This window comes from Capsicum annuum, chromosome 12 (genome assembly GCF_002878395.1).
Source record: "Capsicum annuum cultivar UCD-10X-F1 chromosome 12, UCD10Xv1.1, whole genome shotgun sequence".
Lineage (NCBI taxonomy): Eukaryota > Viridiplantae > Streptophyta > Magnoliopsida > Solanales > Solanaceae > Capsicum > Capsicum annuum.
In genome coordinates, this window is record NC_061122.1 from 83,507,235 (window position 1) to 83,579,323 (window position 72,089).

Below are 72,089 nucleotides of genomic sequence, written 5' to 3' on the forward strand. Positions count from 1 at the left end.
GTGCTTATGACCCTGAAGGATCACAAACTAACCTATGATTAATATCTGTATTTGTACACTGCAATATATAACATAATAATGCAAAAAACATGAACATATAGGCCATAAGGTTCAATTAAATAAAGAATATGTCAAAAGCATAATATTCATATGGGTGAAATATACCCAAAACAACTTAAAACTAAATCAAATCTGAACATAAGTCTGAATACTGAATCTGAAAGCCTCTAAATACTGTCTAAATAAGGATTTGAAGGAACATGTCTCCAACTAACTCCGTAAACTGATAACTGGCTATAATAATAATAATGAATAAATTAATCATATTGTCCTCGAATAAAGAGGACTCACTGAATCTCTACGACTGGAAATGCTACTACTACTGCTAATCTGGAGCTCGTGTCTCTGAACCTATGGTGTAACATAAAAAGAAAGCACCATAGCGCAAATGCGTCAGTATGAGGGAATGTACTAAGTATACGAGTGAGGTAGGCTAAATATAAAAAGAGTTTACATGCATGAATAATGCTAACTGTCTGACTGATATGAACGTAAGAGTACAAACAAACATACATAGTAACTGAAATCGTGGGTGCATGATAGCTAGTCCTGTATGCTAATATAGGGTTTACTGATGGCTAACATGACTGATACTGAAATTCTGATAACATGGGCAACTGTATCTGACAATCCTGAATCTGATGGAACTATCTGAGTTTCGTACTGTAATTGAGTTTGACTGTATCTGACAGTCCTGATATACTGAAATCTCAAGACCTATCCGAGTTCTTTTACTGAGACTGATTCTGAAATTGTGGGAGTAGTTGTTTAACCGACATGCCCCAATAACGCCTATAGCTAAGTTGGGATCCAATCTTTACCCCGACTGGAGGGGTGTCAATATCGCGCCACTGGTAAGGGCAGTTGTGGATGACCCTTAGCTGGCAGGTATTCGAAAGGAGAACGGTGGAAACCCTAAACTGACAGGTTAAGCCACCTCATCAACCCTAATATGACAGGCTAAGATGTCTCAACCTATGCTGGCTACGTAGTTCTGGAACACAAAGATGACTACTAAGAATCACACCCTAAACTGGTAGGTGAGTTCCCATCCTTGGGTTCACTCGGTGGTAACTTCTACTCCCATCTGAAGAGACTAAATATGATTCAACTGACTGTACATGGACAGATTAACTGACTTTTGTTGACTGACGGAGTAGTACTATTATCTGAGAGTTAACTGAGATCATGAGATTTTCGAGGTCTCCTGAGTCACATGACTGACTGAGTTCTGTAGATTATAGCTAGAATAAGAGTATCGTGACAATATGACATGGCTCTAGGCATACAACTATGTTTTTCGGGTATGAATACCTCAAGGACTCGATATAAGGAAACTGATACACATGACATGACTTGATCACAAGATTTGAGACCATAATTCATAATATCATAAGTAGGGGATATCATATTTCATATAGTTATTCAACAGATTAAACATTGTGGGGAATGCATGGATATATTTCGTGTACATATTGTATATCTCCATTATCTTACATGTTTCATACCACCACAATAGCAACACATGAAAAGCATGGAATTCATATTGAAGTATATAGCTAAAAGGACTTGTCATTTAGATATCATAGAACCATACAAACATGAATTTCTAGCATCCTAAGCATTTTATCAAACATCTTGCATGCATTCTTTAAGGCATAGGTGGGTTTCATACTTGCACCGTATTAAACCACCTAAAGCTCATGGTTTTCAATTAACAAACATACATATTCCATGAAAACACCTTTAGACATCACATTGAAACTTAAACAACAATCGTCAACATGTACATACTCATATCACCATAAAAAGTTTACAAAATAATATTTAAAACATGGTCTTGAGCTCTATGAACGGATTGGATCCATAGATAAACACTATGCATACCTTAGAAAGGAAACCTTGATGATTTGATGGTGTAACACCCCGTACTTAATTACGTGCATTAGTCATTGTTATATATGTTGGAGTATATGTATTGATCCTAAGTTAGGTATATATGAGTTTAAGTATGAGTATTGATTATTTTGAGATGGTTTCAAGTGTGTAGTTTGATTATAGGTGTATAGGAATCGACTTTATTTATACCGGAATTTTCCCGTCGATGGTTCCATACGAAGGTTATTGAATAAGCTTTCCAACGATATAAAGATTTCCAAAAACGGATAATTTTCGGATATAAGCGAGCTCGTTCGAAACTTTAAAACGGTGGCCGGGATGTGAACAGTAAAATGTGCAGGAAACTACTGAGGCCTGCCAGTTTTTTGGGTCAACTTTGAACGATCATAACTCCCTCAATATAATGAACTGGTTGAGCTACCATATATCAAAAGAAAGATCTTTGAGTCTTCTTTCCAATGAAATTGGTTTCATCCAAATCCAACATCTGAGTAAGGAGTTATACTCGTTTTACTTCAGCCTCTCAAAACAGATTTTTAGGGTCAACTTCAAACGATCATAACTACTTGTACAGGACGAACTGGGTGGATTAATTTATATTAAATGAAAGACCTTTGAATTATCTTTCTAACGATACCAATTTCACCCAAATCCGATATCGGAGCAAAGAGTTATGGCCGATTTACTTTAGCCTATCAAAACAGTCCACCATGGACAGATTCGGATTTACTTAAATTTTTAAGGGCAATATGGTCATTTTCCATCACCTCATGGACGAAAATTGGTCATTATATACATATACTTAGCCTTATATCCACCATTTATCATCCAAATCATTGAAGAATAAGAAACCCTAGCCTAAGTTCAACTCCAATTATCTTGTGATTCAACCGTAGAAAATCCAAATTGATTCCGTAGTTGTGTTCACCGTCTCAAGGGCTTCGAGAAGCACCCCTTATTTGTGCCAACAGGACTTCGAAATCAAAAGGGCCATTTTTTTTTGGTAAGGATGTAAATTATGTTGGTGTTATTTATATGGATATGTATATATATATATATATGCATGTGAGCATAAGAAGTATGTTATTTGATTGTTGTTGAAAGATGATTGGAAATGATGTTGGATTATTCTTGTGCATGGTTGGATTATGTTAAATTGTGAAGGAATTTGGGGTGATGATGTGGTATTGATGATGTGGTATTGAGATGATGATTATATACATATACACACATAAACCTATTGTTCAAGTTGGTTTTTGGAATGTTTTGCAAATATTGGTAGTATGGAATTATGGAAGAGAATTGTGGTGTTGGGTTGCTAATACTAGATGCCAAACATTTCATTGTAGATAAGTGATTTGTAAAGGCGGAAAGTTGTGTTGAATTGGTAGCTGAATCTACAACGAGGTATGTAAAGCATACTCTAACAATGTTCTTTGGCATGAAAACACCAATGTTCCATCAAGTAAGATTCCGAGGTTGTCCAAAAACATGTATTGTTCTACGTTACCAACGAAGTTGTTTCCATCCTATAAAGTGTCAAAATGTTCATTGATATACCAAAAGGCTCTTATTTCATTGTTGTGATATTGATGATTCTGAAACATATTGTTGATGTACCAATGAGTCCTTATTACATCGTTATTGTATAGAAGGTCTATTACTTGGTTCCTATTGATGTATCATTGTTTCAAGGTATCAAAAATGTGGTGACGACCGAAATAACAATCTCAAAGATTAATTGAACTAAGTGATGAAAGTTCTCTCTTATCGGGTGGTATCCCAGGGGCATAAGCCTAGCATGGGTCGATCCCTATTTCATGTGTTTATGGGTGGTATCCCAGGGGCATAAGCCTAGCATGGGTCGATCCCAGTTGATATGTACTGGAGGCATCCTAATGGTCACAGTACAGTACAGTAATGATTACAAAAACGATAAGAACGAAGGTAAAGTGATTGAATAAATACAATGTACAGGTTGTCACAAGTTCTAGTAAGTATGGTCCACTCCTATTACGACTTATTCACTTGTTTCTGATTTCTATTGAGCTCCTATATCATATGTGATTATTTACAGCTTTACATACTCAGTACATATTTCGTACTGACGTCCCTCACGGGGGACCTGCATTTCATGCTGCAGGCACAGGTACCTCAACTCATACACCGCACAAGTAGGAGCCAGGTCATACAGCTATTGTTGGTGAGCTCCAGTTTGCTTCGGAGCTTTCCGAGTCGGTTCCTTATGTTTTGTTATTGTACATGAGTCACGTGTGGGCGGGGGTTTGTCCCGACCCTAGTTATGTCATGTATATCCTAGAGGCTTTGTAGACATAAGGAAGGGTAAAGTCATGGAAGTTTATATAGTAACGTTATATTTGTATATGTGGTGGCCCCGACGGCCAAGTATTATATATATATATTTGTGCGTGTTGTGCTGATACAGGTAATTAGACCTTTCTATATGCAACGAAGTGCTGTCCAATTTTTTTTGGTGACATGTAAGTGAAAGTACAGGTATTTGAACGGGTTCTCCCGGGCCTTCTCGGCTTCGGGTGCCAGTCCGGCCCGATGGGATTTTGGGGCGTGACAGATGGAGAGTTATTGGATTGGAAAACTTACTTCTCGATTATCTTTGGAAAAAGGCTTGAATCTTGCTTTTGAGAGATGAGTTTGATGGAAACCCTAATCTTGTGGTTGAGAGTGTAAGAGAGGAATTTTTAGATGCTTAACTAACGAAAAATAGAAAAAATTATGCCTCTTTAGGGTTATAAGTTGTGGAAGGTGAAAGAAATGACCAAAATACCCTTATAAAGTAAATTCCCAGTTGCTAAAAAATCATAGCTGACGACCTTCATGATAGGGCATCACAAATGTGATAAGCTATCACGAATGTCATTACTTAGGAGCTGGTTTTTGCCTAAGGCTGACGACCTTCATGATAGGGCATCACAAATATGATAATCTATCACGAATGTCATCACTTAGGAGCTGGTTTACGCCTAAGGATGACGACCTTCGTGATAAGGCGTCACAAATGTGATAAGCTATCACGAATGTTGTCATACTGTTTCTAGCCTGGCATGCTGGAGTAAAATAGAAATAACTTTTTGCTTCGATATCGAATTTAGGCAAAATTGGTATCACTGGAAACCTAATTCAATTATCTATCTGTTGATAGGTCATGAGCTCAAAAATTCCAAGTATAATAAGATATATTCTCGTTTGAAGTTGACTATATCAATATCCTTCTCAAGAATTCAATCGGTAAGGAATGTTTTGATTTGTCTGGGAGTTATTTGAAGCTTTAATATACATCTAACTTACTCATAAAACTATAAAAGAACCATTATGTACTATGCATGAGCTTGGTACATGGGTCTAATATTGGTTTGGATTTTTTGGTGTATTACAAAAACCCTTATTTAAGAGATCCTTCAATTGCTCCTTGAGCTCATTCAACTCCACCGGAGCCATTCTATAAGAAGAGATAGAAATTGGACGAGTGTCTAGAACTAGATCAATCCCAAAATCAATTTTTCTATTGGAAAAAATACCAGGAAGGTCATCGGGAAAGACCTCAAGAAACTTATTAACCACAGGAACGGATCCCAGAGAAGGACCTTCCGAGTTAGAATCTTTAACTCAGAACAAATGATACAAACACCTTTTAGAAATCAACCTTTGGGCTCCAAGATATGGGATGGACCTCCCCTTAGGAACTAAAGAACCCCCTTCCCATATAATGACTAGCTCCTTAGGGAATTTAAACATGACCTTAAGGGATCTACGGAAGCGTAGCACGAATGCAAGTAATCTATTCTAGAATAAATCAAAATCAACTATGTCCAACTCTATCAAGTCTACAAAATTTTCTTTACCACTAAAAGATACCACACACCCTATAGACTTTTTCAACAACCATAAAGTCTCTTACCGGGGTAGAAATAGAAAAAAAAACTGACAAACGCTCAGGACCAAAACCAAAATACACATCTATAATCGGGGTCACATAAGAGAAAGAGGACCCTGGATCAAGTAAATAATACACATCATGGAAGAAAATTTTCAACATACCCGTAACTACATCTGGAGACACCTCGAACTCCTGGTGAGTAACAAGTGCATATAACCGATTCCGTCCAGTTACAGTTCTAGAAATAGAACTAGAAGTAGAAAAAATACCATTTGGTGTAGGAGTAGATGAAGTAACAATAGGGACTCTATTGGCCCAAGAATCCACTAGAGAGGGTCACTCTCGCTGCATGTGCCCGATCTGACCATATCTAAAAAATCTGTTCCTTTCCTTCTCACACTGGCTAGGATGATACTGATCGCTGAATATACAAGGAGGGTAGGATAGAGCTGACTAAGTCCTGCTAGCCTAAGATTGGGCACCCTGTGCTCGGAACTCACAATCAAACTAAGACCGATGATCACCCAATGGCTTCGGATGAAGAGCACTAGTCGAGGAGAAAGAATCGAAACTCCATCCTTCTTTCTTAGCCACTTACCACCATCTTTACCACTCTGCTTAGAAGGCTTAAATTTTTTTTGTTGCCTTTCACTAAACTCAACCTGTTTTTTTTTCTCTTTCTCCACTTTCTGTTTATACCCAACAAATCTAGAAATATAAATATATTTGATCAAAAAAGCCACCTTGATTCCAAGGACCAACTCACGAGACTATCTCGAAGCAAACATACGCATCCAAGCCTTCATGCTAGAAGCCATCTCAAGAGCATACCCAGATAACTGATGGAATTTCAAGGCATACTCCTTGATAGACATCCTACCTTGTCTCAAATTAACAAACTCTTCCGTCTTTGCTTCCCTCAACTCTTGAGAAAAGAAGCGGTTCAGAAATGCATTAGAGAAATCCTCCTAGAAAGATGACTCATCAACATCACCTTTTGCCTGATCCCATTCTTTGTATCATTGGTATGCCATATCCTTTAGCTGATATGATGTAAACACCACCTCTTTCACATTAGTAGCATGCACAACTCTGAAAATCTTTTCCATTTCATCCAGAAAATCTTGAGGGTCCTCCTTCACCTTAACACCGGTAAAGGTTGGAGGACTCAACCTCATAAACTGGCCAACCCTTGTGGCCTTAGAAGATGGAGTAATAGATGTACCACGCTTAGCCTGAGAAGCCACTAACTGAGCAATCATATGAATCGAGTGATAAAACTTAACATTCATCAGGTCACCTTGAGGAACTGGAGGAGGACTAGAGGGAACCGATGGAACTCCAGGACCATTAGGAACTGGACCTCTAGACTGGGTCTAGACTCCATAAGTTGGATGAACTCCGTCCGCATTGTCCTCAGTCGGGACAGAAGGGTTTGCCTGCACATCAGCTCTTCTTGGAGGCATGATCTAAAAGGTAAGCAAACAGAAATCAGAGGAATCCAAGACCTTAGACTCTATAGTTCAATATAGAACCACAAGAAAGGAAAATATTCCTAAATGCCTCGTACCATCTCTCTTATAAGTATGGTACGCTAAACATTCATAAAAGAAACTCTGTTTGATACGACTTTGTGGATACCTAATTAACCATGAACCTATGCTCTGATACAAACTTGACAGGATCTAAAACTGGAACTTGTCGTATGGGAATATCGAGCCCAACAAGGACCGGAGATCGCCCCATTAAACTAACCTAACCTAACCATCACATCAATCCACAAGTGTTGGGTGAACTCCAAACATATAACAAGATAGCAGAAATAAGACTAATAATCAAACGTTAAGAATGTTTAATTATTCCATTAATGTCAACATAATAAACCAATATACCTAAGTCCACATTCATCCAAAAAGCCTTTAAAAATTCAAAGTTAATAATATATCAGGGCATTTCCCCGATAATAGATAAAAATTAAGTCGAAGACAAGTTTATAACATAAGATAAAAATACCATGAAATATATGTCTTCTGAAGTATGAAAGCTCACCACTTCAATGTCAACACACGAACCGCTCGAACACCTAGTCACTGCGCAGGAAGAGAAGAAGAAGCTTCGACCCTTGTGTCATATGGGGATACAGCATCCAGAGACAGTTAGCGGTTGTAGCGCTAGTATGTAACTCAGGGGTAAGGATAAAATAACGTCATTATTTAGAACCAAGTCAAACCATCATAAACAACCATATTTATATACATAGGCATATATGTAGACATGTATAGATACATAAAGTGCCAAAAAGAAAACAAAGCTTGGCATGAATTTCGAAGCACTCGATTATGAGACATGAAGTGGAGGACTCTAACCCTCTACCCTCTAGTCGTCTCATTAAGCAAGTGGACTCTAACCACAAGCCGTTTTATAAGACAAGTGGACTCTAACAACAACCTGTCTTATTAAGCAAGTGGACTCTAACCACAAGCCGTGTGACCATTACTAGTCAATATTAGGACTCTAACCCCTTGTCTATGCATTACCATTCATTTAATTCAACACGTAGAGACTCAAACCCATTTAGCCAATTTAAGTCACCAAAATCACAATTCAACACCATACATGACCACAAGGTCTTTATGAAACCATTTATCAATCAATCACTTTAATAGGCTAATGCCTCAATTCAAATCACCATTCAAGTCAATTTGTTTTCATCAAAACCTTTACAAAACCACCTATTCTTCATTAGCATTCTTATTTCAAGCGTTTTAGTTTAAAACACAATTCAATTTCAAGTTTAAGGACTCAAACCCCTTTTAACCAACTAAACCACCAAAGTTATAAATTAACTCATTAAATAGACAACAAGGCCTTTACAAACTCATTTACCAATCATTCTTACTCATTAAAACATTTGCTTTGTTCAAAACACTAGTAACATGTTACTAGTTATATCTCTTAGACATTTTCACAAACACCTTGAGGGCATACCTTTATCATGACAAAAACCCAAGTGAAAACCATCAAGATTTGGGTTACTCATGACCCATCTATTAAAATACAATCAACAAGCACCCACATGTGTAAACCATTACTAAAAACATGTATAAACACAAGTTTAAACAAGAGTACACAATACTCATCACTATGCATTAAAACCCTTAATATTTGTTTCCAAAACCACCATTCAAGAATCAAAATCAATGTCTAAAACATATTATATTTGAGAAATAACAATGAGGAAAGAGTCACATGCCTTATACAAGATGATTCATAAAAAGAACTTGACCCGTTTAGCCTCTAGGTTAAGATCAAGACATCATACGACTTGCCAACCTATGATTAGTACCCTAACATACGACTAGGGAGAGGCCAAACCATACCTTGAAATCATGTTATCAACTTAAACTGATCATCATATGAGAGGGTGAGACTAGACCATACCCTAGTATACGAGAGCTATGCTCAAACCGTACCCTACCTAGAATCTCAAACATAGGAAATTCTATAAGGGTTCAAACCCAAGGAGTTTAAGGTGTACAACTGATTATTCGTGACTTTTTTATGCTAGCATTGATTCTTGGCTCATGAACTTTATTGTTAAGACCTACAGTCCAGGTTAGAAATGTAATTATCAATAGAAACAAACTTTGTCATACCAAGTTCTTGTCTTTGTCATACCAAGTTCTTCTCTAACCACTTCAATGAGAGGATAAAGGAACAATTATACCTCAGAATTTTTGAATTTTTATTTTTTATTAAGAAAAAATTGACTTACATGTTTAAAAAATAATGTGTAGGAGAGCCAGAAATAAAATGATTACAACACTGATAGCTGATTATACTCTTAAATTTGGGCGAAGTTTAGATTATAGGAATGAGTTGTTAAGATTAAATCCAGTTAGTTCATATGTAGTGAAGCTTCATGATGAAACATTTGAAGATGGTAGAAAAATATTTCAAGGATTTTACATATATTTTGATACAATGAAGAAGTCCTTCTTAGCTGATTGTAGGAAGAGCACTGATTTTGATGGTTGTTTTTTTAAAAAAAAAATGCCAAAAGAATAAGAGAAAATGGTCAAAAGCCCCCCCCTCCCCAATCTTTACCCCAAATCCCAACTACACACTTATACTTAGCGGGGGTCCTATGATCCCCCTGAACTATTTTAAAGTGGAATTATTACAGCTCTAAAATGCTATAACCAGTTTTGGAGGAGGCGGTGTAATACACGCGCCAATCGTATTTTTATATGTGTTTTTACTTAAAATTAATTTTTATTTACTTTCTTCTCCATTTTATCACTTTTCATCATTTTTTCACCATTACTTTTCATCTCTTTTTTTTTTTCAAACTTTATTATAGCTACTTCTATGCAAATAATTTTTCGACGACCTTGAAGTGGAAAATAATGAACAATATCGAATTTGAAATTTTCAATGATCTTGAAGTCAAAAATAATAAACAACATCGAATTTAAATTTTTTCACAACCTTGAAGTGGAAATAATAAACAATATCAATTTTTAAATTTTCGATGATCTTAAATCTGAAAACAACAAACAATACCAATTTCAAAATTTTCGACGATCTTGAAGTCGGAAACAATGAACAATACCGAATTAAAAATTTTTGATGACATTAAAGTCGAAAACAATAGAGAATTTTAAAATTTTCGACGACCTTGAAGACGAAAATAATGGATAATATCGATTTTTGAAATTTCCGTCGATCTTGAAGTCAAAAATAATAAACAACATCAAATTTAAAATTTCCGACAATCTTGAAGTGGAAAATAATAAACAACATCAATTTTTAAATTTTCGACAATCTTAAATCCGAAAACAATGAACAATACCTATTTCAAAATTTTCGACGACCTTAAAGCCGAAAACAATGAACAATATCAAATTTAAAATTTTTGATGACCTTAAAGTCGAACACAATAAAGAATTTTAAAATTTTCAACGACCTTGAAGTCGGAAACAATGGACAATACTCATTTTAAAATTTACGACAACCTAGAAGTCGGAAATAATGGACAATATCAATTTTGAAATTTTCGACAACCTTGAAGTTGGAAACAATGAACAATACCCATTTTGAAATTTCTGATGATCTTAAAGTTGGAATGAATCGATTTTGTGCTTGGAGATGAGGAAGATGATAAATTAGTCTTGGATGCCATTGATGAGTTCTTGAAGTTTTTTATTTGTGAGAAAGAAGAAGAAGAAGATGAAGATGATGAAGAAGAAGAAAGAAAACAAATAAAGAAAAATAATAATTAAAAATGAATAAAGAAAATAAATAAAAATAAAAAAATAGTAGAAGTAAATTTTTGATAAATAATTTCCGTTCTCACTCTCTTTAAAGATAGTAAAACACACTCCCTTGTCATGTCAGCTTTCGGGAGTGTAATAATTCTACTTTAAAATAGTTCGAATTGGTTATAGGACCCCACAAAGTACAGGTGTGTAGTTGAAATTTGGGGTAAAGATTGGAAGAATTTTTAACCATTTTCTCAAATAATAGTTACTAGCTGTTGTGTCTAAAGATGAAAACAATCAAATGTTGCCACTGACATGGGCAACGATTGAGATTGAATATAAGTCCACTTGAAGTTGGTTTATCAGGATTGTAAAAAAAAAATCTTCAACTGGAAGATGTTACAGATTTGACAGTGATAACAAACATCCAAAAGATAATTTTTTTTTTCACTTTATACAACTATATATTTTATCAACTTATATAGTTATGTTAATTGTTTATATTGTTTGTTTCAGGAATTAAAAATTATTGTAACTAAATATCTATCAAATGTTGAGCATAAAATGTGTGTCTGACATGTCTTTACAAACTGATAAAAAAATTCTCTATGTAAAGATATTGAGAAGAAAAAATATTTTTGGAGTATGCAAAATCTACCTTTGAGGATGAGTTGAGGGACAACATTAACTATATGAAGATGTTGGGTGGAAAAAAGATATTGAATAAGTTGATGTATTTCACGAGAAATGGAGAAAGATTTACTTTAGATTTGGCATAAAGTGTGATATAGTTGACAACAACATGACAAAATATTTTAATGCCTGAAAGGAGCAAGGCAGAAGACAATAATTACAATGTTAGAAGAGATAAGGGTGAAAATAAGAAAAAGAGTAGGACAGATGAGGAATTTTTGTAAAACTTAAATCAATTACATTTCTCCATTGGCTATGAAAGTAGCAAATGATAATACAACAAAGTCTATGAAGTGCAACATAGAATGAAATTCTGATACAGAGTATTAGGTGCTTGATAAAGAATAGAGACATATTGTGAATTTTTCTAGACAATATCGTAGCTGTAGAGAATGAATGTTGAAGGGCATACCCTACCCTCATACAATAGTTGTTCTTCACCACAAAAAATTAGAACCAGTTAACTGCATCTCTCACTAGTATAATACAGAAACTTACATGAACATATACAACTATTCAATTAATTTTGAATATTAATATATTGTCAGAATCATAGAACATCTTCGTTATGCCACCTTTTGCTAGGAAGATGTCAGGTAGGCCTGACAAGAATAAAAAAAATAATAAGGTAAAATCAAAAAGAAAATAAAGAAATTATTCAAGAAAGGCCATAACAAGGATCACAATAAAAGAAAATGTTCAAGAGGTGTAGCTGTTGTTGATACTAATATAAATTCTGGCCCTCATCAACTGGTGCAGATCCAAATACATATCTAAGTGTAGATTTAAATTCATTATTTGTTGCAACACCTACTGTTGAAAAAGAAATAGGTATAACTGAAAGAGGAAAGGATAAATTAAATAATTTTACACAAAAATATTTTGCTTAATGTTTGTGTTGTAAACTAGTTATAAATAACTTCTACTTAATATCTTTCTTTCTTTCTTTTTAGGATGCTGGCACTCGCAGATCAAGAATTTTGAAATGGGACTAGTTCACACACAAAGTGGATGCACAATTCTTAAGGTAAGTTTTGCTATTTAAATTTCATTTACTAACTAAATTTCATTTATTACAATTGCTATAAATATTAACACTTTCTTCATTTGAGCAATCTGAAATGTCTAGTGAGAGATCCATAAGTGTTAAATCTTCAACAGTTGTGACTAACAACTTAAAATATACATCAAAAATTAATGTAAAATGAGAGAAAATGAAGTTATGACCTTCAGACAACTACAAAAAATGAGAGGAAAAATTAAATGAAGACAAGATCCTACGTTGTATACTTCAATCAAGAAAGCTCTAGTGTTCAATCTCTATAAGTTGTTGACATATAATGTTAGTTTGGTATAAATATTGATAATTGTGACTGCATTTAAGATAATATTTTGATAGTTCACTGATGTTGGCAGCTGTATTTGCTTTTCAAATAATTTGTTGGTTATAATTTTGATAGTTTTGTCTGCTTTTTAAAATAATTTATTAATTATAATTTTGACAGCTTTGACTACGTTTTGTAACTGTAATATTTTTAACAATTATGTTTTTTTGTAAATGTATTTGAAAATAAAATATAAATGCACTCATTTTTTATTAATGATTATGCAGTTGTGATTGCCCCTTTTATTGATGCTGAAATGTTTGGTTGTGCTTATGCAACTATGACTATATTTATTAATATCTGGTGTAAATGATTGATTGTTTATTCTTTAATTTTGTGATGCTGTATACAAAATGTGCAGTTTATGCACCACAAAAATTCACATTAATCAACCTAAGAAAACCTTACCATTTCATTACAGTAAACTATCAAAGTTCATTACAAAGTTTACAATTTCAACCCCTCACAGCATAACAAAAACAAGGACATTAACAGTTTATGACAACCTTCTTGAATTTCCTTTCTAGTACATAAATTAAAACAAAATACTAACACCAAAAATACATACACAAATGAGAGTAGTCCAAAGGTGTTCCTCCTTTCTCTTGGACTTAGCCAACTTGATCTTCTATTTCTTCTCATTTGTCTTCACCATCCTCAAATCATCCTCGAAATTATTCAGTTGAAACTTTATTTTGTTCATGTCTATTTTGCTTTTCACAAATTTAGTTGTCCTAGTAATCTCGTCATCAATTATTTTTTGTTCATGAATTGTACATTTTGTAGAAGGTTCAACTCTTTCCTCAAACTCTTCAATTCTTTCCAACAGTTTAGAAATAACAAATTTGAACCTTGAATCAATATAGACATTCTTTCAAAGCCAAAAATAGCATGATCTAACATTCTACAATGAAAGCAATTAAATTCGTATACACTATCAAGATCAATGTTTGAATAAAAATTCAATAAAAATTCACTCACCCCATGGTAAGGACAACTCCAATATCTTCTACCCAAATTTTTTAAGGCTCATAAAGTCATCAAAGACAAAAGATTTCCATATTTATAGCGAACCTTTTTCAACTCATGATCTTCTTCTTACTTACAAAGTCTACTCAAGCTTATCTTAACCATTATTAAAGTACCTCGATTAAGAAAAATAATACGATTGTTCGATCGTGAAAAAATTAATTCAAATTTGATGAAACATTTGAGGGAAGAAACAGTTATCAAAATTAAAAAAAAAAAAAAAAAAGAAGAGAAAAGACCTATACTTTCTCGCAATATAGTAAGAATTCAAACGATTAAAAGGGTTTAGTTATCAATTTTTTAAAGAAACGAGTTTGAGTTTTGATGTTTGATAACCAATTTAGGAATTAGGGTTCTTGAGTTTGGAAATTCCAAATTGACTTTCATGATTTTTTTTTGATCAAAATATTCGTTGGGAGCTTCAATTTATTAATTTTTTAATATTTTTTACCGTTTATTTTTAAGTTTTAAGAGATTGGACGTGCTTTTCATGAGTGTAAGAAACGGACCTCGACATGTTCATTGCGAGAAGTAAATAAATTCACTTTTATATTATATAGATGTGTAATAAGTCATATTAATAATTTAAGTATGTCTTTAACTTTTTGTGTATAATTTAAAATAAAAATAATAAATTTTTTGTATTATGAAAAAGTGAAAGTGATTTCAAGTCTTATTTTAATTAATACTTATATTGAAAAGTGCAACGTTTGGTAGAGGGTGTTTCCATTAATTTTCGTAAAGGTGGAAACCTTTGCTTGACCTTTAAAAATGTAGACTATATTACTATTTCTTTCGTTTTGTTTTGTTTTAGTTGGCATTTCTGTTTTTAAAAAAATTATTTTAATTTATTTATTTTATTTATAAAATTGAAGAAAATTATTATATTATTTTAATTATTAAATAACTATATAAAATAACTATATTTAAATTTATATTCTATTTTAAAAATATAATTAATAAAGTTAATTTATGTGAATTATTATGAAATAACAGGAGTACCTAACTTATTTGAAACCTAAATAGGTTGCTTCATACCGTCCCCCACTTATACAACCAACCAACCCACTCAAGCTAAACGCCATCTTTCAGTACTGTAGCTGAGAAGAGGTAGAAGAAGAAATTACCACTACAATATCAATTACTTCCCTCTACTGACTCCCCATCTTCCATTGGCTCTTCCAAACACATACATGATGGAAATGGTAAATCCTCTTCTCTATATGCATATGGTGCAATTAATTTCTAGAAAGCATTTGGTTATGTAGATATAAATGATACTCTATTTATTTCAAAATAAATGAATTTGTTGAGCTATTTTTTAATATTTAAAATAAATAAATTATTTATTCTTCAAGATATGTTGAAATTTTTTTTTTAATTTTATCATTTTATTTAATGAGGATTTTAAGAATTTTACATATTCTAAGAAAGTAATTTAAAAATAATTAACAAGATAATAGTGAAAAATAACTTACAAAAGATATTTTTCTTTAACAGGCGTGTCATTAATTAACGATTTAAATATTTTGATGGAGGGAGTAACTGATACACATATATGTTATAGGAGTACTCATGTAGAAGATCAAATGGAGTGCAGATTCCAGTATTTGGAGAGTGGGACAAGGCAAACGAGATGCCAATCACCCAGTATTTCGAGTCCGCCAGACAAGCTGGGTTGATACGCGACAGCTGCCATTCTTCACAAGAACAAAATCCTCACCTGTATTTCCAGCAACCTCACTTTTCTGCTTTCCCTCACACAAAGGTCAGTTTTCCTCTCTTTTTCCCTTTTTACTGGAGCATCTTGGGGATTTTCTCTTCTTTATCACCTTACTTCCGCACCTCACTGACGAGAGTTAAGTTATTTTCTGCCTCAATTTAAAATTTATATATTTGAAAACTCAATATCGAGTAATACAAATTCAATAATTAAAAATTTTATTCAACAAAATACTAGCTTGAGGCTCATAATCTGAAGATTCAAAAGAATAAAAAGATTACTCTATCCGTTTTAAAAAGAATGATCTAATTTGACTTGACACCAAATTTAAGAAATAAAAAATACTTTTAAATATTATGATCTTAAATTAAAAATATGTCAAATGTATCAAAATATCCTTCAATTTTGAAATCTTAAACATATTCTATGAAAAGTTATTTTTTAAAAAAAAAAGTTATTTATTTTTAAATGAATTGAAAAGAAAACTAGCTTTTTTTTTTTGAAAGGAAAATAGCTCGTTATTTTTTAAAAAAGAAGTATGTACATACTAGTATAATTTCCCGATAGTTTGAAATTGACACCCTTATTGAGCGGCCCCGCCTTTTTTTTTTTCAACCAAAATTCTTATTTTATTAATGCAAAGCCGAATTTAAAGAATTAAGAGATGTAGAAGTATCTTTGACAATCCAACAAAGAAAACAAAGAAATCCACACTAATCTGTCTACCAACGTACGAGAAAATTTAGCCATATTATGCGCTAACATATTCCAAGATCAAGGAATATATATAACTGAAACTTGTTCAAATATCCTCATTAGCTTTCATATATCTTCGCACATGGTATCTATCTCTCATGAAGCTACACTCCTCTTCATAATCATGTCCACTACATTTTTTGTGTCTGATAAAATTTGTACCTTTGTCCATCCATTTTCTTGAGCTTTTTCCAATGCAATCCGAATTGTAAGTGCTTCTGCAATGATGATCTTCCCAACAAATTGAAGTGGGGAGCCAAGGGCTTGAAGCAAATTTCCAGAGTCGCTTGATATCTTAGATTTCTGTTGGTGCGTATTTATTTTTACACTTAATAAAATAAATAACGAGTCACCTGATATAGAGTATCTTTGTGTAGTTTGTTTGTGGGAAATAAACCTTTCATTATTTCCACACTTGATTGAATTTTATCAAAGCTTTTTCGAGTATTATTGACAGTCTTAGATTTTAAACATCAAACAAGGAAAACACTTCCTTCCGTCAATATTATTTAAGAGTTTCTGAGGCAATAACTAAGGGTGTTCATGATAGATTTGAATTAATTTTTAATTAAAATTAAAATTAAAATTAAATTATTTTAATTAATTTTTAAAAATAACCAAATCAAATCTTATAAAATAAAAATCATTGGTTTGTTTCTTGTCGATTTAAGTTTGGTTTGGTTTGATTTATTAATTTTTAACTAATTATTGATAAATTGGTAAGGATAAAATAACGGAGACATGAGATAACTATTTTAAATGAACATTAGAAATTAATGAATTTGTCTTAGTTCTCGCAAGATAAATGTATATAAATCTTTTAATATTTTTCAGCATTATTTTAATGTTTTAGCATGTTTAAGTTGCATAACTTTAGAAGTTATCCACATCACATATCTAACATCCACAAAACTAAACTTTAAAATTTAAAATAGAATAGTTAACTCTACAAAAATTAAAGAGGCGACCTTGAAGAGTAGATGAATGCCTTAACAAAGAAAATTAAAATTGATAAAATACGACACCATAGACAATTAGATCTAGAGAGGGTTGGGTTTGAGCATGTTTTTTTATATATTAGAAAAGTTGATTTGACATGTTAGTTTTAGGTCATTAATAAAAATTTTGAGGATATTATGATCTTTGAAAACATTTTTGCAATAGTAGTTTGCTTAAGAAGATTGTCTTTTCTGTAAAACTATTTACCTCATCAATAAATCGAAAAAAATACCATCTCATTTTTGTTAAAATTACATATCATGCCCTAAAAAGAAATGTCATTGTATATTGTGGGTCCATTGTGCTTTTCCAAATTGACACGTGCATAACCATATATTTTCCATTTGAGTTGGGTGAAGGATAATCACTTATTTATATCATTATTTTATCGTCAAATAATCATAGAAAGTATTAATAATGAAATTTAATTTTTTAAAATATGATTAATAAATTTGAATTAGTAAAATAAACACAAAAAAATATTTTCTAAAAATATAAGTGGATTTTACTTATTTGTTTGTATTACGTATACAAACAAAAAATATTAGAATTATTTCAAAATTAGATGCATTAGCTTTCTTATTTTTTTTCCTTCCTAATTTCACATAAAAACAAAATTAACCAAGAAGATACTATATTCATATATTTCGTATAGATTTGATATTCAAAGTTTAGCCATAAAATATTGAATTAATTTTAAAAATTAGTTAAATTAACTCTCAATAAATAAAACATAACAAGTATTTTGAATTAAAGGAAGTGAAATGAAAAAATCACATAAATATACAATGTTAGAGCCTATATTATAAAATCTACCAGAAGATTCTATTTTACAAATTATACCAATCCAAAACTAACAAAACCTATTAAATAGGAGGATTTTTTTTTAGAAAATTAAATACACAGAAAAAAGGGCACAAAAATCGTTTTAAGCCCTTGTTTTCATTTCCCTCTTCGTCTTCATCATCATCCTGCTTCTGCAATCCTCCTTCCCTGAGCTTTCTACTGAAATTTTGAGTAATTATATTCAACTCATTGGATATGGTAGATCTCTTTCCTTCTTGGAAACTACTTCACGAAATCAGTGGAAAGAGAAAAAGATTGATGAATATGCATCATAAGCTTGATGTAATATTGGAGAATATTATTAATGATCATAAACAGAATAGAGCCAATGGGAAAAAAGGCAACTGTGAATTTGGAGGTGAAGATCTGATTGACGTTTTACTCAGAGTTATGGAAAAATAATATTCACTTGATCGTCATTCCGCGTGATTTCTCGTAACATTGACACAAAATATCATTATCATAGTTTTATGATGCTTTCTTTCCTATTTATATTCTGTTCCATTTCATCTTTCTAAGTATATCTCCCATTAAAGTAATAATCACATTTCATCTTTCTGGTTGGAATTATGCAGTACGAAGGAACTATATTCAGTTTTTTCAATGTAATTTTGAAAGACAATCTTGTTATCCATGTTAGTTGTCGTTGTGCTTTCTTGTAGTGTCTTGGTCTTGGAGTTTTGGTTATGTTTGTTGTTTCAAGGTCGAGTGTCTTTCCAGAAGATCTAGGAGGATTCCCGGTAGGATTGGTGCTAGATCCAAAAGATCCCCAACCTTTCCAGACAGTTTTCTCTTTTTGAATAGAAGAAACCATGTACTGATACTTAAAGTTATTCCCATTAAAGCTACAATACTAGATACTACTATCACTTTCCGAGATCTTTATTGCTTTCTTTGAGAAATAATTCGTTTTCTATCATTTTTCACTCTCCTCTCTCTGACCTCTCCCCTATCAGATTTTTTTCATTTTTCCGATGGTGACATGTGTATTTGGTCTGTCTGCGTGTTGATCGTATTCTGTGTGTGTACATTGTTATCGGTGATGTCCGATTTGTAGCGACAAAGATCATGGCTTTATATCTTCTCCAGTTATTTACATATTTTTGTACATGTAGAAACTGATGTTTTTATAAACATGATATAAATATGGTATAGAAATTGGTGTTTCATAAACGTTATATATTCTGTAAATGGTATAAAAATAATGTAAAAATTGGTGTTTCTGCAAACATAATATGCATTTGATATAGAAATTGGTGTCTTCTAAAAATTATTTAATTACATCCTAAAAATATAATACAAATATGGTATAAAAATTGATTTTCCATAAAGGCTATGTCAAAAACCTACATTTAAATATGGTATATTTCTATGAGGTATAATCACCTTCTAAAATAATGATATAAAAATGATATATAAAATGGTGCTCTATAAATATAATATGAAATTGATATAGAAATTAGTGTTCTCTAAAGATTATCTAAATATATTGAAAAATTATAATATAAATATGATATAGAAAGTGGTGTTCGTAAAGGTTATTTCAAAACAACTTATGGCAGTTGAATAGTTGGTAGATTTTGTAAATAAAAGCTACCTTTTGTAAATAAAAAATAATAGCGGTAGATTTTGTAATATAGACTCTAAATTTGTATATTTATGTGATTTTCCCAAGTAAAATTTAACAGTATTGAGCCCTTGCTGATACGGGCTATATGCCCCTAATTTTTTAAGAAACGAAACTTAAAAGTGTTGCAGTGTATGTGAAAGAAGTAGACTTTAATTTAATTCATGATGAGATGAATATAGAATATTTATAATTATTTATGAAAAATAATTATCATTTATTTAAATAATTATAAATTTTTTATATATAATTCATTGGTTCGATTTAGTTATTTATCCGGTTATTTTTTAATAAAATCAAATACAAGTCAAATATAATTGATTTTTAAAATTTAAAATCAAACTAAATTAAAAATTAATCTTTTTAATCAATTTAATTTCGTTTTTAACCAAATGAACACCCATAACAATAGCTTTTTTTTTTTTTTTTTTGGTTAATTGGAAAATGCATTAAAAAAAAGTGGTATTTACAGAATAAGAGCTCAGTCAGGCTCAAGAACAAAAACAGCTAGGCTATGCTCAAGAAAGAATACAAGAACACTTCTAAGATGACTAGTTCCTGCTATATCTGCCCATACAAGTTGGATTACAAAAGGAGGGGTTACAAAAAATTTACAGTTGTCAAAAACTTTCATTTTGACACCATGTTTAGCTAATGCATCAGTTACCATGTTCTACTCCCTATAGCAGTGATGAACTGGTGGGCATCCCAACCTGCATTCATGGAGTAAAGGGGAGAAGATTTTCATTCTTAAACATTAAAATAACCTCTTTTGAGTCAATGTTAAAAAGGGTTGGCTCATGTTCTTTTTTCTATTAAAAATAAATATCCAATAATATTTGCTCAATATATAATTTATATATTTTATCTTTAGTATTAAATACGATTCATTATTTAATATAATTTTAAATATTAAATTTATTATATTTATCGAATAATATGCTAGAACTATATCTATTATTTATTATATTTTAATATATATATTAAGTCAATAATAAATAACTATTGATGAACTAAGATTTTAAGAAAATATAGGTTAAATAAATTAAAATCGGGGAATAATAATTTGAACCCCAAGAAAGAAATATGATAAGAGTCATGATAGTGCAATGAAATTGTATGCCTAGAAATATGATCAGAGTCACGATAGTTTTATGAAATTGTATAGCTGGCGTCCTATAATATTAGGGGTCATTTGATTTGAAGATAAATTATGTTAAAATTAATTATATTAAAATTAGTTATTTTGAAATTTATTAGTTTAATATTATTTTTTAGTAGTTGTTTGATTTATGGTACTAAAAATAATATGCATTATATTTTTTTTAAGAATATATTGTTTGTTTATAAAAATATCCTTCCCCTTGTATATGTGAAAAGTGAAATCAAAGAATAAGGGTAATTTTGCAATTTTATAATTTTATCTCAAGATAAATTATGTTGGGATTATTACACCACCAAAAGAATGGGATGACTTATCTCGGTACTATTTGTTAGCTTCGAAATAAGTTATCTCGAACTTGACAACCAAACAAGACACCAAAATTTTTATCCCTGAACTACCTCCATTTTGTATTAGTTGACCTTTTTTCTAAAAATGTATTGTTTCAATTTAATTGTCCAAATTCTAAAATCAAGAATATTTTATACATATATTTTTCATTTTACCTGTGATATGAATACTAAATACATCCACAGTTTTCAAAATTATTGAATGGTGTGCCTAAATGATCTCAATTCTCAAAATCAAAATTAAATGATTATTACTAATTTCAATTATAAATACTCAGTGTTTTAGACGTACTGTATGAGATGGAGTAATATGTAGCAAATTTTAATATTTAATCATTTTGATTATTGCACTTTAAAAGACATACAAAGATAAATAGGTAAAATGTATCTCTATTTATTAATTTTTTAATAGATGTGTAAAGTTCATAAAAGCTAATTAATACAAAATAAAAAAAGATATTATTTAATCTCAAAACTATTTCTTTTAATACCTTACATCAAATGAGGTCTTAGAGTACAATTATTATGGCAATAAAAATGATGTTTTTTTGAATTTTGAATTGTGTTGCTCAAAATAGGGGTGTGCATCGACCGATTTGGTTCGATTTTATATATTATCAGTCCGCTTAATTAATTTTTGATTTTTAAATATTCTAAATCAATAATATATTTTTTATCGATTTTTATTTATCTATTTTTAATCAGTAACGATTTTTTTTTATTTAACCGATAAAAAAATACTCATAAAATAAAAATAGTAATAGCAAACATGAAAAGAAATTGAATCTTAGTTGCAGTTAAAAATCCTACATTATGTGTTTTAGTTTACAAGAATCTTCAAACTCGAACTAAATGTTGTTAGGAGAAATTAAGAGTTTGTATAAGTGAAATGATAAGTTTGTTAATTTGTAGAAATAAAAGAGAAATTAAGAGAAATATATATACGTGTAAAAATAGTAATTTAATATATTCTTATTGAGTTATCGATTTATTCAATAACCCAATAAAAAAATCAAAATCGAACCAATAACTCAATAATTTTTTCTTAAAAAATCATTAAACAACCGTTAATCTAATAACTCAATATCAATAAATTAATAATATTTTTGTCAATTTAATTTATTAATCGATTCGATTTTTACCCACCATGGCTCAAAGTGATAGCTAAGTTTCCAACAACTCAACCCAATTTCAACGTTAGATTTGGAAGTCAAGAATTGGTACTTGACTTTTTAGCACCACGTTATTTGCCTCGAACTTAGTATAAAATGTGTTTTTAGGAATAACGTCAATTATTCAAACATGTACAGCTTCAGGAACTATCATGTGCAATTATAAATGCTAGTTGTACTTAGATATCCTGTTTAAGTTCATTTTTCATTTTTTTTTTTTGTGGAAAGATTAACTGAAATTAAAGGTAATCCCTCACTTCCTTTTTATAAGTTCCCTATATCTGTTTTATACAAATCATGTCAAAAAGAAATTGAACGTAATAAGTAGACAAAAAAGAAATAGCAATATCACAAATTAATGTAAAGAATACTTCGGTGCACAAAAACTTTCTTTCTAGTCCGAGGAAAGGGGAACAACAGAGGCTTATGTACGCTCATTTGTACGAATTAAATCCGTAATCTTTCGACCAGATGTCACAACTTTACCGGTTCAAGGGCCCCTTTGATATTAGATATTTTTACATTAGTTAATGTGGGGAAAATATTTGTAATACAGACAAAAGGAGCAATAGCTAAGAAGAGGTGTCCTGAGCAGAAATGGACAGGAAAAGTAGAAAAAGTAAGGAATGAAAGTGGGCCTCAAAGACAGACAATGAAGTCGGCCCAGCGGCCTACTAATGCTAAACCTGTGGACGAAGATCTCTACAAAATCCCTCCTCATCTTCTTCCAGGCTATAAGCGAGTAAGTTTTTCCCCATTTTTCTTCTCTCTGAAAAAATATTTACCGTTTGCATGATACATTTGTGTGCTTTCTTATTATTTATGAATTTTGAGAATCCGTCTGGATTAGCTGATTGTAAACAGCTACAAAATATTAGGTGGTTAAAACCCTATTTTAAGTGCTAAATTAATTTTATAAATGAATAATTGCAGACTTAAATAAAAGTGTTAAAACTGCTAATGTGTTTTATTTAAAAAAAATAGTACTTTATTCTTTTATTAGCTCTTTTGTTAGCATAACTAAATACCCTTTATTTATTTTTTTTGTCAAAAAGAAACAACTGGTTTAAAACTATCCTTGTAGAGAAAAAGGAGATAACAAATATAGAAATTATATAACGGAAATTTTTTTTTGAATTAAAAAAATATTAAGAATAAAATAATAAAATATTTGGTCAAATAAAAGTTTTTTTAAGCTTTAATGTTGGGAATGACTGACCATGCATTTGATTGATTTTCACTTGCAAACGCTTAGATAGTTTGATTTGGTAGAGTGTATAAAAATAATGCTGAATAGGTGTATTGATAATGATGTATTAGATATGTTAGTATTAGTTATACAAGTAATATTTTTTACGCACTATTTGGTTTGAAGTATTAAAAATAAAATATAAAATATAATTTTTATCAAATAATATTTATTTATTAAAATATCCTTTATTTGACAATCCACGCTCTTTTCAATCTCGTGTTAAACATGAAAAGTCTTCACTGGAAAGTTCAGACACCGAAATTTTAAAAATGAAAACTCTTCGCTGAAACGTTCTAAGACACCAAATATAGCTAACTTTACATTTCACTGAAAGTCTGGGCAATAAAATCGGTGCGCTTTTGGCCGTCAAAGATGCTGATTTCACATTTCATTGGAAAGTCTGGGCAACGAAAACGGTGAATTTTTCATCGGAAAAAAAGTAACACATATTGGAAAAATAAGAAAAATTAAATAGAGATAAAATTTAAGCTAATTATAATATTTAATTTCATTTGACATAAAAAATTTAAAAGACAAGCTATTTGCAACAATTTTATATTATTTATAAAATTTAATTTTCGCTGAAATGAATACGTTTGAAATAAGAATGGAAAAGGAATTGAAAAAAATTGAGGCGTAAATTAATCATTTAATAAGTTAATGCAAATGTTGAAAGCTTTGTATGACTAATACATAGAAAAATGTTGATATTAGTTATGCATAGCATAATATACAATAGCGTATAACTAGTGCTTGCATTAGTTATACATAGATCGAAAAAATATACCAAATTAGATATTAACAATGCATAGAGCTAATGCATGCATTAGGTTTTTTTATTACACTCTACGAAATGACACCTTAGTGTTTACCAAAAGCAACGACAAACAAAAAAGTATTTATACAAAGAAGTTTTAGTTATTCCTGAATTTATAAGATTTTATTTAGTGTATAGCTAAATTATTAGTTGTCTTAAAAAACTCTCAAAATTTATTATTTTAATAGGTTGAGTACCACAAAGAGGGCGTTTGAGGGACGAAAATATTTACCATGTCATCTTATTTCAACGGTAAAAACTGAAAAATCATCATTTTTCTTTATTTTTTTCATAGTTTTAAAGCATCCATCTCTCTCTTCTCTTCCTATTTATTCTCCCTTCTCCTCCATTACTTTTAAAAATTTTCAAAATAATTTTCTTTCAATATAATTTCTATGCTTTAAATCAAATCCCTAATCGAAACAATAATTAAAATCTAATATGAAACACTAACCGAAAAAAATAATCTCATATTTTAACTCAAGAAAACAAACAAAAAATACATTTTTTTTTAGATAATAGCTTACTTAATTGCAAAAAATTCAATCCAAAAATTAAATATTCACTCAAAGCTTCAACTCTTCTTTATTTTGGAACAGAGAAAAACTCAAAAATTAAAAGCTTACACAGAAACTTTTAGGAAGTGAAAATGAGTAATTTTTGATATAAAGTAAATATGAAAGAGATATCGATATTATTTATCTATGTGTGACAGACCATTATTCCACCATATGCGCGTGTATTTTACATGATTGTAATCTTTGAACCACGAGAAGGTACGTGATATATTAAAATAATAAATTTCGAGAGTTTAAAATAATAAGTTTCGAGAGTTTTTAAGACAACTAATAATTTAAATATTCACTAAATAAAGTCTCACCAGTTCAGAATTTTTTAAAAAACTTCTCTATTTATATATATGAGACCAGCTTGTAATTTAGGCAAACATCCTGAAAGTTGCTTCGTCTGGCATAAACACTACTACACTGGTGTAAGTAGATTTTTGCGCCTTCCTTGGACTATTTCCTTGTTTGAGCTTGTATTTTTTTTTTAGTAACCGTAGTGTTCGGATTAGATTACATACCTCGATTAATTTTACGAAATATCTTGCCACTTCTCATCGGCAACAGGTATCAGGTAACTCTTACCCCGAGGCTAGAACAGATTTTAAGACATCACTTGGTATTTATCTCTACTCGAAATGAAACCTGAGACCTCAAGATGCTCAATCGAACATTGTTGAACTACTAAGCCACTCCCTTGGGTTGAGCTTGAGCTTGTCATTTTACTCTCCTCCAGCACAATTTTTTACAAATTTGATACTGAGATCAGAAATAGATTATCTTGGCTTTGCAATAATAATATCAACTCTACTTTGTTAAATACTTTCACCTTTGAAAAAAAAGAAAACATTCAGATTTACTTTTATCCTCTCAAAAAACAAAAATCAGATATATATATTCAAGCACTCCACCAATCTTAATTTATTCACGTTAGTATTTTTCTTCAATTGTTTGATAGTTATGATTACCGTCGGTACTGCACCGACAATATCTGTCAAATCACTAATCTGCACTAACATAGACATGTGCTATACACATTGCAATTATATCAAAAAAAAAAAAAAAAAAAGGAAAGAAAAAGAAGATGTCAACTTTGCAACGTCTTGGTTTTTAGCTCTGGAATGTAACCGTTCGAAAAAAACTCCAATATAATCATCAAGAAACTCGGGATTTCTTTTCCTCTGTTTGTTTTCTCAATTTTCAAACACAGCAGTATGAAAACTGAGAGAGTGAGTTCACCTTCACATTCAATGATTTTGTTTGCATTAAACCAACTGATGAACAACATTTTCTGACCATTTTTCTTTCCTTATTTGATATGGATACAGAAGAGAATGTTTGGTTTCTTCTCAAGATGCCTTGCTCCGCCTTGCAAGGCATAGGTGCGATTCTTCTCAAGATGCTTTGCTCCGACTTGCAAGGCATAGGTGCAACTGCCCAAGGCCATTGACATGCGAGATTTTGATAAAAACAGCAACAGCATCTCAACTCCGATATTGAGCTAATCTAGGAGGAATGTTTTTATGCTGTGTACCAGTCTTTTGTATTCCACCCTCTTTTTACTTTTCAGATTTTTTTAGTGTAAGCTATGAACTCAATATGCAGCAAAGCATACAGCTAATGAAATCTTTTTCTGCAGAACTATTCGGTATATGCACGATTTCTACATCATACAAAACGAAAATAACACTATACTAATTCCACCTTATTTGTAATGGCTTAAATGTTTGGTGTAACTCTAAACAAAACCTTGGCATAAAAATATTATTTTGTTCACATAAGGGGAAATTTGATATTTGCTCCAATCTAGCAAAGGCACAGCTATTTTCTCACCCCCTTCATCAATAATGAAGATAATTCGAATGGATTGTTGTCCTGCCCAACCAACAATCCTGCCTCTCATCTTCCCTCCACAGAAATTAACCAAACATCGAGAAATAAATTCAGACACCACTCATTTTCCACAATCCGGATATCCATTTAACACTAAACCATCTGAAAATTTTTTGTCGACATTCACCATTACATGCCACATCCACTAGAAACAGCACAACCAATAGTAAAGCAAGACGGTAGCAATGTGAACATTATAAGAAGCCATAAGCAGGATGTATCTGTCTTTGAAGGTGAGAAACTACTAGCATTGCTACATAATGCTGAGAATTTCACAGTAATGTACAAGCCACAAGATGGATAAGGAAAAGAATCTATGTTTTCCTACAAGGAGGAATTCGGTTGTATAAAGGTCTAATGAGAAGCAACAACACTTACATGGGGTCTAATGAGAAGCAACAACACTTACATGGGGTCTAATGAGAAGCAACAACACTTACATGGGGGGATTAGGGATGTACATATGCAAAAGATTCAGCCTCAAGTAGTGTGCACAAGAGAAACATATCTGTCCAGCCGCTCAAGAATGCCACTCGCCTTTCTCTTGGCTCTAGATGTCCCGCTTCGAGCAAGATTAGATATGGTCCCATGTGTACTCTCATCAATCCAGATCTCTTTCAACTTTGTTCGGTCATTATAACACACTGTGTAGAGAATCGCGATACAGTTCTCCTTGTTGTGCTCACTTGTGTCCTCCTTAATGATACTGAGGAGACAAGAGACTGCGCCCAGCTCTCCCATCTCCTCGATAGCCTTGTGATGATTGGACAACAGGGCAAGAATAGCTAACAATTCATCAACGAGTATGCGCTCAATGATCTTCTTCATAATCACCTTTATTGTTCCTTCAGAAACAGCTTTACTCTTATTTTCATGGACAACACTGAGGTTAAAAATCGCTGAAGCAGCATCTTTCATGGCCAACGGTTGTCCCTCATCCAAGAGGTCGACTAAAGGCTTGAGAGCACCTGCCTTCACAATATTATGCTTGTTTGAATCAAGTGCTGATAATGTGAAGAGAGCAGCAGCAGAGTTGCTTCTTGTTTCAAGTGTTCCAAACTTCAAAGACTCGATAAGTAAAGGAATGACAACAGGATTTTCTGCTACAAGCTTTTTATTGTTGTCATGTATTGAGATGTTAAGAACAGTTGTGATCAAATCTTCTTGAAGATCTGGATGATTACTCACATTTCCAGACAAGAGAGGATTTAGCAATTTGGTAACAGGGTCACTGCACTCTCCGAAAACAGCCCGTAGAGATGGAATCTGTTTAGTCAGCATCCGAACTTGTTTTGCAGCCTTTTTCTGCTCTCGAATATTACTAGAGGACAATATCTCAAGCAGTGAATTTAAACGATATCGGTCTGCGTTTGTGATTATATCCTGGTTCTCATCAAGGGAAGGGCTGGGCAGCTCAATTCCGTGCTTCTGGCACCACTGTGAAATCATTTTTCTCACTAGATGATTTGAGGTGAGAACTGAATGTGAGAGAACCTGCTTTGTTTCAGGGCAGGTTCGATTGCCATCCTTCAGCCACTTTTGAATAAATAGTCTATCATATGTCTGCAATCAACCACAACATGCAAAAATATTAACCAAAACAACCATCTAGTGATATTAAGATAATCTAAGTATGCACGGAAATCAAGAAAATGAAAAAAGTTGAGCAATTTCCAATAGAAGGAAATTTGGCTTCAAGGGACTCTGTGCTTCCTCGACTTTGGAAATGCAATGTCATAGCTAATGTTACTTATATTACTGAAAAACATATAGTAGTACTGTCTGTAGCCTCCTCTCTAGCAATCAAGTTGTTTCTCAAATAAATTTCACCGGTAGCTTTTTGATTCTGCACTACTGACACTATAAAGAGACCTAGAATATCTGCAAAACTGCAACTGCTAGAAAAGTTCAACAGATATTTGTTTTCTCTAGCTACTCTTAAACAACACTATGAAAGCAATTTCAACCAAACCTTCTGGCCACCCCCCTCTTCCCCTGGGGTTCCTATTGAACTTGGATATTTTATTTATGCTTATATGTACAAGTTGTTAATGAAAGTTAGTTGATTTGTTTGATAGTTAGCAAATTACAGCTGTCATGAGCTGGTAGTTACACTTACCTGTATATATTGATGACTAGTCGGTTAAGCAGAAGCAATAATCATTTTTCCCAAATTCACTTCTCTTCCTTTACTTGTTTTCTCTCTCTACCTTTCTCAAATGGATACTCAGAACTTCAATGGAGCTCTGTACTCGAGCTGCATTTTGGTAACTTGACATGGTATCAGAGATAGGTTCCAACTATCGGTCAATTTTTCAATCTTCATTTCTGCTTCTCTTTCTCGATTTGAGCTCATCTATGGCAATTTTGACCTAATCACCTTTTCTCAATTTTTTTTTTTTCTGATTTGTGTTCATCTGTGACGTTTTTGATCTAATCACATTGTTGTCATCTCTATTTGATCTTAATTTTTTCGAATTTATCTTCACCTTTACCTCAATAGCGACAATTTCAATTTCTAAGTTTTATTTTCTCTTGGATTGATTTCTGTGTTCATCATCATGGCTGTTGATGATTCACCCAATGTTACTGATACTACTTCCACTGACGGAAGCTCAAGTGCATCCAATGATCCCATCAGTCCTCTTTACTTGCATCCGTCGGACAATCCCGGTGCTATGTTAGTGTCCGTTCCTTTTGACGGAATCGGCTATCGATCCTGGAAGTGTGGTGTGTTGCGAGCCCTATCAATGAAGAATAAGCTCGGATTCATCAACAATGAGTGCAAAAGGCCCGGTGTTGCATCTCCCCTGTATAGACAGTGGAAAGGATGTGACATGGTCACATCTTGGATTCTCAATTCCTTGACAAAGGAAATTGCAGATAGCGTAGAATATGCTGATGATGTGTGTGTATTATGGAGAGAGGACTGGAGGATCGCTACGATCCGACCAGTAGAGCTAAGCTTTACCAGGTTCAAAAGGAAATCAACGATCTCACCCAGGGTGCGCTTGACATTACAGGTTATTATACGAAAATGAAGAAGCTTTGGGAAGAGCTTAATATTCTCCATGCACGAGGTCAATGCAATTGTAAGTGCATTTGTGGAGCCAAGGAAACTTTGTACAAGGCCGAACAGGATAGGAGATTGATTCAATTCCTTATGGAACTCAATGAGACCTACACGATGCCGAGAGGGAACATTATCATGATGAATCCATTGCCCACAGTTGCACAAGCGTTTTCACTTTTGATTCGAGATGAACAGCAAAGGGAAGTCAGGCCCTCTAGTCAACTGGTGTCTGAATCCACAGCTCTCAATGTCTGCTATCGGGGAAATAACACCAACTTTAACACCAATTATGCTTCATCAGGCAGGCCTGATGGACTTAACTATGCCTCTTCTAACAAAACCGTTAGTGGACGAAACTTTTGTGATTACTGTAAGCGTCCAGGGCACACCAACGATAAATGTTACAAGCTGCATGGTTATCCTTAGGGTCGCACTGGTCATCCACAACAAAACTCTCAAAGCAACAATTATAGATTCAATAAAGGGAAGAGGCCAATGGTCACAACACATGCTGCGTCTGCTGAAGACTTCACACTTGATGAACTCACTTCAGCCAGTCCAGTTCAAAATGCAGCACTTGTGGGGTTCACTAAAGAGCAGTATGAGCAATTGGTATGCTTGTTCCAGCATCTTCAAGCTGGAAATGGAGGAGAAAGCTCAGATTCTAACAACGTTGCTGTCAATGGTTCTGCAAACTTCGCAAGTATAGTAGCTTGCTCTACTTCTAGTGTTCATGGTTAATTTATCTTGCAAATGTGTCAAAACTATGGATAGCGCATGGATTATAGACTCAGGTGCATCTCATCATATGTACTATAATGACTCTTCATTTTTTAAAACACAAACCCTGCCTTATCCTTTGCTTATTTCCCTTCCAAATGGTTATAGAGTTTAAGTCACAAAAGTTGGTAGTGTTACCATCACACCTGACCTTATTTCGCACAAAGTGTTGTATGTACCTTCTTTCCATTTCAACCTTATGTCTGTATCTTCCCTCATCTTCCCTCACTGCACAGCTGAAATCTCTGATTACTTTCTCTCCTACTTCATGTCTACTGCAGGCCCCTTCAATGAAGAGGCCTTTGGAGATTGGTGAGGTTAGTGATGGACTATATCTCCTGTGCACAAGATGCTTGAACGAAGCCGGTTCATGTCCTCAAATTGCTCCTTTGAATTCTGTTTCTCATTAAGATGTCAATGTTTTCAATTCATGTTTTACTAGTAATGCCTCTACTTGTCATGATGTAAATACTAAGTGTCAAACTATTCCCATTGTACAAACTTCCTCAGCTAATAAGACACATCATCCAATTGTTTTGATTTCTTCAACCTCTCCTGATTTTTATTCTGCCCCTTTTGTATCTCATGCTGAAAACATAGACATTCTTTGGCATAATAGACTTGGTCATGTACCTTTTATTAAGATGAAAACAATTTCTTCAATACCTGTCCACATTCTCACACAACCAACCTTTTATTTGCCCCATCTATCCTATGGCTAGACAATAGATTGCCATTTTCTGTTAGGACCAGTACTTCAGCTAAAATTTTTGATCTGGTCCACATTGACCTCTGGGGCCATATCATGTCCCTACTCGCAACAATTTCAAGTACTTTATCACCCTAGTAGATGATTTTAGCAGAACCACATGGACACATCTACTTAGTAGTAAGAGCAACACTCTTCAAATACTAAAAGCTTTTGTGTCACTGATTGAAACTCAATTCCAGACCAATATTAAGGCTTTCAGGTCTGATAATGGTCTAGAATTCACCAACACAGAAGCCACTTCTTTCTTTCACTCCAAAGAAATAGTCCATCAAAGATCATGTCCATATACTGCTCAACAAAATGGTGTTGTGGAACGAAAACACAAATATTTGTTAGAGACAGCTAGAGCATTGCTTTTTCAATCTAAACTACCTCTTAAATACTGGGGGGAATGCATTCTATCTGCTACATACTTGATAAATAGACTTCCCACTTCATATCTTGGACAAATGTCCCCTTGAACTTCTCCATGCAAAGAAACCAACCTACTCACACTTAAGAAGTTTTGGTTGCTTATGCTTTCCTACACTACCTAAAATTCATAGAGACAAGCTGCAGCTTGAATCTGGAAGCCAAGAAAATCAGGCATTTCTAGAGATGTTACTTTCCATGAGTCTGTTTTTCCCTTTGCTAAGAATACTTCATTTATGTCTATCTCCTCTATTCCTAATCAAGTTCCTTTTCCATTTATGTCTATCTCCTCTATTCCTAATCAAGTTCCTTTTCCTCTTCTTTTCAATGATGACACACACACTTCACCTGGACATGGGAGTACCAAGATCACAGTTCATGCTACTGATATTTACATTGACACCACTGGCACCAGATCACCTGTTCACAAAACATCTTCTTCTCCTCTGCTTCACACCTCTTCACCTCAGTTTTCTCCTATGTTGCTCGGACTCTTTAAACGAGTCATTGGACAAGTGTCGGATCCTTCAAAAGTAGGGCATTTTTGAAGGATCCAACACTGGTGCAACAATATTTTTGGAGTCCGGGCAACTTAGGTTTTCTCCACACATGAATGCCACTTTTAATGATCCAATACCATCCTTCTCTGTAACCAATCTTGCTCCACATACATTTGTCCCCAGGTCCCAAGGAGCAAAAAATTACCTACGCACTTGCAGGATTTTATTGGTACACTTCCTAAACTCAAACACATTGACCATCCTGTTTCTTCTCATGCTCCTGCTCTTTAAGCTCTATTTTCTCTGCATCATCACATCACTCCTGATTCCTTAATCCATGATAGTCAGTCCTTCATGTTGAATGTTTGCAATCATAGTGAACCATCTTCTTATGAAGAAGCTTCTATTGTCCCTGCTTGGCAAGCAGCTATGACCCAAGAGCTTGAAGTCCTACATGCTAATCACACATGGGATATAGTTCCACTGCCACCTGGTAAAAAGTCCATTGGATACTGGTGGGTATATAAGATTAAGCATAAGGCAGATGGAAGTATTGATAGGTTTAAAGCCAGGCTTGTTGTGAAGGGATACACACAACAAGCTGGTGTGGATTATACAAAAACTTTCTCCCCATTCTCTCCAGAGAGTGAGAGCACTAGTTGTTACAACAGTTAAGAAGGGTTGGAGCATTTCACAATTAGATGCCAACAATGCCTTCCTGCATGGAGATTTACATGAGGAGGTATACATGGATCTGCCTCCAGGAGGTCTTGCTGTTGACACATTGGGATCAGTTTGTAAGTTGAATAAGTCATTGTATGGTTCAAAACAGGCAAGTAGGCAATGATATGCCAAGTTGACTGAGGCTTTGGAATCTAGAGGGTATACTCATTCCATGAATGATTAATCTTTGTTTTATAGACACAAGGACTCTCTACTGTGTATGTTGGGACCAACTCCATTAAGATCACTTTTCTGAAATACTTTCTTCACAACAAGTTCAAAATTAAGGACTCGGCAAGCTGCATTATTTTCTTGGCTTGGAAGTATTGTATAAGCCTGTATGATTGCATGTCCCTCAGTAGTCTCTATTCTCCCCTTGATCCTAATGTCAAACTCAGGGCCAAAGAGGGTTCTCCTCTACTAGATCCTACTTATTACAGGAAGTTTATTGGCAAACTTAATTTCCTTACAAATACAGACTTGACATTGCATACCCTGTTTAGCATCTCAGCCAATTTATGCAAGATCCTAGAGAGCCTCACTTACAAGCAGCTTTCCACTTGTTGAGATACTTAAAAACTGATCCTGCATTGGGTGTGCACTTATCAAATGATTCTGATTGTACTATCAAAGCTTACTGGGATTAGTTGTACTGGTATCACTTTTTAGTGGTTGTTTGATTTGTGGTATTAACAATAATATGCATTGCATTCTTTTTAAGAATAGATTGTTTGTTTACAAAAATACCCTTCACCTTATTTAGCTTAATTATTTTCCTTCATATTAAATCATACAAAAGAAATTAAAAAGTTACTAATTTTTTTTAACTTTATTAGTACTTTTTCCCTAAAAATACATGTTAAGAAATTTATGTTGATATTTCTTAGAGACTTACGTCATTGATAGCTCCTTTAACTTGTTTCGAAATTTCACTTGAACCCCTCAACTAAGACTGGTACCTATTGAACACCTATACTATGTAGAAAATTGTTCCTATTAGACACTTTCGGACATTTTGCAAAAATTGTAAGGTGTGTAACACACTTGCGATGACATGACAAAAACAACCAATTAAAAAGTGTCATGTGGTATTGAGGGCCCAAACAATTATTAAAAGGTAATTCTAAAATTTTAAAAAAAATAAAAATCCAAAACTGATTATAATTATCTTCTCCATTGCCAAATACCATTGAGATTTAAGAAGTAATATTTTAGCCACTATATTAATAATCCAAAAAACTTTAACAAGATTTCAAGATTTGGACAACAAAAACAACGAGGTTTCACAATCAACGAGGACGCCGAGGGAGGCAGAGCGGGGTGTGTGTTCACAATATATTTCTAGCAAAAGTGGGTAGCTATATTTTTCTGTTGCTTTATAACTTTTTTTCCCCTCTAATTTTATAGTTCAAGAAATTTTCCATGGTCCTGTGATGGTGGGTTGAGGGGATAAAAGAATGTTGAATGTTGGTACCTGATAAGTAGAGAAGAAAGAAAAGAAAGAAATAATATGTGAAGACGACGAGGAACGGGGGTGGGGGGTGGCAGGTGGTGGTGGTGGGGGGGGGAGTGAAGACGACGAGACTGGGCTGGGGTTGTGTTTTTTTTTTCTTTTTTTTTGAATTAAGAAATTATTATAATTAAAAATTATATTAATAAAATAATTTAAGTTTTAATTTTTTTAATAAAAATAAAAGTAAAATATTAATTGGTACCTAATCATGCGCCTAAGGAAAGTGTAAGTTACACTTTCCTGCCCACATCAGCAGTTTGTGCCTAATAGGTATAAATTTTGAATAATTTAAGTGTTCAATAGGTACTAGTCTATGTTGTATGGGGTGGAGTGTTGGCCTGTTAAGAACTCTCACGTCCAAAAGTTGAAGGTGGCGGAAATGAGGATGTTGTGTTGGATGTGTGGATTTACGAGGGCTGATAGGGTTAGGAATGAGATTATTCGGGAGAAAGTGGGAGTGACGTCGGTGGAAGATAAGATGCGGGAGGTGAGGTTGAGATGGTTTAGTCATGTGATGAGAAAGGGCACGGATGTCCCTGTTCGTAGATGTGAGAGGTTGACCTTGGATGGTTTCAAGCGGGGGAAGGGTAGACCGAAGAAGTACCGAAGAGAAGTAATTAAACGTGACATGGAGCAGTTACAACTTTCTGAGGACATGACCCTTGATAGGAAAGTATGGAGGAAGAACATTAGGGTAGAGGGCTAAGGTGGGTGGTCAAGTCGTAGTCTATAGTTAGGAGGGTTTAGTGTAGCTTGGTTGGTAGGTCTAGGGGTCGGGGAGCGGGGTCCATTGTCTGTTTGTGTACTTTATTGTTGTGTTATTTTATTTCTGTTGCACGCTTTTGACGTTTTTATCCTTTGTCCTTTTGTCTTGAGCCGGGGGTCTATCGGAAATAGCCTCTCTACTTCCCCAGAGGTAGTGGTATGGATTGCGTACATTTTACTCTCCCCAGACCCCACTAGGTGAGAATATACTGGGTTTGTTGTTGTTGTAATAGGTACCAGTCTTAGTTGAGGGGCCCAAGTGAAATTTTGAAACAAGTTTAAGGGGCAATCGATGACTTAAGCCTTTCTTAAATGTGTATGAAGCTTTAAATTTCATGTTAAATTACTTATTTTGTCCTAAATTCTATAAAATGTTGATAATCTCATTTTTTGTTAAAAAAATTCATCATAAAAAAATTCGAATAAGAATTACTCTCATTTTTCATTATTTAGTATCACTAATATTTGAAGAGTCAAATTGTATTTTTGAAAAAAATTAAATTTTCATATATTTTTAGCTGAATATAAAAAAATATTTTTTGATTTAATAAGCATGTATTAAGTTAGAAAAGGAATGTCAAGATACTTTAAATACTTGTCCATGATAAATTTGATAGGAAAAATGAAAATTTGAAATAAGATTAATAAACATATCTACAAAATAGAAAGAAAATAAACCCTCGGATCAATTTTTAATTTGATTGTATAAATAATTTTTATGGTGTCACTATCATCTTTCTATAACTCATCACTTTTGTAGCATTTACTAAGCTCATATAAATGTTCAAATTTACCAAAATGGACAACAATTTACAGAGTAATTAAAATTTAAATTAGGGATGAAATTGACAAAAAAAATTTGATGTGAGGACTGCCAAAATCTCACGTTTTCTCTTATATATAGTAGTAAAGTAATGTATATATATTTATATATATATATATATATGAAAAGTGATAATCAAGGATTTGGAGGATAATTGTGTCTTTTTCATGGTTTTATCCCAAGGATAAATTAGGGTGGAATTGCTATACCACCAAATGTATGGGATAATGGATAAGTTATCCCGAATCAGCCAACAAACGAAGCATCAAAATGTTTATCCCGGGAGTATTATTTTATTCTGGGACTATTTGTATTAGTACCTCAAACAAAACGACCCCTTATAATTTACTTCATCTTTTTCTAGATGGCTAGAGGAACACCATGCCATTCAGCAGAAGATTCACTAAATCGGTAGCAGGTGTAGCACTTCTTTTGGCATAAACTACGATATAGTTGCACAAGCGAGATATTTGTGGCAAACAATCACCACTGCAACCCAATACAACCTTCCAATTAAGAGGTACAACAATTTGGAAATTGCATGTTATGCTCAAATATCCAGCATTCTATTTCTTTTCTTCTGTTTTTGGGTCATATTTTTCATGTGGTTTCTACTAGGGACGAAGCCTGCACATGGGGCATATCATCCTTCAAGTGCGGCATAGTTTTCATGCTTTTGAAGATGACAAGAAATTGTTATCTTTTATTCTGGATAGCTCTGGCAGCATGTGAATGAAGCAGTCAAATTTATTTCTTTTATTCTTATCTACCCTAAAAAAACTAAACTAAAATAAAAAATCCCAGAAAAATAATTCTACAGATTTTTCACAGCCACAAAATGTCAACAAGATTTTTTAACAAAGAAATGAAAATATATACACAATATATCTACATATGTAAGATATGTGTCAATCACATAATACTTATCCCATACTTGAACAAAAATAATTTCAATAACCGCAAAACAGAGGTGAAGAGATGACCAAAGCAATGAACACTGTATCCATCCAAACACAACGAAAAATACCCAAAACAACAGAGCAAAGAAAATTACTGACAATGAAAATGAAGTGCAATAGTAAATCTGTACTTTTAAACAGTGTTAATTAGATATACAGATTAACTAAAGAAATCAAAGCTAGAGGGACGGTTTCCAAAGAAAATTAAGTGTGGGGTAACAAAATAAGTTTTAAAATTAAAATTGGTGTAAGTAAATTGGAGTGTAAAATATAATTTTTTAAACTCTATAAACTTTTCGAAATTCCTCCAACTCCAAATTTCATCTTTTATTTTAAAAAATCGAGAAGTTTGAAAAGAAATTTTTTTATTTCTTTTAAAAATAAATGAAAAAATAATTCAGCAAATTCAGTAATTACCATAGTTGCTATAACAGTTACGGTAATTGCTGCAACAACTACTATTAAGTGTGTTACAGCAACTTCGATACTCAATTAATTTCTGAAAAAAAGATGTGGTTGGAGGAGGAGTCCACGAAAAGTAATATTTATGGTAAAAAGGGAGGTAGTGGTGACGCTGAATGAGAAGATGATATTTGTTGCGTTGTTGATAACGATGGTGGTGGGGAGAAAAAAGAAAAGTAGGCGATAGTTACGTAGAGGGAGGAAATAATGGTGAATGTGACAATGGTAATGGTAGTGATAATGATAGTAGAGGAAGAAGAGGTGACGGCGGCAGTAAAAAGGATGTGGAGCAGTGTGGCGATGATGTAAGGATCTTTGTGTAAATATAGTGTAGGAATTTTTATGTAAATAATAAAACTAAGAGTTCTAAAATTAATATCATTAATACTAATAATAAAATTATCACTTTTACTCAATATACAAGTCACTCAATATTCAAAACTTGTGTGCTCTTTTTTTTGTTTTGAAATCTTTTGTCACCCTCAATTAATTTGCCCCAATTTCCAATAAACCATCGGCTCAAGATTAAAATTGTCTAAGAAAAGAAGCACAGGAAATAAAAGAAAAACAACAGATAATAGTAGAACCATACAACAACAAAATAAAACTATAATCAAATTACATGAAAAGACAATAATAGCAGAAATCGAAGAACAAGAACAAGAAAATATAAATAAATATAAAAATAAAAGAAGAAATAGGTGGAATGGAGGAAAAGAAGCACACCTGACCAGAAGCCAAAACAACAGGGTCTTTCATAAGCTGATTCGAAAGTGGGCAAACAAATTCATGGGGTGGGACTGGTAGACTCAAAGAAAAGGTGCTTATATCGAAATTAGGTTTCAATTTCAAGTCTTTTAGGGCACACAAACACTGCATGGCTCGATCGTTGGCTTCTAAAGAGTAATTATCATCTTCAATTATAGAATTCACCGCTCTCTGTAACTCTCTTTTCATTTCATCCGCCGCTTTAGCCGCAGCCGGCAATCCTCCTCCGCTGTCTACGGTGGTCTTCGCCATTATAGGTTCTTTTGATGATGAGAAATATGGAGTTAAAGGATTGTTGTAATAGTGGGAAAATTTATACAGGGATATAGATGATAAAAGCAGAAATAAAGAAGAAAAAGCTACGTATAATAATAATGTTATGAAATTAAGTGTAAAAAGAATTGGTTGCTTTGTTACATTTCTTACTTTCTGTTCTGTCTTTCTTGCGCCCCTTTCTTTCTTTGGTAAACCACTTTTAGTTTATTTTTTTCCTTCAGTTTCCCTAGTAGAACAAAATGAGTTAACATTATTTTTTTTTTTAAGGTGAAATGATGTCGTGATCCTTATATATATATATATATTTTTATAAAGTGGATATTTTTACTTAGTCTTTTGTTATTTAAACTTTTTAACTCATCAAAATCTAATATTTTGAACACTACTGATGATCATGTGTGTGACTCAATCTGCTTAAAAAATGTCATGTCATATCCACGTCACTAACATGTCATAATATCTTCATTAATTAATTTGTTGGATTATTAATTAATAATATTAAACAAACATAAAATAATAAATTAAAATTTTATTTTTTAAAATAAAATTCATCTCCATAATTATTTAAAATTTTTAAATAACAATTTATATCATATTGATATAACTTAATCAATTTATGATATAAATCAAAATTTATATATCATAAAATCACGATTCAAAATTATAAAATCTCATAATTTATATTACAAAATCAAAAGCTTCAACAACGACGTTGAGATTTTGACTTGAGATTTCTCCTATATATCATATAATCAAAAATTTCAACAAAAATTTATCTCTACCATTATTTAAGAAAATTCATCTCTTTCATTAAATAAAAAATAAAATAATAAATTAAAAGTTTATTTCTAAAATAAAATTCATCTCCAGCATTATTTAAAAATTTAAAATAACAATTTATATTATATTAATATAACTTAATCAATTTATAATATAAATTACAATTTATATATTATAAAATCTGGGTTGGAGGGAGGGGGGCTAGCTGATGTGGTGGTGGTGGATAAGGGAGGGGACGTGGAGGGAAGGGAAAAGGGTTGCTAGTGTGGCGGTGGGGGGACGGGGACGACTGAGGAGGGATGGAGAAGTTGATTGGTGTTTGTGGTGTTGTTGTTGTGTAGGGGTTGGGATGGGAGAGGGTGCTGGATAGGGTGAGAGATGGGGGTGGGTGCTGGATTTGGGGGGAGGGAGGGTGCTGGACGGGGTTGAGGATGTTAGAGGGGGCTTTGGGGGAGGGGGCTAGAATTTAAACCCTTTTTAATTATTTTTTTTTGTAAATTTATTATCTTTTAATTTTTAAAAATATTTTTAAATTAAAAATACTGAATCATGCAATTAAAAAACGTGTGTAAACACGCGTTTTGCCAACTCAGCAATTTAATACCACATATGTATAAGGTCAAATTCATCGACACGCCCTCAAACTTGTTTTGAAAATTCACTTAGACTCCTCAACTAAGGATTGTACCTATCAGGCCCCTAAACCCTCCGAATTTTAAATCAATTGAACATTTTTTGCCTACATGGCACACAACGTGCAATGCACTTGCGGGAGGCGCGTGAGGTATTTTTTTTTACTAAATTACGAATAGAAATGTGCCAAGTGGCACTAAGGGCCCCAAAAGATACAAATTAAAAATTTTATATTTAAATTCCTTTATTAATATAATTTTTAATTATTATAATTTCTTAATTCTTTTTTAAAAAAAGCACCCTACCCCCTTATGTCATCTTCTTCACAGAACCCCACCCCACCCCGCCCCCCCCTCGTTTCAACCCCACCCCACCCTCGCGTCTTCGTCGTCACCCCACCCCCAAGTCTTCACATGAACAAATTCTTCTTAATCCACTATAATTATTCCCATTTCTTGAAAATTTCAGCAAAATTCACTTTGTTTTCCTCCACTAGTATCACCATTTCTTGAAAAATTACAACAAATTTCAATAAAGATCATTTTTTTCTCCAAGAAAGATCACTTTTATCACAGTTTTTTTTTCCTCCACAAGAAAGATCACTTTTTTCTCCATTAATATCACCATTTTATGAAAAATTTCAATAAAGATGGTTTTTTTCTAGACCCCCTTTTGAATTCTTGAAGTAAATTTAAACAAAAAATTTGTGTGTGCGCGCACTTTTTTCTCCATTAATATCACCATTTTATGAAAAATTTCAATAAAGATGGCCTTTTTCTGGACCCCTTTTGAATTCTTGAAGTAGATTTAAACAAAAAATTTATGTGTGTGTGTTTTTGAGGTTCACGGAGAATGAAGGCTGACTTTAATGGAGAAGAGGAATGTCGGGGGGGGGGGGGGGGGGGTGGGGGAAGGTGGGGGAGTTTTTTATTTTGATTTTTTAAAAAGTTTTATAATTTCTTTTTAATAATTAGTTTTTTATTTTTATTTTTAAAATAATTTTATAATTATTTTTTTATAATTTGGATCCTCAATGTCATTTTTTAGTTTCATTTTTTTAAATTTTATAATTTTTTTTTAAGAATCAGTTTTTTATTTTTTAAATAATTTTATAATTATTTTTTAATAAATAGGATCCTCAATGCAATTTTTTATTTTCATTTTTTAAAAATTTTATAATTTCTTTGTAATAATATATTTTTTTAAATAATTTTATAATTACTTTTTAATAATTTGGATCCTCAATGCCATTTTTTATTTTCATTTTTTTAAAATTTTTATAATTTTATTTTTTAAATAATTTTATAATTATTAAAAAATAAAAATAAAAAAACTGATTATTAAAAAGGAATTATAAAATAAAAAAAAAACGTAAATGTTGAGTTGTAGGTCCATTTATGATTATTAAAGTCAACATACTCATCTCAATAGTTAAATAAAGTGTTAAAAAGTCCTCAGGGCAGAGTATAAATGTTAAGTTGATTCATGCTGATACAGGTAAGTTCCTAGATAAACAAATTTTTAAATACATGGATAGGTCTAATGTCCAGGCCAGTAGTTCTAATATGGCTGCTAAATCAGAAAAAAAAAATAAGCTTATCGATTACTCTGTTCGAAACACTGTTCCTCCCCAGAAAGACATCATTAGCAATAACTCTTTTATTTGTTTGGCAGCTAACCCTAGCCCTATGATGACCCCCTCGCCTTCAGCCTATGCGACCCTTACAACATCCGCTTGTGCTTTTGTATCTTTACCCCCTTATTCCACCGCCTCTACTTTTAATATCCAATCTTCGGGCCCTACTGGAAGTGATAGTAATTGTCACATTATGGAACACCAGTTTAGTGGAGTCCACATATGGAAACTTTTCCCTTGATCCATAAGTTAACTGACGTGGTCTTCACCCCCCACCACCCAATAAATCAAAATAAACCTTTTCCAAGTGGCAAAAAGTCACTCAACCCCAAATTTAGTAACTCTATTAAAATATCTCTAGACATAGATTTAGAAAGTCTAGGTCCTCCTATAAATATATCCACTTCCTAGGTCTCAAGAAGCATTATACCTGCCTTTAATAAATCTAATATTCCTAGTACTACACTTACTACAAACCAAACCCTCACTACTTTTAAATTATCTTCCACTAAAAATGCTGAGGAGACCACTGAGCTCTCATTGTTCCAACTCTCAAAATTCCAACTCCCAGTTCAAACAATGCTCCCTCCTACCCAGCTAGTTCTAGTAATGGGGCTCCCGACGGGGATAATGCTAGTTTACTCCCCACCCCATATTCCACTGAATCCCAACCAAGCTCTTGGATTGAAATATGTCTCCAAGGTCGCACAGTTGCTCTCCATGTTCAAATGGAGAATAGAGAAATAATGATCCTAATCTAAAACCCAACGGTGCTAGCTGTCTTAGCATCGGATGCCATGAGAAGGTCCATGGAGACTTACAACAACCATCTATGGATGTCGACGGTGTTGTAACCGCCGATGAATTACCAGCTTCAACAGTTTCTTTATTCCACATCCCAACTAGGAAAACTCCAACTAATGGTCCAGTTATGCAGCCAGCTCCGATAAGGGTCTAGAATCTCCCTCCAGTTATGCGCAACTTCCAAGACATAGATCCCATATACCATCACTAGTAGGTACAAGGGATGGCCCAAGAAATAGGACCCTTCAACCAGGAAGTGGACAACAAAAGAAATATAAAAAACATGCGAACTAATGCGAGAAACACGAACAGAAATAATGGTACTAAAAAAAATAAAAGTAATGATTTACAACAAGAAATATGAGAAGAAATTCATACTTATCTGTCCCTAAATTTATTAAAAAAATCAATCGATATCAAACGTCCCTTCAACCCGCAAATAGGGATTATATACTGATAATGAACCCCACAATGAGAATCCCGAACCCAGAGCTTTCCTCGAAACCTTCTCTAGATATTCTCATGATAAATCCATCCCACCTAAACAGATCCATGAACATAATCATATGGAACTGTAGGGGAATGGGCCTAATTTTAGGCACAATTTTCGATCATTGGTTGATTGGCATAAGCCATCTTCGGTGGCCCTGCTTGAAAATAAAATATAGGATCATCAAGCCCTGCTTAATGACTTCCCGTTCACAAGAATGATTGATGTTCCAACAATAGGCAACTCAGGAGGTCTAGCTATTTTTTAGGATGATAATCTGTTGGAGCTTGATCAGATCTTCACTACGGATCAGGAAATATATGCCATAATAGAGGTAATCTCGACAAATACCTCCTGTCTATTTAGTTGCATCTATGCTAGTACTTACATGTATAAATGTAAAGTTATTTGGCAAAATCTCAAAACCATAAAAAAATAACTATAATGGTAAGTGGCTCATCGGAGGAGATTTTAGTGACCTCTTGCACTGTGCTGAAAAGAAAGGTGGTAACCCCATTAATACTTTTTCGCCAAAGATTTCTAGGATATGGTTAGTTATTGTGAACTTATTGATATGGGTTTTCGCGGTAGCAAATTTACATGGTTAAATAAAAGATATAAGCAAAAAGGTGCTTTGATTTTTCAAGGCTGAGCCCTTTTTGACAATAATGACTGGCTATTAAGCTACCTGGAGGCCAGGTAATACACTTGACTAGGACCCACTCCGATCACTATCCCCTGCTCCTTAAACTTGCTAGTGTGGGCCCCAGTACTAAACTAAATTTGTTCCATTTTGAAACCATGTAGGCCTCCCACGCTTCCCAAACTTAGTCAAATGAATATAGGATTCCAACCCATTACTAACTGATGCAATCTCTAAATTCTAGGTTGATGTCAATAAATGGAGTAGAGAATCATTTAGGAATATTTTTATTAAAAAAGGAAAATCTTGAGTAGGCTTCAAGGTATTCAATACTCTCTTAACTACCCACATAGCTCTTTCCTTGTTAAGATGGAGCAACAACTCATTAATGAATTTAAATATATTCTAAAATTAAAGAAAGTTTTTTGGAAACTTAAATCCCACATTACGTGTCTTAATCAAGGAGATGCAAATAAGAAATTCTTCCACACCTCTACACTAATCAAAAGAAAGAAAAATAGAATTCTTTCACTACGGGATGATAATAATAATTGGATTTCCGATCAAGAAATTATTCTCTCTCATACAACTAGTTTCTTTCAAAATCTTTTCAAAACTACCTATCGTAAATCCCTCTCTATCCCTACTATTGTAGGAGCTACTGGACTTAGTGATAGTGATGAAGAGATTCTATGATGCCCTTCTTTGGAAAAGGAAATTCGTGATATTATTTTTATCTTTCATCTTTATAAAGCTCCTGGCCCAATAGACTACACCCTTTATTTTATGAAAAATATTGGGACTTTGTCGGTCCCTCAGTTATACATCTTTATATATAAGTATTTCGAGGGGAACGAATCCCTGAAGAGATTAATGAAACCCATATTTGTCTTATTCCTAAATACAATAATGCCATATCGCTCAAAAACTTTTGTCCTATTAGCCTTTGTAACACTTCCTACAAGATTATTACAAAGATTCTAACACGAAGATTGTGACCTTTGATGAATAAACTAATTGGTCCCTGCCAAAGTAGCTTTCTAAGAAATCATCAAGCGGGTGACATTGCTATTATAGTTCAAGAAATCCTTAATCACTTCAAAAATACTAAATAAAAGATGGGTTACTTTCTTATGAAGATCGACCTAGAGAAACTTTTCGACAAACTAGAATGGTCATTTATTTGCCTTTCCTTAGTCTACTTTAACTTGCCCACTAAGTTGATTAATCTCATTATGTCCTGTATATGCTCTAGTTCTACGACCATTGTATATGCTCTAGTTCTATGACCATTCTCATCAATGGTACCCGAATAAATTTTTTCGATCCAACTCAAGGAATTCGCCAAGGGGACCCTATTTCCTTGTACATTTTTATCCTATGCATGGAAGTGCTTTCTTACATTTTTATCCTAAGCATGGAAGTTCTTTCTCACATCTCAGAAGCTGTTTTTATAAAGGGATGGAGTATCCGTATCTCTAGGTGTGGTCCTTCACTCTCTTATCTAGTTTTCGCTGACGACCTAGTTCTGATGTCATCTATCAAGTGGAAAAACTGTAATAATATCAAATTTGTCCTCTTGAACTTCTGCACTTGGTCAGGGAAAAATATAAATCACTTAAAATCCAAAATCCTTTACTCTAAAAACTGCCCCTTGACAATTCAGCAGCGTGTCCTATCCCTTTTCAATATTAGGAGCAAACCAACTTTTGGGAAATATCTAGGATTCACTATGCTTAATAAACGCCCCTCTAAAGCTGATTTTCAGTTCATAATTGATAACCTTATAGAAAAACTCTCTGGCTGGAAAACAAAGTTCTTAAATATAGCAGGGCGAACAACGCTTGCAAGATCCTCCTTAAATAGTATTCCTATACATATAATGCACTATATTAAGCTACCTCTTGATATCTCCAAGAAAATTGATCGAATCCAGCGTAATTTCATCTGGGGCTCTACAATAAACCAAAAAAGCTCCACTTACTGAAGTGGGACACCTTAACCCTCCTAAAGAGTGAAGATGGGTTGGGCATCCAAAAATCCAGTATAAAGAATGGGGCACTATTAGCTAGACTAGCTTGGAGGCTCTATTCACAGCCTCAGTCCCTCTGGGCCTCCCTACTTCTCAACAAATTTGCAAAAGGTAACACCCTCTCTGATGGTTCCACCCATCATAAAATCCCTAATTTTATCTGGAGGAACATCGCTGCTGGCTGGGCCTTTTGTAAAAACTATATATGTTGGATTACTGGTGATGTCTCTAAAATATCCTTATGGAACGATGAGTGGATACCCCACTAAAAACCTCTTCAAATTTAGTGTATGAACAATTATTGAAAGTGGATTTGGACCTCAAAGTTAGGGATATCATATCCAATAATGCTTGGAATACTGATGGATTGTCCTACCAGTTGGCTAGTGAGATTGAGGCTTTTATTAAATCAATTCCCATCCCCCTCTATAATCAATCTAAGGATTATCAAGCTTAGACCCTCACCCCTAACAACCTTTTTTAGACAAAGAGTGCTTACAACCAGCTGCTCAAGGACCAATTAAAACAACTTCCTAATACCAGTAACTACCAATGGATTGGAGGCTTTAATGTCCGAACAAAATAAAATTCTTTCTCTAGATATGCCACCATGGACGCCTCCTTACCAACTACTATCTCAATCATATTGGTATCAATGTAGATAATAACTGTGTAATTGCAGTGAGATAGAAATGATCTACTATATTTTTCTCAAATGTTCCCATGTTTTTATGTTTTGGAACACTTTGGTTCTTCTTTAAGAAATCCAGTCCATAGCACAATCCTTGGATTGGGAATGATTGCTTAAGTTTCGAAACCTACAAATTGCTCCCATTAAAAATCTCATCACCTGGAAGAAAGCCTTCCCATTTTACATATGGAATATCTAGCTAACCCATAATCACAACAATCATAATGAAGCTAAAATCAATATTCCAATACACACACCCTTCGAAAGGGCATCAAAATTCTTATTCCTTACTAATTCCCCTACACCTCCTAAATTCCCAGTCCATACAACTTGGAATCCTCCAAAAACTTTCCTAAAACTCAACTTTGATGGCTCTTACAACTACCCTACAAAAGTAGAAGGGGCAGAAGAGGTTTTACGTGACTCCATAGGATCTTGGGTTAAAGGATATAGTGCGAGAGTTAATGTGAATTCTCCTTTGGGAGCTGAATTATCCAGTTTATTTTATGGTCTTCAGATAGCCAATGATATGCAGGTATCTCTACTCAAATTGGCCACGGACTCTCTTGAGGTAATTAACATACTAGATCCATATTCACTTAACAATAATGGTCTGGCTCTATTTTGTAGGAATTTTCTCCCCAGCCTGGAAAGCCCGAAGATGCAGCATGAAGATCGATGTCTAAATAGGATAGCTTAAAAGCTTGCTAAGGAAGGCCGTAACCTAATGCTAAATAACATGTTTGTCATCTAGACTTCTCCACCAGTGTTTGTTAGATCTTGCAGGAAACAGACACTAGTGGATCTTCTTTTGTAGGGCCTTTTGTGCCCCCTCAACATTTTATTTATTATAGTAGTAATAGGCTATCCATGACTACTGCTTAGCTTGAAAAAGCTACTGTTGTACTTCTGTATGATGCATAGTAATAAAGAAAGTCTTATTTCTTGACCAAAGAAAAAAATATTTGAAAAAGTTTTAATTCTTTATTATTTTTCTAAAATTATAATTCACCAAAATTTCTCAAAATATAAATTTATTAAAAATTAAAAATGTTCGACTATCCACTACTTTCACAGCTGCATATTAGTTATCATATTTTTCTTTTATAGATTCCTTAATTACTAGTGTACTTGACCGCGCTTCGCGTGATTATTGAAACAAAATCAACATATGATTAATTATTAGAATCTTAATTTTTATTGAAGAAATCTATCATTATTAATCAAATATTGATTCATGATTTATTATTTTTGTGATCATGATTCTTTTAGTATTCTGTATATGAAATTCTTCAATAAAAAATTTGCAAAAAACATTTCAAGTTAAATAAAGAACAAATAATTTAATTTAGTACATATGAATTTGAATAATAAAAAACACAAAATAAGAGATGACAAGACATGAAAAATATAAAATCTGACGAGTTGCAGAAAATAAAAAATCTTTGAAACAAAAGTCATTTCATCTTTCATTTTCTAAATGTCTTAAACGTAATTGAGTAATTCATTAGATACTTATTGACATTTTCAAATGACATGTATATAGAGCAATGTTGGAGAAAAAGATGATATTGAGTAATTTATTTCGATACTTATTGACATCTTTAAGTGACATATATGGAACAATAATGGAGAAAAATACAATAAATTATACAAAGGGGAAGAAGAAAAAAATGAATTGGATGTATCTTTCAAACATAAATTTTAATAACTTATGTAACTAATATTGAGAATATCTTTATGAGCTTTTAATTGGATTTTCAAAGATCAAAATTATGAGAAAGCTTTAAAATGGTTTTCTAAATATAACTATCAGAGGTATTTTTGTGCGAATGTTTTATAAAATCTCCTAACGTTAATGCTATGAGATTTCCTTAATTTATAGTGCTAATACGATTTGTTATAAGCTAAATATGCATGTTATGATCTTTCAACCTCCAAGACATTGATGTCAGGATATGTCTTATTTGCAAAACATGTATTTTCGTAAAAGCTAATAACCTACATTTTTTCTAATTAAACCTCAACACCTTGTAATGAAGGGAATTATATTGATAGAGTGAACAATAATCACATATATTGGAATAGAAATTCATCATAGAAATAAAATCAAAATACAAAAGGGAGGGAGACTTTAGATTTAGTCTAAAAAACAACTAAGAAATAAAAGTCTTCATAGTATAACCCTAATAGAATATAGTTTTTTCAATATATAGGTATTCTCACAAAGTGCACACGTTCATTTCTTAGTCAGAGTCCCAAACGTAATTTGTCAACTCACTAAATGAGTTCTTATCGCGATTTCTTTTTCTTGAAAAAAAAGAAATTTGACGTGACAACTCTTTTTAAATGAGTTTAAAAGAGAAGAGTCGCCACCTAATGAATTAAGGTGTGTTAGGGCACCATTCTATTACAAACTTAATTTATATTACTTAGTCTAATTCACTAAAAATTTGGATAAGGATTTAAGTTATCTCAAAAGAAAGGTGTTAGACACCTTTTGAGGTCAACAAATATGGGTCTTAATTGACTTCATATATTACCTGGGGATTCTATGTGATAAGACAAATTCAATTATTTTAATAACTTAATATTAATTAAGTGATGAAAATAATAAATAAGCATGATATAGAACTTAATTATCTTAAATTATTAATTATCTAGGTGATTATAAGATGCATAAATAAAAACAAAAATGAATCAGAAAGCGAGGAAATAGAAATAGACAATTTATATAGCATATAATTTATTAAAAAAAAAGCCTAAACTACCCCAAATGATTGAAACATACAAAGTAAAGATAAGTGAAAACAAATTTTAAAGGTTGGGTAAGGAATTTATTTTTATCTCATTCGGATCAGTGCCTGACTTATTATAATGCCCTAGGTTTTTGGTCCTTAAAAACTTTCTGAAATTTTATCCACACTGTCTTGACTACGACTCACCCTACGAATTATAGGGTGTCTTGGCGGGTCACGTGACCCTAGTCGTAAGGTATCCAGTAAATGGTGCTGGAGTTGTTGTCCTGAGTATGACTTAGGGATACGAGTCGTAGGAAGTCTTGATGGGTCCTAGGGATACTAGTCGTAACCAAATAAGTAATTTAATGGCTAAATTCTACTTTGAGTACGAGTAGATTACTAAGAGCCATAAGGGGTTGTTATGCTTCGTTGGTTGCAAATCGTAGGATGTCTAGTTCTTACTCAATTGGGTTCTGCGTTGACTACAAATCGACCTATTAGTCGTAGGGTCCCATTACAAGTGGTAGCAGTTAAGTCATAGGGTCAACAGTCTGTGGGTTTCTTGAGAATTATCTTGGCTACAACTCAGGGTGACGAGTCGTAATGAGACTATACGAGTCGTATAGTGACTCGTAGTCATTGACGACTAAAATTCAGTTTTTAATTTAAGGGCACTTTAGATAATTCCCTCCTTGCCCAATTAAAACTCCACATTCATAAGCACTTAAGGGGGTTATATTTCATCCTTAATGTACTCAAACACTTTAAAGGCTCTCTCAAATTCTCTCAAGCTATACTTAGGATTTCCACAAAGTAGGTCATCCAAGGGCTCAAAGGTTGAATTCCTACCATGAAACTTGATATTTCAAGTATGTTACCCTTCTCTCATTAGTAGTTTATTAAAAGCATATGCTTTAAAGTATTTATCATGAGATATTTATATTGGTTTTGAAACAAGGATTGAGGGTTTTGAATGATTATTGATTGAACAATGTTTTTCCATAGTTTACATATGATTATTCATACTTCAATTAAGGTTTTGAACTTGTGGGTGCATGGGTATGGTGAATGAACTAGGGAATTATGACTTTCCCCTTGTCACTTTTGAAGTGATTATGACCCCAACCCCATATTATAAAATTGGTTTTTAATTATGAGAAATGTGGAAATTTGAATTATCCTTGAACCATTGCTTTGTGATTTTAAATTGAACGTTATGAGGTTGTGTAATTCCCCAAGTTAATGTAAAATTGAACCAACAAGGTTGTGAATTCCCTAAGTAATGATATTCATGTGGCATGTTAATGTTACCTTTCAAGTACAGTTGGTATGACGATGCCAATAATGTATGTCTAAATGTTCAATAAATGAGATTGTGTTATAATTATTTTAATTGGGCTTTAATGAGAGTTGTATAGCTGAGTCATGAAAGTGGAGGTTCCAAGGTATCTGGAAATAGTAGTTGCCGACGTGAGGGTCTATATGACAGGGAGGTTTGAGTCACCCTTATTATTATTATCATATGTTTGAAAGGTTCGAGTCTCCCACATTATATTACATAGTTTGGTGCTCATATCACCTTGATATGGCGGGAGGTTCGAGTCTCCCGTAATGCATATGTATACTCTCTAATTCGTGCGGCCACATACACTGGAACCCTACTAGCTGGGGGAGAGCTGGGACCATATAGCTCGTGGGTGCCTTTGTATGTTATAATGGTTGAGTTGCACAATCCATACTAATTTTTAAAGTACATGTTAAGGCTTTTTTCCTATCCTGGCATATAATATATATATATATATATATATATATATATGTAATATATATATATATATATATAATATATATATATATATATGTATGTATGTATGTATATGTGTTAATTATGTGTATTGGATTTAAATAATTTGAAATTATTGATCATGACATTATGTTATCCTTATAGCTAAGTTACATGCTAGCGTTCACCCTACAAACCATCTTCGAATGTTGTATCCCCACGTGATGAAGGAATTGGACATACTTCTACTCCTTCTACTTAGTGATTAGGATTCAGGATCGGTTTGTTAGTTGACATTGAAGTGGTGAGCTTCCATACTTTGGAAGTCTATATTTTATGTTTTGATCCGTTATGTCTCAGACTGTTTATACTTATTTTTGGCTATGATTGAGGGCATGTCCCAAGACTTTATTTATATTCTATTTTGGTAGAGGCTTTGCTTGGATTATTATGAATATTAGGCGTTGTTGGTCGATTGTTTGGTCCGCCATTGATTACCGATGATAGACATGTTTTGAATTTCCTTAAGCTTGTTACATGCTATCTTGTTATATGTTTGAAATTCATTCGACATCAGGGATATTGTGTTTCTTGTTTAGGTGCAAAGGGGTGGTCTATGATCTATGTGGGAATTGAGAGACCAGTCACAGCTAGGCCCTAGTTTGGGTCATGATAAAGATGGTATCAGAGCCTAGATTTGGTGTCATTGGGTGTCCAACAAAGCCATGTCAAGTAGATTTTGATTTATGGGTGTGTAGCATGCTACACTTATAAGGGAGAGGCTACAAGGCATTTTGGAATGTTTTCCTTTCTTGTTGTTCTATTTTTGAGCTATAAAATCTAAGGTCTTGAATCTCTTCTAATTCTCATATGTTCACTTTTTAGACCATACTTCCCAAAAGATTTGATGCTCGTGAAAACCCTTTTGCCCCATCTGAGGAAAATTCTGATAGAGCTCGTCCAACTCTAGGAGTTCAGACCTGATCTGGGGTCGTTGCTTCTGTTTTCCCTAATGGAACTCCACCGGTTCCTCTATCTCTCCCTAGTCACCTCAGGCTGGCGTGTCCAATGCTGAGTTTGGGTAGTCCATTTATTTGCTTACTCAGTTGGTGGCTTCCCAGACTTAGCGTGTTTCTTATGTTTCTCCATCATCTGAGGCCACTAAAGTTGTCCAATTTATGTGGTTGTGTCCTCCTACTTTTACTAGTTCTAAATTTAAGAAAGATCCTCAAAACTATATTGATGAGATGGAAAAAATCTTTTGTGTGATTCATGCTATTAATATGAAGGGTGTATAGTTTGCTGCTTATTAGTTGAAGGATGTAGCATACCAATGGTATGAAGAGTGGGAGTAACTTAGAGGCAATAATGCTGAGTCCACTTTGTGAGACAACTTCTCTAGTGCTTTTCTTGATCACTTCTTTCCTCAGGAGTTGAGAAAGGCAAAGATTGAGGAGTTCATGAATCTAAAGCAAGGTTAGGATATTAGTAAAAGAGTATGCCTTGAAGTTTTATCAGCTTTTACATTATGCTCCAGAATTGGTGTCTAGCATGAGGGTTAAGATGAGGAGGTTTACCTCTGGGTTATCCTGTGAGTTGATCTTGGAGAGCAAGGCTGCCTTGTTGAACAAGTATATGGACATATCTAGGCTTATGGTGTATATGCAACAAGTGGAAAAAAACAAAAAGAGGCAAGCGGAGATGAGTGAAAGGTAAGTAAGGAGTTTTACTACTCGGTCTGGATGAAGATAAAAAATCGAGTGGTAGAGATGGTAGAAAGTGGTCTAAGAAAAAATGGGGAATTCTGGCTCCTACTCTACGACTAGTGCTCTTTATCCAAAGCCATCAGGTGATCATCATTTTTGGTATAATAGTGGGTTTGGAGCACTGGGAGCCCAGCCTCAGGCTTGAATGACTTAATCAGCTCCATCGTATCCTTCTTATAGATTCTATTATCCGGTACACCATGGTGTTTGTAAAAAAAAGAGGAACAAGTTCTATAAATATGATCAGATTGGTCATATGCTGAGGGATTGTCCTTCTAAGATTGCTTATGGGGCAACTAAGATTCTTGTTGCTTATTCATCAGCTCCCATACCAAAAGGTGCTGCTTCTGCTTCTGGCTCCAACACTGGTTAGAATTATTTGTGTGCTCTAGCCACTCGCCAGGATTCTGCGGCATCTCTTGATGTTGTTATTGATATGCTTAAACTCTTCTCTTGTGATAAGTATTGTCAACTTGATCTCGGGTTTACTCTCTCTTATGTGACCCCTTATGTGGCTATCCATTTTGGCTTTGATCCTAAATATATTTCAAATGCATTCTCTATGTCAACTCTAGTGAGTTACTCCATTATGGCTAGAAGAGTCTATTGGGGTTGTGTGATGTCGGTCTGTGGTAGAGAGACCTTGGTAGATCTGATAGAGTTGGACATGTTATAATTTGATGTGAATTTAGGAATGGATTGGTTGCATTCGTGCTATGTCTCTTGATCATCGAACCCGAAGGGTCAATTTCCATTTCCCTAATGAGTCAGTGATTGAGTGGGAAGGTAGTTCCCTAGTACCTAAGGGAAGGTTCATCTCGTATATTAAAGCCCAAAATTTGGTTTCTAAAGGGTTCCTCTATCACTTAGTGCATGTTAAGGATTCTATATCCGAAGGTCCTTCTTTGAAGACTATCCTTGTGGTCTGCGGATTTCCCTAGGTGTTTCCTGATGTTCTTCCTGGTATTCCTCCCAATAAGGTAATTGATTTTGGACTTGATCATTTTCGGACACTCATCCTATTTTTATCACTCCTTACAGAATGGGTCCGATCGAGTTGAAAGAACTCAAGAAGCAGTTGAAAGATCTTCTTGATAAGGGTTTTATCAGTCGTAGTATGTCTTCGTGGGGTACTCCAGTTATTTTTGTATGTAAGAAATATGGGTCTCTTCGGATGTGTATTGATTATCGCTAATTAAATAAGGTGATCGTGAAGATCTGTTCGATTAGCTTCAGGGTGTTAAGTATTTTTCTAAGATTGATCTTCGTTCTGGCTACAATCAGTTGAAGATTAGGGAGGTGAATATCCCTAAGACTACCTTCCGAACTCGAAATAGTCAGTTTTAGTTTTTGATAATGTCTTTTGGCTTGACCAATGCCCCGACAATATTTATGGATCTTATGAATCAAGTTTTTTGTTTGTTCTTGGATTTTTTCATGATTGTCCTTATCAATGATATTTTGGAATATTATAAGAGTGAGGTGGATCATGCCGATCACCTCCGTCTTGTGTTGCAAACCTTGATGGATCATCGTTGTATGCAAAGTTCTCTAAGTGTGAGTTATGGTTGAATGCTGTGAATTATCTGGGACATATTATTTCTAGTGAAGGGATCATAGTGGATCCATATAAGGTTGCGGTAGTTAAGAAGTGGCCTAGCCCACAACTCCAACCGACATTTGGAGCTTCTTGGGTTTAGCTGGCTACTATAGAAGTTTTGTGGAGAGTTTCTCTTCTATTGTTTCCCCATTGACTAAGTTGACTCAGAAGAAGGTGAAATTCTTGTGGTTTGATGCTACTGAGGATAGTTTCACAAAGTTGAAGGATAAGTTGACTTTAGCTTCGGTCTTGAGTTTTCCAGAGGGCACTGACGGTTTTGTTGTCTATTGTGATACATCCCAGATAAAATTAGGTTGTGTATTGATGCAGCATGGTAAGGTGGTTGCTTATGCCTTTAGACAGTTAAAAGTTTATGAGAAGAATCATTCAAATCATGATTTAGAATTTTTAGCTATGGTGTTTGCACTAAAGATCTGGCGACATTATTTTTATGGGGTCCATGTTGATATTTATTCTGATCATAAGAACCTGTAATATGTGTTCACTCAGAAAGAATTAAATCTCAGGCAAACGAGATGGCTTGAGTTTCTCAAGTACTATGACATGAGTCTGCACTATTATTCAGGTAAAGCTAACGTGGTTGTTAACACTTTTAACAGGCTGTCCATGGGAAAATTGTCTTATGTGGATGAGGAAAAGAAGGATTTGGTGAAGGATATTCACCATTTGGCTAATCTCGGAGTTTGTCTCTTGAATTTTGAGGATGGTTGTGTGATTGTTCAATAGGTGGCATAATCATCCCTTGGTGCTGAAGTAAAGGAGAAGCAAATGTTGGATCCTTTTTTGATGCAAATCAAGAATGATGTAGGTAGGTAGAAAGTGATTATTTTCGAGATTGGTGGTGATAGTATCTTGAGGTACCAAGGTAGACTATGTATTCCTAATGTTGATAGGTTGCGAGAAAGAATTTTGGTCGAAGCTCATGAGGCATATTATACTATTTATCCTAGTTCGACCAAAATGTATCATGATCTTAAGGAGATTTATTGGTGGAATAACATGAAGCGGGATATGGCCAATATTGTGGCTAAGTGCATGGTGTGTCAGCAAGTGAAGGTAGGGTACTTGAGGCCTGGTGGGATGACTCAAGAGATTGAGCTAGCGGTATAGAAATGAGTGATAATTAATATGGATTTTGTTATGGGTCTTCCATGGTCTCTCCAACAGTTTGATTCAATTTTGGTCCTCGTGGATAGGATGATACAGTCTGGTCACGGTTACTTCTTATTGGTGGAATAACATGAAGCGGGCTTTGGCCAATATTGTGGCTAAGTGCATGGTGTGTCAGCAAGTGAAGGTAGGACACTTGAGGCCTGGTGGGTTGACTCAAGAGATTGAGCTAGCGGTATGGAAATGAGAGATAATTAATATGGATTTTGTTTTGGGTCTTCCACGGTCTCTCCAATAGTTTGATTTAATTTTGGTCATCGTGGATAGAATGACAAAGTCTGGTCACGGTCACTTCTTGCCAGTGAGGACTAATTTCTATTCTAAGGATTATGCCAAGTTGTTCATTGAGAAGATCGTGAAGTCGCATGGTACTATGATTTCCATCATATCTGATTGAGGTACTCAATTTTATCCCACTTTTAGAGGTTATTACAGTGAGTTTTAGGGACTAAGGTAGCTCTTAGTACCTCTTTCCACCTGCAGGCGGATGGGCAAGTGGAAAGGATAATTTAGGTCTTGGAAGATATGTTTTGATCTTGTGTATTTGATTTTGGTGGTAGTTGGGTTGACCACTTACTTCTTATATAATTTGCTTACAACACTAATTATCACTCTAGCATTGGTATGGCTCTATTTGAGGACTTATATGGTAGGAGGTATAGTTCTACTATTGGGTGGTTTGAGGTTGGTAAGAATAAGTTGTTTGGCCTTGATTTAGTTTACCAAGACATAGAGAAAGTGAAGCTAATTTGAGATAGACTTAAGGCCACCCAAAGTTGTCAAAAGTCTTATGCGGATGTAAGGTGAAGGGAGTTGGAGTTCAGTATTGGTGATTGGGTGTTATTAAAAGTGTTTCCCATAAAGGGAGTGATGTAGTTTGGTAAGAAGGGAAACCTCAATCCCAGTCTGTACTTGGTTGTGAAAAGGGTTGATAAGGTTGCATGTGAATTGGAATTGCCTTCTAGCTTGAGCTCCATTCACCCGATATTTTATGTTTTGATGTTGAGAAAGTACCGGGCTGATCTATCGATAGTTGTTACCATAGAGGAAGTAGGTATTATGGATTCATTGTCCTGTGAGGAGGTACCAATTGAGGTTTTAGATCGGCAAGTCCATCAGTTCCGAACAAAAAATGTGGCTTTGGTAAAGGTTCTTTGGAGGAACCAAAAGGTTGAGGAAGATACTTGGGAAGCCAAGGAGGACATGAAGTCCAAGTATCCATTCTTATTTTCTATTTTGGATAATCGTGATTGAGGTATGTGTATTTCTTAACATCTTTTTTTATGTCTTTGTTAAAGGTAAGTGTGATTATGTGTAAAGTCAAATCGTGCTAATAAATTCCTTGTTCTATCATTCGAGGATGAATGATCCTAAGGGGGAGAGCATGTAACGCCTTAAATTTTTGATCCTTGAAAATTTTCTGAAATTTTATCCTTACCATATTGATACGACTCACCCTACGAGTTGTAGGCTGTCTTGATGGGTTATGTGAACCTAGTCATAAAGTGTCTAGTAAATGGTGCTTGAGTTGTCGTCCTGAGTACGACTTAGGGATACGAGTCATAGGGAGTCTTGACGGGTCCTAGGGACCCAAGTTGTAACCAAATTAGTAATTTAGTGGCTAAGTTCTTCTCTGAGTATGAGTGGCTCACTAAGAGTCGTAAGGACTTATTACGAGTCGTTGGGTGTAAATCATAGGATGTGCAGTGTTTACCCAATTGGGTTTTGTGTTGACTACGATTAGACTCTATGAGTCGTAGGGTCCCATTATGAGCGGTACCAGTTGAGTCGTAGGGTCAACAATGTGTAGGTGTCCTGGGAAGTTTCTTGGTTACGACTCAGGGTGACGAGTCGTAATGAGACTATTTAGTCATATAGTGACCCATAGTCATTGATGACTAAAATTCAACTTTTAATTTAAGGGCACCTTAGACAATTCCCTCCTTGCCCAATTAAAATTCCACATCCATAAAGTACTTAAGGGGGTTATATTTCATCCTTAATGTACTCAGGCTCTCTCAAATTCTCTCAAGCAACTATACTTAAGGTTTCCAAGAAGTAGGTCGAATTCCTTCCATGAAACTTGATATTTCAGGAATGTTACCCTCCCTCATTTTTAATTTATTAAAAGCATATGTTTTAAAGTATTGTTTATGAGATATTTCTATTAGTTTTGAAACAAGGGTTAAGGTTTTGAATGCTTATTGATTGAACAATATTTTCCCATAGTTTACATATAATTATTCATGCTTTAATTAAGGTTTTGAACTTGTGGGTGCATGGGTATGGTGAATGAACTAGGGAATTGTGACTTTCCCCAAACTTGTGATTTTTGAAGTGGTTATGACCCTAACCCCATATTCTGAAATTGGTTTTTAATTATGAAAAATGTAAGAATTTGAATTATCCTTGAACTATTGCATTGTGATTTTGAATTTAACCTTATAGGGTTTATGTATTTCCCTAAGCTAATATAAAATTGGACCAAGGGGGTTGTGAATTCCCCCAAGTGATGATAATTATTGTAGCATGTTGATATTACCTTCCAAGTGTAGTTGGTATAATGATACCAACAATGTATGCCTAACTATGTACTGTGGTTCAATGAATGAGATTGTATGATAATTATTTTAATTGGGCTTTAATGAGGGTTGTGTAGCTGAGTCGTGAAAGTGGAGGTCCCGAGGGATCAATAATGGAAACTGCGATTGCCGATGCGGGGGTCTATATGAATGGGAGGTTCGAGTCCCCTTTCTTCTTCTTCTTATTATTATTATCATATGATTGGGAGGTTCGAGTTTCCTATATTATATTACATGATTTGGTGCTCATGTCACCCTGATATGCTTGGAGGTTTGAGTCCCCCATAGTGCATATATATACCCTCTGGTTCGTGCGGCCACATGCACTGAGGCCCTACCAGCTGGGAGAGAGCTGGGCCCATATAGCCCGTGGGTGCCTTTGTATATTATGACAGTTGAGCTACACCATCCTCGCTAAAGTTTTGTTGATCATGACATTATGTTATCCTTATCCCTGAGTTACATGCTAGCATTCACTCCGCTAACCATCTTCGAACGTTGTATCTCTATGCGATGCAGGAATTAGCCATACTTCTACTCCTCCTGCTCAGTGATTAGGATTCGGGATCTATTCGTGAGTTGACATTGAAGTGGTGAGAGTCTACATTTCTTGTTTTGATCTCCTATGTTTCAGAATCCTTAGACTTATTTTTTGCTATGGTCGGGGGCATGTCTCGATAAGTTATTGAAATTTAGTTTTAGTAAAGGCCTTGTTTGGATTATTGTGGATATTGGGCAATGTTGGTTGGTTGTTTGACCGATCGCTAGTTGTCAGTGATAGACATGTTTTAAATTTTCTTAAGCTTGTTGCATGCTATCTTTTATATGTTTGCAATTCATCCTGTAGAAGGGATATTGTGTTGTTTGGTTAGGTGCGAAGGGGTGGTCTTCGGTCCATGTGGGACTAAAGAGGTCCGTCACAGTCAGACCCTGATTTGGGTCATGACACTTATTAACGACTGACAATGTCGTATGTCGCATTGTCGGATTATGCTCGAATCAACTTCCATCATTTTCGAATATCTACCCCCTCCCTCCCTAATTTGTTTACTAAGCTTATGGCATTCTAAAAAATGATAAAACTATTATTCCCTAAAATGCCTACCCGTCCCAATTTAACACTTAAGAGGCATTGGCTTTCTACTTTAAATTTGGGTCTAGCCAAAAGAAATCTAGGCTACTTAATTGAACTCGAGGTCGCGTCAAATAAAACAACAAAGACTAGCACTTAACATATAATGGTCTCATAGAAAGCCTCTTGATTATTTAAGAATTATTTATGTTATTAACATGCTTTAAAATAATTGTTCATTATTTATGCAACTTAAACCTATAGGCATGATATCTAAGTGACAAATGATTGTCTATTGCCAAAATGATTAAGCAAATAAATAATTTATTTCAAAAGGTGTTGCAGAAAAATGGTTAAAGAGCACAGGAAATTTATTAAAATATGAAGAGCATGGTTAAATTATGAAGAAAATTATTTAAACAATGCAAAAGAATATTTAAACTGCAGAAAAATATTTAAACAGTGCTAAAAACCAAATAAACAGTGCAGAAAATTATTTAATAGTGCAAAAATTTATTTTAAAAATATAGAAAATTAATTGAATAGGCAGAAAATATTATTCAAGAGTGCAGAAAATTAATTTTTTTAAGGGTGCAAGAAAATACTTTAAAGTGCAGAAATTTATTGAAAGTACCAAAACTAAGTTTAATAGGTTGAAATTTAATTAAAAATTCTAAAAACATGATTTCTAGGCAATAGAATAATCTAATAATCCTTGAATATATTGCAAATAAAAAAAGATCATAATCACATAGGATTAATATAAAGGAAATGATGCATTGTTAGAGGAACCTAATCGGTTAGTAGCAAAAACAATAAAACGTAAACAAGAAAACTATGCTTCCAAACTACGAACCCATGATAATAGTAGTAGCTGAATCAGGCCCAAGATCAGAAGTCAAGAAATATTGATAAAGTGAAGAAGAGAGCCATTATTGTTTCATATTTAAGAGTGAAAGAATAAAAGTATGTAATAGTAGGAGTCAACTCTGTCCTAAATAATGAGAAAGAGCGTTGTTTATATAGTGAAAAGAAGACAACTATTAAAAGAAACAAAATAATTAAGAGAGGCAAATAGAAAATTTTCATTGCTTAATTAGCTTAGCCAAATCAATTAGGAGAGAAAATTTTATCACGTTTATCATAAATAAATAAGTAAAAATTTGTTTAGACCAAAAAAGATAGAAGAATAAGTAAAGAGATCATAAGGTCAAGAAGTTTTCCAAATATATGAAGATACCCCACAATTTTAAATTAAGACATGTAATCCGATTAATGACCATAATCCCAAAATTAACTATTTAATAAAAAATGTATCGTAATTAGTTCTCAAGTAGAGCTGGCAAGGAAAAGCAGTTCAAATATATGTAAGAAACCATTACAAATTTCAAATTCAAGAAAACAGGAAATAAACTGATCAAAATTACTAAAACTCTAACTTGATTTGGGAAAAAGATAAACACCATACTCAGAATCGATACTGAAATAATACAAACATAGGTTTCAATCAACAACCGAACAATATACAAAGCATATAGGAACATGAAGAGAAAAACATCAAATAAAACTTAATACTAAATTCACATCGAATCAAGTATCTGTAAGAGGGTTAACTATCAAACATAAAAATTAACACCAAAATATCACACCATCATAGAAATTGAAATCACAATAGGTTGGTGATGGGTGAAAAATTATAAAGTGACTTAGCTTATCGGAGCACCATACACGGAGCAGAATTAAACAATAGAGAGATCCCATTATATCATAAACTAGTGTTCCATCATCGAAACACCTCAATTTCAACCAAGGTAAAGACATTCAACTTTTGAAGATTCATTTGTTATGGTGAGTACGATGGAGGGTTTCACTGGAACTAAAGGTGCGGTGATGTGGTATTGATGGCACCTTGCTGGTTATTACTTTCGGTGGGAAAGCAATGAAAGATTATGGTAGTTGTGGTCTTCGTTGGTGCTTGAGAAGGAGAAGAGAGAAAATTAAAGGAAAGGGAGGAGAGAGAAAGAGAGGTGGTTGTGAAGGGAGTATAAGACGATGAAACGATGATGGTAGTCAGCTGTATGGTTGTTGTGGAACTACAACGATGATGGGTTTTGCTTAGTTTAATAGTGATGGGGGTTTCAGGAGAAAGAAGAAGGATGAAGAGTGGTGGACTGATGATTTTTCTCACCAGAGGTAGTGAGGCCTATAGGTTCACCAACCAAAACTGGTGGTGCAATGGTGAGAAGGAAAGAGATCGGGGAGAGAGACAAAGAGTGCTGAAGGCTGTTATTTTAAGAGAATATGATTTAGGATTTGGTTTGGTTATATTAAAAAGAGAAAGGAAAGAGGCTTGATTTGATTCGTTGGATCATATTTGACCAACATTTGAGATTAAAATTATAATATAGGTTGAATTTGGGTCAAATATATTGTGGGATTGGGTTTAATTAGGAATTGAATTTTGGGGATTAAAATTAAATCAAATTTAGGCTAGAATTGATATTAATGCATACAAAAATGGCTAGAAATTAAATAAAATTGAGAAAATTGAATTGAGTTTGGTCTGCTATTTAACAAATGTAATAATGACTTAATAATAACAATGAAAAATACTAAAATATCACTATTAAAAATAAACTACACATGTAAATTAATGTTTCGTAAAAATATTATATAAAATTATTGGTAATAATTTTGAAATAAATTAGTTACAAATTTTAAGAAATAATATAAACAACAATTACAACAAACAATGTTTCGTAAATTAAAAGTGCACATATTTACAGAAATAATTTAATAACTATAAATAAAATTATGTTAAATATGATATTTAAATTATATGTACTACATAAAAAATATAAAATTATCTGATGTAATAATAATAGCAACCTAAGAGGCATATCGGGAGGTCAAAATTGGGTGTTAACAGTCCTCATCATGACTAAGTTTGTTACATACTTGCATTGAGGATGTAACCCATACAACCAAACAATGCTTCTTTAAACCAAATAATTATTCAGACATTGCCTTTGAAACTATTTTTTTTAAATCTATTTTTGGGATTTTATTACCCATTCAAAATAAATGAGTACAAAAATATAGGCCGACCAGCACAAAATAAAAAAATAGACATAAAAAATTCACTCATCCCAACCAAAAGAGGCCCAAACCCGCATCTCTTTTATTATATATAACCTAGAATAAGGGTTTCCTAATTCCACTTTTCTTCTAACATATCATCTTCCCCTTCATACCTAAACTATGTTGCCGTCGCATGTCAATCCTGGCCTCCTCTTCAATTTTCTTTGAGTCATTAATTTTCTTCTTCTAGGAGATCGATTTGCTAGTAAATCAGCTTTTAAGAGTATGTATTTTATTCATTGTTTTCTCTTTCTTTTTCAATTTTCTTTTCTAACTTTTGATTTTTGCATAATTGTGTTCTTTGGTGGGTGGATATGTTCTATGTATTTTGCTGAGGGTTTCTGTTTGTGAAAATTTTCTTGTATCACTATGTAAGCTTTGATACTCCTCATTTTGCATTTCTCTGGTGTTTCTCTGACAAACTATCTTTTACAGGTGGAATTGGAGTTGAGTGCATGGGAAGCCGACATATCCACCCCATAGTGTCTAGGTCAACCTCCAGGTTTCTAATTCCTGATGTGACCTTGGTTCCCTCCTACTTTGCTGATGGCTGAAGTTGTGTAGGTTATATAGCATTTCACTTTTTTTAAAGCCCATGTGGATATGTAAATATTTGTTAAGTGAAAAAAATTATGCTTTATCCTTCCCTGGCCCATTATTCCTTAAGTATGGGAACTTTAGTTTGTCGTCGTTGATAGTTTTCTTTCCTGGTGTTTCCACATAGTTAAAATGCAAAAAACTGCAATCACCTTTATCTATTGCTAGATTTGCTAGGTAATTTGCTCATTGATTGCTTTCTCCCAGAATATGCTGAAACAGTGTTTGTTTTCATGCAATATTTAGCTTTATGTCTACAGCGATTTTTGTAATGCTCCATGGATATGCCCACTCACATCTAGCACCCTATTTAGTAGCAAAGAATCTATTTTTACTATAATGTTATTGCGTTGTGTCTGCTTGTAATGTTTACTGGCTTCTAAAATAACGGTTGCTTTCACCACTGTATTAGTAATGTTCTCTAAAGTAGTCCCCTGTGCATATGGTAAATCACCATTAGCATCTTTTAAGAAAAAGCATAAGATTTTACCCCCAAATTTCCTTTAGATGCTCCATAGTTATTTTATTTAACCCATCCTTCTGAAGAAAACTCCTATAACACTTTAGTGACCTTCACCCTAGGTTTAAATTCATCCAGCTTCTTTAGTATTCCTTGCCAATTTCCTGGAAAATTCCTGTAAGGCTATATTACTCTAAGTAGGATATGCATGTCTCTAGCCATATTGTGAATTATCCTTTAAAATGTCGACCTCTTCCTTTCATATTTCCTGAGGTTTCTATGCTTCAACAGTTTCCATACTATAATGCTTGGAAGAGCCTTATAGTATGGTTTAAGATCTTTCTTCGCTCCATCTCCCCACCATAGCATGATCACCTCTCTTAGTCTAAGACCTTCTATATTCAATCCTGCAAAAGAGCAAAATTAGTACCATGTCCTATTAGCAATAATTGACCTCAAGAACACATGTGCTAGTATATCTTGGTCAGGATTTGCACAACACCAACATCTTAAAGGGCCTTCTATTCCCTATTTTCTCAATCTTTCATCCACTGGAATTTTAAACTTCCAAAGACTCCACATGAAAAAGACCTTCTTGAGTGATAACTGTTTGACCCATATCCACTTATAAACCTTATTTGTATTTTCCTTATATCTAATATAATGCCAGATTGACTTAAATATGAATACCTCTTATGTATTCAACATCAAATATGGTTTGTCACAATTCTTGATTAGGTAGTTTAACATTTTGCACTATATGCTCCATTATCTCATGGGGAAAGATTTTTGTACTTTTGAGTCCCATTCTTCATTCTTAGTTAAATCAATGATTTTTTCATAAGAGTTAACCCATTCTGCTTCATCACATGTATAAGTATACAAATCTCTCAAACCTGTCCAACTATCATGCCGCACCATGGAGGATCCTTTTTTAACATTCCACTAGATTTGATGCTCAATTAAATCTCTGGCCTACAATATTTTCTTCCATAACTTGGAGCTTATTTCATTTCCTTCCTCAAGAAACTCTTGTCATTGACTTTTGAAGTTTTGCCATGGTCATCATGTAATGACCTTCTAGGTTATTTTCTATATTTTCATGCATTTTCTTTATTTAGAGATTTTCTATAGTGCACCCAAGTCATTATGACTTGCTGAAGCTAACAGTTCAGTTATTAGGCAGTTTATTTGATTATTAGAGCCAATTTTCTATTTAATAGTCTTCGTTGATAAGAATTGGCTATGGGGTGAAAACGTTAGTCTAACAACCTCATATGCAATTCTGACCATTTCATCAGCTTGAAACATCAAATTTGGGCTAGGAGGATATTTTGTTAGCATCCCAAGGCCTTCAAATTCATTTCGAGCTATTGGTTAAAAATTGATAAAAAAGGCCCAAGGGTGTAGGGCCCACTTTTTATCACAACAACCTCAGATAAAAATTTTGACTACGCCATTGAGTCTTAAACGTTGAATTGATAGGGTATCATAGTTCATTTACATTTATGAGATTCTGAATAAATCCTGAGCAGTGGGTGGAAACTTGAAATTTTTTAAGTTTCAGCTGGTGAGATCAGCTGGTGCATTCACTTAAGTGGCTCTTCGATCGCTTTAATGGTGGTCACTTAAGTGGCCAGTCGATTGCTTTAGCAGCAATGGCTTTCCCAACTGAGCTGCTTAAGTGGAGGTTGATATGTTAAAGTAGATGTGTAATGACTAGAATTTAGTGAATCATGTGAAATATGTATTTCTATGTAATTTGACCATTTTACCCCTTCCTATGGTTGTATTATAGTATTTTTGGGGTGTGAGGATGATTGGCATGGTTTCTGATATATTTTAGTGTGATTTATGCGATATTGTAATTTTGAGTTTTGATGGTTAACTTTATAAAAATAATATTTTTTGAACTTCCAATATCGCCACTGAGTCTGGAGCATTGAATTTGATAGGGTAGCATTATTCATTTGCATTCATGAGATTTCAGATGAATCCTGAAGGGTTCGCAGAGACTTAGAGTGCACCGACTCCCTACCTGGTGCACCACTCAGATGGTACACTCACAATTGCAATGCTCATTTCGTGATCGTGATTGGGGTATGTAGACATATGTTGTGATTGTGACACTTACTCCACCATAGCAATACCCTTATCAGCTGGTTACTATAATTCTGACACCTGGTCTGCGATCGTGATGCTTGGGTATATAAATATTTGATTTTTGCCATTTTCACCATTTCTGAGACTCAGAGCTTAGGGTTTCCTGATTTTTAGCTATTTCTCCCAATCTAAGGTTAGATAATCTCCATAACACCTATTTCAATTATTTTCTTCAATTTGTATCATCTATTTCTTGTTCTAATCTTAGATTAAAGAATAAAATTTGGGGATTTTAGGTTGTAAGGCCTTAAAATTATATTTCTTCAATTTAAACCCCAATTTCAAATCTTTTTCACTTAGATGAGTTTTTAACCTCATAATCATTAGTTTTTCTCAATTTTATCTTCAAAACAACTTTGATTTTTGATTATAAAATGAATTTTGGGGATTTTATTCATAAAGTTTAAAAATGGTTTTTCTTTGATTTGAACCTCATTTTAAACTCATTTTCGCTTGGGTTTTCAGTTGTATTCTCTTAAAAATACGGGGAATATATTTTTTAAACAAAGGTACGATTTTGTTATTCTTTTTTGAAAACCTATTTGGGGGGTCCATTTTAACCCTAAATTGAAAATTGGTAATATGGATAACATTGGCTTTTTTTTGATGCATAGATTCTATATCTCCTTGTTTTTGTTTATTTTGGATCTTTTTGTGAGGATTAAACCTTGGGTATTGAAGTTTTGTAGATCAATTTTCGGCCTTCGGGGTATGTAATGACTTTACTTCTTTCAAACTAGGATGGGTAGTTAATTTTGATACAAAATCATGTTAAGGGTATGGTAACGAATCATGAAAAATGGCTATCTTATTTTGTTGTGCCCGTGTGGGGGCCTATATATGATGTGTTTGGTGGTTTTGAGCTATTATATGCTATGTGTGACCATGTGGAGTCCTATGCAGCTTTGATAGCCTATATCATGAAAATAATGGTATCTTGTTCGATGAAAAGCCTATTATGGTATCAATTATGTGTGTTTATATTTTCATACTCTATTGGCATATGAATTATGTTGGTTTTCATGGATGGTATGATATTTTGAGTGGATATCTGGGCTTATATGTTGGTATATTGATGGGTTATTGGATATTCTCATGGTTAGTTGATTGTGAACATTGCATTATTATTTTTATAGAATCACACACATTATTTCACTTGCTTATTGTATGCTTCATATCCCGTTGTTGTTGTATGTTGTACTTTATTTGTGTCCTTTGTCATGTATGTGCTCTGACAATATTAGAAATACTGAAAATACTAAAAAAACTGGAATTGTTGAAAACACTAGAAATATTAGAAATATTGTAAAATTCTGGAAACACCAGGAACATTAGATTTTATAGACCTTATTCGAGGGATGTGCCAAAGATGAGTTATGGATATTGAGTTGTATATGGGTTGACGAACCCCCATTGGTCCTATGTCTTGAATCTTTAGCTTCGTAGGTGTATACGAAGACTATGAGACAACCTCGTGCATTATATCATCATCATAATTCTTATTGTATTTACTTTATTATGTTTGTGATGTGATTGTATATTTTGATCAATTTGTTACCTATCTATTATTCTATGTTTCCTTACTTATACTTAGTTTTGTTGTATATGTTATTCTCTTCTTTTCTTTGCTTATATGTGGTATACATGTATACTTGTATTTTTTCTAGTGTTTTGCTGTGTTATATATGGATATTATAGAACTGTTTGTGCAAGTGGTGTGGGCTACCATTATGGGATATTTTTTGATTGCAGGTGACATGGCCTTAGTGTGTATTTTTGTATGACTTATTATCTACTTTCCTAAGTTATCCTATGATACCTACTGAGTACAAGTGGATCATACTCAATCCTGTTGTGCCCTTTTGATGCAGGTACTAGTTCTAGTACATCACATAGTGATTGATTTGGGCAACTTCAGAGTTATTCAAAGTAGCGGTTAGATTTTCATACATCTGGAGTCCACTTCTATCTTTCTGTATTAGACTATGTCTTTACTAGAACTCAGAGACAGAGATTGTTCTTGTTGGAATTGTTCTTGTTGGATATTTTTGATGTATTTGATTCATGGATTATATTAGTAGTTTTTACACTATGACACCAGGTTTTGGGGGAGTTTAGAATGTTTTTCTTGAGTTTATACTTTCCGCTATTGTTATATTAGTAGTTTTTATGCTATGACATCAGGTTTTGGGGGGGGGGGGTAGAATGTTTTTCTTGAGCTTATACTTTTCGCTGTTTTTTTTTATTTATGTTTTTTTTTTTTTTTAAATCGGGTTTTGGGGGGGGGGGGTTTAGAATGTTTTTCTTGAGCTTATACTTTCCGCTATTGTTATATGGATATGGTTTGGCTTAGTTCTAGGAGCCTAGCCTTGGGTTTGGATTTTTATTTCCTTTTTGTATCAATAGGCTTACTTGTCAAGGTTTGCCGCGATAAATACCATCATGAACCTCGAATTTTGGGTCATGACAAATTGGCATAAGAGGATCTAGGTTCATTCGTCTCAATAGTCTAAGAATAAGATGTCTAATAGATTCTCGCGGATCGGTACGTGAATGTTCATATTTATCTTTGAGAGGCTATAGGATGTCTTTAGGAATTTCCCTTATTTTGTTCCTTATCATGCAGATTTCTTTCATACCTTGTGCTCTTAGTTATATTTTACTCTTTTTGTGTATGGATGGTGATGAATAGATCTCATGAGGTTAATGGTGTGGAACCTTTATCTTGTGAGAGAGCCTAATCTAGAGGGCGAGTTGCATGTCATGGACGGACTCAAGGTAGTGGACGAGCATTTAAATCTAACTTATCTAGGAGTAGTGCTAGGGGACTTTTCCTCGAGCCTTGTGTTGAGCATGTCGGAGGTATGGGTTCTACTTCAGCTCCACCGAGTTTTTCTACCCTAGTATTATAGGGGTTGTTGGTTCACTCGTTGAACTATTTGGAGGATGCTCCTATGAGTGCGGCTAGTGTTCCTCCAGTCCCAAATATGGATTCTCAAGTTGTACCTGCTTTTAATTTTGGTACTTCTCAAACCCCGAGTACTATTTCTATTTTAGCGCCGGCGTCTGAGTATGGTATTCCAAGGTCGGGAGCTCAACCTTCATCTATGTTACCTCCCCAAATCGGATCTCAGGCTGGAAGATTCACCATGCCTCCTCTTGCTGCAAGTACAGTTATGTCTTTTGAGAATCTGAAGAGGTTCGAGAGATTTACTCATTTGGGTCCTCCTAAATTCAGTGTTGTTATGGACGAGGATGCTTACGAGTTCTTAATTGATTATTGGGAGAAGTTGCACAAATTAGGTTTGCTTGATTTGCATGGAGTTGCTTATACTACTTATTAGTTGAGAGATACTGTTAGAGATTGGTGGAGGTTGCTGGTTAGTTACAGATCTCTTGATTCTTCCAAGATGATTTAGGATCAGTTTATCAATGCTTTTTGGAGCAATTTATGCTTATAGTTTGAGGGATCGGATGAGATATGAGTTTGATTGCCTAGAGAAAGGCTCCATGACTGTTTCAGAGTATGAGGTGCACTTCCATGCCTTGTACAGATATTTTATGCTAGTATTTCCACTGAGTTTGAGACAATTCAAAAGTTCATAAAGGGGTTGGACGTCTCTCTTCAGTTAGTTACATCTCAGATGGTTGTATTTGGAGCGTCTTTTCAGTGTATAGTGGATCATTCTAAGATAACTGAGGGTATTCTTCGAGCATCTCAGGGAGGCACCAAGTAAGTGCATTATTTTTGTAAGTTCAGAGGCAACACTTCTTGAGTCAGAGATTTTATAGGTTCTTGTAGGTATCATGGTAGGTCAATGTATGTAGCCTTATAGAGTTTGAGTAATGGGTATTCTGGTCTAGCAGTTTAGGGTGGCTGTCCAGGCCTACTTTTACCTTCTTCTTTTGAGTCATGTGGTAAAGATTGCTTTATGTGTGATGAGATTGGCCATTTTGCCAAGGAATGTCCTCGCTATGTAATCAGAGCTACTCCTATTTTAGCCATGAGAGGTAGAGGTTCTACCAGGGGTACGAGAGGTAGAGTTAGTGGAGCCCATAGTGGTGGTCATGGGGCTACTCAACCAGTTGGTTTCGTGGATAGTTCTATATTATACCTACTAGACCAGAGGCAGAGGCTTCTAATGTTGTGATCATAGGTATCGTATCTGTTTGTTTTAGATTTGCATTTGTGTTATTTGAATTAGGATAACTTTCTTCTATATGTCTGCATATTTTATGTCGGGTTTTTATTCTGTTAGTGGCCTCTTGCCATGTCTATTCGTGTATCTACCCCAATAGGAGATTTTTTAGTGGTAGATTAGGTGTACTGATCTTGTATTATGACTTTTTCTGGGCATGAGACTTGGGTAGATTTGCTTGTGTTTGATATGGTTGATTCAACGTTATCTTGGGTATGTATTGGTTATCTCCTTACAATCTTTTCCTAGATTATTATGCTAAGACCATGACTCTAGCTTCACTGAGTATACCAAGGATAATTTGGAAGGGTGTACTTCATTCAGGTCCTAAGAGGGTTATATCTTATCTTCAGGCTCATTGATTGGTTGAGAGGTGGTGTTTGTCTTACTTGGCTCTTATTTGTGATACTAGTGTTGCTTCACTTCTTTTTTTGGATTTTGTTTTTGTGTTGTTCGTGAGTTCATGGATATGTTTCCTACAGATTTGCCTGGTATGCCTTTGGATCATGACATTGATTTTGCCATTGATGCTGAGACGAGAACTAAAACTATTTCTATTCCCCTAATAAGATGACTCCAATCGAGTTGAGGGAGCTAAAAGATCAGCTACAAAAGTTATTAGATAAGGAATTTATTTGACCTAGGGTATCATCATGGGGTATGACTGTCTAGTTTGTGAAGAAGAAAGATGGGTCTATACGGATGTGTATCAATTATCGATAGTTGATCAAGGTGATAGTTAAGAATAAGTTTTCTTTTCCTTATATTGATTATTTATTTGATCAGTTTCAGGGTGCTGCAGTGTTTTTGAAGATTAATTTGAGGTTCGAGTGCCACCAGTTGAGAAGTAGACCTTCAAATATTTTAAAGACAACTTTTCAAACTCAATATGGTCACTATGAGTTCTTTTTCATATTTTTTGGGTTGACCAATTTCCCACCGTGTTCATGGAGTTGATGAACTGGGTGTTTCGACCATATCTTGACTCTTTTATTATTGTATTTATAGATGATATCTTGGTATTCCAAGAGTGAGGCTGATCATAAGGAGTATTTATGGATCGTACTTCAAAGATTGGGGGATGAGAAGTTGTATGCAAGGTTCTCCAAGTATGAGTTTTAGTTGGAGTTTCTTTCTTTCTTGGGTCATGTGGTGACTAAGGAGGTATTATAGTTGATCTAACCAAGATTGTAGCGGTTTGTAATTGGGCTAGGCCTATTTTGCCCATTGAGATTTGGAGTTTTGTTGATTTGGTAGGTATTATCTGTGTTTTGTTTATGGTTTTTATCTATTGAAGCTCTGTTGATCAATTTGATTCAGAAGAAGATTTCCATCAGTAGTTTAATGCTTGTGAGGTGAGCTCCAAAAGCTCAAGGATTTGTTGACTTTAGCTCCTATCTTGACTTTTCCCAAGGAGAGAGTAGGTTTTACCATCTTTTGTAATGCTTCAGGTATTTGGTTAAGGATGTGTTAATGTAGAAGGGTAAGGTGATTGTGTATACTTCTCTTTAGTTTAAGCCCTTTGAGAAAAATTACCCTACCCATGATTGGAGTTGTGCGCAGTTGTTTTTGCTTTGAAGTTGTGGAGGCTACTTGTATGGAGTCCGTTCTGAGATTTTCTTGGATCATCATAGCCTTCAGTACTTCTTCACCTAGAGAGATCTTAATATGAGTCAATGTCGTTAGCTTGAGTTGCTTAAGGATTATGGTTTTACTATTCTCTATCATCCGGGCAAGGCTAATGTGGTTGTAGATGCCTTGAGCCAGAAGTGGACTAGCATAGGTAGCTTGGCACATCTTTTGACCCAGGAGAGACCTTTGTCCTTAGAGGTTAAGTATTTAGCTAACCAGATGGTT

At 33.9% G+C, this 72,089-nt stretch overlaps 2 protein-coding genes across 2 annotated transcripts; one reads left to right on the forward strand and one right to left on the reverse strand.

Moving 5' to 3' along the window:
* The first annotated feature begins 15,050 nt into the window (after positions 1–15,050).
* LOC107850833 lies at positions 15,051–27,151 on the forward strand. The gene is made up of 4 exons (XM_016695616.2): positions 15,051–15,451; positions 15,814–16,014; positions 23,438–23,623; positions 26,842–27,151. Exons 1-4 carry the CDS (start codon positions 15,440–15,442, stop codon positions 26,893–26,895), a joined length of 453 nt encoding a protein of 150 aa, XP_016551102.1. The 5' UTR covers positions 15,051–15,439; the 3' UTR covers positions 26,896–27,151.
* Positions 27,152–27,573: 422 nt separating this feature from the next.
* On the reverse strand, positions 27,574–39,460 carry LOC107850832 (U-box domain-containing protein 9). Its single transcript, XM_016695615.2, has 2 exons — positions 38,914–39,460; positions 27,574–28,969 (listed from the first exon to the last, which is right to left on the reverse strand). Exons 1-2 carry the CDS (start codon positions 39,205–39,207, stop codon positions 27,887–27,889), a joined length of 1,377 nt encoding a protein of 458 aa, XP_016551101.1. The 5' UTR covers positions 39,208–39,460; the 3' UTR covers positions 27,574–27,886.
* Positions 39,461–72,089: the final 32,629 nt, after the last annotated feature.

Bases quoted from the DNA above. Each gene is read 5' to 3' on its own strand.
- LOC107850833 (XM_016695616.2), top strand. The intron at 16,015-23,437 runs GTCAGTTTTCCT...TTTGTAATACAG, and splicing joins CTGCTTTCCCTCACACAAAG to ACAAAAGGAGCAATAGCTAA. The intron at 23,624-26,841 runs GTAAGTTTTTCC...ATATGGATACAG, and splicing joins TTCTTCCAGGCTATAAGCGA to AAGAGAATGTTTGGTTTCTT.
- LOC107850832 (XM_016695615.2), bottom strand. From the start codon at position 39,207: ATGGCGAAGACCACCGTAGACAGCGGAGGAGGATTGCCGGCTGCGGCT. The intron at 28,970-38,913 runs GTGTGCTTCTTT...GGTTGATTGCAG, and splicing joins TTGTTTTGGCTTCTGGTCAG to ACATATGATAGACTATTTAT.